Source organism: Simochromis diagramma, unplaced genomic scaffold, assembly GCF_900408965.1.
Source record: "Simochromis diagramma unplaced genomic scaffold, fSimDia1.1 OVJJ01000466.1, whole genome shotgun sequence".
NCBI classification, from domain to species: Eukaryota; Metazoa; Chordata; class Actinopteri; order Cichliformes; family Cichlidae; genus Simochromis; species Simochromis diagramma.
The window spans coordinates 1,272,945-1,344,523 of NW_024387287.1; the positions used below are offsets into that span (position 1 = coordinate 1,272,945).

General features: G+C 40.4%; 4 protein-coding genes across 11 annotated transcripts in view; 1 reads left to right on the forward strand and 3 right to left on the reverse strand.

Annotated features, from left to right (window-relative positions):
• Positions 1-949: 949 nt before the first annotated feature.
• Positions 950-42,226, reverse strand: rtel1 (regulator of telomere elongation helicase 1). Of its 4 annotated transcripts, none has more exons than XM_040003769.1 (33): positions 41,465-42,225; positions 37,514-37,709; positions 29,711-29,804; positions 28,955-29,036; positions 26,707-26,767; positions 24,422-24,497; positions 22,087-22,171; positions 21,868-21,933; positions 19,947-20,103; positions 19,663-19,701; positions 19,510-19,585; positions 17,835-17,932; positions 17,665-17,720; positions 17,402-17,473; positions 17,140-17,221; positions 16,839-16,971; positions 15,762-15,875; positions 12,762-12,802; positions 11,347-11,432; positions 9,431-9,508; positions 9,204-9,281; positions 7,722-7,868; positions 7,516-7,631; positions 7,229-7,352; positions 5,975-6,140; positions 5,519-5,676; positions 5,325-5,420; positions 4,736-4,946; positions 3,569-3,706; positions 1,897-2,085; positions 1,676-1,804; positions 1,209-1,282; positions 950-1,110 (listed from the first exon to the last, which is right to left on the reverse strand). In XM_040003769.1, the coding sequence occupies exons 1-32, from the start codon at positions 41,564-41,566 to the stop codon at positions 1,212-1,214; spliced, it is 3,417 nt and encodes a 1,138-aa protein (XP_039859703.1). In that variant the 5' UTR covers positions 41,567-42,225; the 3' UTR covers positions 950-1,110; positions 1,209-1,211. The 4 variants fall into 4 exon arrangements, 3 of the variants coding, with proteins under 3 accessions (XP_039859703.1, XP_039859704.1, XP_039859702.1); XM_040003770.1 differs by having other exon boundaries at positions 1,205-1,282; XM_040003768.1 differs by having other exon boundaries at positions 950-1,282; positions 41,465-42,224.
• A 2,750-nt stretch (positions 42,227-44,976) lies between these two features.
• On the reverse strand, positions 44,977-51,680 carry ndufb11 (NADH:ubiquinone oxidoreductase subunit B11). 2 transcript variants are annotated; one of them, XR_005691858.1, is made up of 4 exons: positions 51,445-51,680; positions 50,151-50,281; positions 45,210-45,399; positions 44,977-45,110 (listed from the first exon to the last, which is right to left on the reverse strand). XR_005691858.1 is itself a non-coding variant. In XM_040003741.1 (3 exons), exons 1-3 carry the CDS (start codon positions 51,616-51,618, stop codon positions 45,270-45,272), a joined length of 435 nt encoding a protein of 144 aa, XP_039859675.1. In that variant the 5' UTR covers positions 51,619-51,680; the 3' UTR covers positions 44,977-45,269. The 2 variants fall into 2 exon arrangements, 1 of the variants encoding a protein (XP_039859675.1); XM_040003741.1 differs by having other exon boundaries at positions 44,977-45,399.
• Positions 51,681-54,166: 2,486 nt separating this feature from the next.
• tbc1d25 (TBC1 domain family, member 25) lies at positions 54,167-63,925 on the reverse strand. Of its 3 annotated transcripts, XM_040003739.1 has the most exons (9): positions 63,703-63,925; positions 61,263-61,807; positions 60,998-61,122; positions 60,441-60,550; positions 60,194-60,348; positions 59,789-59,916; positions 59,513-59,701; positions 58,900-59,175; positions 54,167-58,145 (listed from the first exon to the last, which is right to left on the reverse strand). In XM_040003739.1, exons 3-9 carry the CDS (start codon positions 61,094-61,096, stop codon positions 56,445-56,447), a joined length of 2,658 nt encoding a protein of 885 aa, XP_039859673.1. In that variant the 5' UTR covers positions 61,097-61,122; positions 61,263-61,807; positions 63,703-63,925; the 3' UTR covers positions 54,167-56,444. The 3 variants fall into 3 exon arrangements, with proteins under 3 accessions (XP_039859673.1, XP_039859672.1, XP_039859674.1); XM_040003738.1 differs by having other exon boundaries at positions 60,998-61,807; positions 63,703-63,924; XM_040003740.1 differs by lacking the exons at positions 60,998-61,122; positions 61,263-61,807 and having other exon boundaries at positions 63,703-63,923.
• A 6,477-nt stretch (positions 63,926-70,402) lies between these two features.
• efhd2 (EF-hand domain family, member D2) overlaps positions 70,403-71,579 on the forward strand; it is a 10,004-nt gene continuing 8,827 nt past the window's right edge. The window contains exons 1-2 of one of the 2 annotated variants that reach the window (XM_040003746.1): positions 70,403-70,536; positions 70,635-70,936. In XM_040003746.1, the coding sequence (XP_039859680.1) occupies positions 70,650-70,936 (287 nt within the window). In that variant the 5' untranslated portion in view covers positions 70,403-70,536; positions 70,635-70,649. Of the gene's footprint in view, positions 70,537-70,634; positions 70,937-71,579 lie in introns of those variants that run through there. The other variant, XM_040003747.1, reaches the window with a different exon arrangement.

Consider the following 71,579-nt stretch of genomic DNA (forward strand, 5'->3'; position numbering starts at 1 on the left):
ATGTGTTGACCACCTCCACCTCCTCTCCCTCTATCTGAACTGGCAGTGGACCTGGTCTGGACCTCCCGAAGTCCACAACAACTGTTGTTATGATTTGGTGCCGTATAAATAACACTGAATAGATTTTTTCTCATGTACAACTTTTGACATAAATATACTTCCATAAACCTTTGTCTCCTGTTAACAAAGTGTGTGATTACTCACAGATTAACGCCTATGACAAATTACTTGGTTGACTGAAAGTAATACATTTAAACATGTTTAATCCAACCTGCAGATATGGACACTTAATGTTACGCTGCTCAAGTCTTGTAATTAAGCTGATTTTTAAAATTAATATATACTTGGACACACACACACACACACACACACACACACACACACAAGAATAAATCAGATCAAATCATGCCTAACATACATAACAAATCATTTGTGTTGCCTGTCTGAACTCTACATTCCTAAGTTAAGTAAATATTTCCTATGTTACCAAAAATATTTGTTATTAGCTGAAAATGTCAAGTAGTGGAAGAATTTTTTTCAAATCATTCTATTAGGAAAAGAATCAGGAAAAACACTGTTACAACTCAGTACACTTAAAACTGTATTATTGTAAAAATGCAACATCAAATGGACTATTGTCACTGCTGCATATCTTTGACACGTGGATTGAAGTTGAAATCATTTAAAATATTTTATATTTAAATTCCAGAACCATATTGGATTGTGTGTGTGTGTGTGTGTGTGTGTGTGTGTGTGTGTGTGTGTGTGTGTGTGTGTGTGTGTTGGGGGCACTCTCCGCTTTCTATAAATGTAATGCTAATACTAATTATTTTCATTGGTGTATGACTTGTTTACAAATCAGTAAGCTACACTTTATTGCTTCGAGCATTGCTGGACATACAAATGAAACTCAGGTCATGAGAATATTTCATCAATTCAATTATCTTAAAAAATGAAAAAGATTTTATTTATCCATATCAGATTTACATTTCATCACATGGAAAAAAGCTAATTTCTTTACAGTTACATTCAAAACATCAAACATCAAGAACAAGTTAAAAAAAAGAAGATCTACTCAGCAGAGGAACAGACTTGTTCCTGGGATGGTCACTGAAGACAACAGACAGAAATTTAACTCACGTTAGTTTGAACTATGATACCCTGAACTCAATAAGGAATTCAGGACCATTCATTTAGTATTCACTTGCATTCTATCTTCTTTGGCTGCTTGAGAAATAACTGGAAATCTTGCTTTGGGACCTCAAAGGAGACAAAAGCGAAGCTGGAAAACAAAGAAAAAATGCAAAAGGAAAGTTTTATATGTCAGATGTCGTGTTCATTTTATTATTTAAAATCCTTTTCGTTACTTAAAAAACATGACATCAAACACACAACAGGATGACACATGGAAAAAAGTTTCCAATTTCGTTGTACTGTTGTTCTATGTATGACTGTGCAATAACAATAAAGAGTTATCTGTATCTGTCATGTGTTAAGGCGCTGACAGAAACCAAAAAATAAAAAACTAAACGAGAACTGAATATTCAGTTTTGCGGGGTGGGTAAAGTTATATGCCCACAGTATATTGTGAAGTGGCACCATATAAATAAAACTGAATGAATGAGAATGATTAGTCACAAGGTAAAGCACACTTTTCTAAACCACAGGGATTTACCTTCAGGTTGTTCTTGCTGCTCCTCAATCATAACAGGAACATCAGGAGCAGAGACTGGCTGACCTATCAAGCCATCCAACATGTCTTTGTACTGCTTCTTGTGGTTAGGACGAATAAACATACCAAATCCTTAAGAAAAGGAACACAAGAAAGTCGTTTCAAACCACAAACATTTACAGGAAGATGGCAGAGAACATCTCATGATCTGGAAGAACACTTACTGACAAGAAGGCCGAAGTTCTCATCTCTCTCAGTGAATAAGTTCACTGCTGTGGTCACCAGTTTTTCATAGTTGTCTGTGTTTTTGTAGGTGTGAATAGCCTGAAAGAGCTGTGTCGATCTCTCTGCCCCAAGAGCTTTTTTCACATCAGTCAGAAAGGTAGTGTGGACTTCATTCTTTGATGTAGAACCTGATCAACATAGTTTTATGCTTAACCACCACTGACACACATTACATGACACAAGTTTTTTGTATGGGTATGTATCAAGTAAACAGCATTACTCTTTGACAAAAATGCAGCATGATATGCAGAGAATAGGTGAAAACATCAGCTACAGGTAGACCGAGCAGTCAGCTGAGACTGCAAGACCAGGCTCACCAACCTGTGCACTGCCTGGATTGATTACAAGAAGGCCTATGACTCAATGCCCCACACCTGGATCCTGGAATGCCGAGAACTGTACAAGACCAACAGGACCCTAAGAGCCTTCATCAGAAACTCAATGGAAATGTGGCGTACAACACTAGAGGCCAACTTCAAGCCCATAGCACAAGTCACCATCAACCAAGGTGACTTGTTGATCTCCTCTACCAAGGAGATGCTCTGTCCCTGCTGCTGGTCTGCATAGGCCTGAACCCCCTCGTGAGATCATTGGCTACGGATACAGACTACAGAACGGAGCAGTTGTCAGCCACATCCTGTACATGGATGACATCAAGCTGTATGCCAAGAATGAACGAGACATCGATTCACTGATCCACACCACCAGGATCTAAAGTAATGACATCGGAATGTCGTTCGGACTGGAGAAGTGTAGTTGGATGGTAACAAAGAGAGTTAAGGTAGTCAGAACTGAACAACATTGCAGACATAGAGGACAGCTACAGGTACCTGGGGATCCCACAGGATAATGGGAACCATGAAGAAGCTGCTAGGAAAGCTGCAACCACCAAGTACCTGCAGAGGGTCAGGCAAGTCCTTAGGAGTCAGCTGAACAGTAAGAACAAGATCCGGGCTATCAACACCTGATCAGATAACCTGCTGGGATAATAAGCTGGCCAAAGGAGGAGATAGAAGCCACTGACATCAAGACCAGGAAGCTCCTGACTGGACAGTTTCACCCCAAGTCCAGCACCCTGAGGTGGTACGCTAAGCTAAGAAAAGAGGCCGGGGACTGTGAGTGTCAGCACCACAGTCCAGGATGAGACAAACAAAAGCCAGAACACTCCACGGTATGTACCACCAGCAGATAGAGGAGGTAGCTGACATCCAGAAATCCTACCAGTAGCTGGACAAAGCTGGACTGAAAGACAGCACAGAGGCACTAATCATGGCAGCACAGGAACAAGCTCTGAGCACAAGATCCATTAAGGCTGGGGTCTATCACACCAGGCAAGACCCTAGGTGCAGGCTGTGTAACGATGCCCCTGAGACAATCCAGCACATAACAGCAGGGTGCAAGATGCTAGCAGGCAGGGCATACATGGAACGCCATAACCAAGTGGCCGGCATAGTATACAGAAACATCTGTGCCGAGTATGGCCTGGAATTCGTCTTTCATGTTTAAAATGGAATATTGTGTTATTCTTCCAAAATTCTTCCTTGACATTCTTTTCTAATCCATGTATCTCACACACATTTCCAAGAACAAAATGAAGAGCGTGTTTCATACCGTTCTGCAGCATTACAGTCTTCTTCTCATCCTTGGACAGAGTGTGATCAGGTTTGTATCCACAGCCCTTCCCTGTCAGCTCCTGGCAATTTTCATCAAACCTCTTTTTGTGATGTGGGCGAACAAACTGGTAGAAGCCTGTGACACAAGGCAGCAACAGCAGTCAAACAAACTGTTTTGCACTAACACACTGTTAATGTGGTGCCTGATACTGAAATCATGACTTTGACATTGATATTATTCCTGTGTAGATATCAAGACTAATAATGATGACAGTTATGTTGAGTTTTTCAAAAGTAACGTTGGGTGAGGTGTTCTTACACTACTGTGAAAAAACAGGGCAAACTACAAAGAACGATTCTATTATTGTAGAGAAATCTCTGTAAGACACAAGGCTGAAAACTCATACTGACCGACTATGATCTGCACTGTATCTAAATATGGCAATGTTCATGGGCAATCATTGACTGCAAGAGATTTTCACCCAGTTATTAAAAACAATCTTTATTTAAAATTATGTTGGTTTGTCTAACTACTTTGAGCTTCTGAAAATGCATGTTATAATTTCTTAACAGTTAAAGCAATACTTAAACCCTTTGAATTAAAGCTTATCTCATCCTTACCATGTGAACAGAGACACAACTTTTACAATTTTGCACTGTGCTCGACCACAGTAAGTTGTATATCAAATGAAACAACCTGAACGTTGCAGTTTAGAAAATGTGATTTTCATAGAAACCCTGCTTGTCAATACATTCTGCACATATTCAAACTATCGTGCTGTGCACGTTTTAAAACATACTAATTATACATATTAAAATAATTTAAAACACTTTATTGAAAAGAGTGCAAAGACTTTAACGGATTTGTAAATAGTTGCACTAGTTAGACACATTTTACAAAGAGCATAAAATGACTAATCATAAATTGAGGAAACGTGTTCTGTAGAGTTCAGTCGTCTGCAAAGCAGGTATACTTTATAGGTGGCAGCGTACTGTCATTCTTCAGTGTTAACTATGTGTGGTATTTTATCGTTTTAATAGCAGTGTATTGCCGTACCTTCTAGTATCAGTACACAACATGCAGTGCTACCACATGCAACACTGAGGCTCAGATACGAGTCTGAATGTTCAGGTCGCTTTGTGTTTATTAGAGCAGAAGATTTACCATGGAGGAGACTCTGAGTATTAGTGTCTTCACTTAAAATTGCTGTCTCAGTCAGCAGGTGATCCAGGTTGTCGGTCTTTTTGTAGGTCTGCAGAGCCCGTATGATGCGGTCAAAGCTGACCTGACTCAGGGACTTCTTCATGTCCGCCAGGAATTTCTTAGCCCTGCTCGCCTTTCCTTCTTCAGACAAATCCTCAGAGACACTCGGCTTCTTCAATAACCATGGAGGAACAGATAATCTCAGCAGCAGTGTAAATTCAAAATGATGTTAAACAATCTGGTTCAAAGTTCACTGCCCTCTGTTACACATCTCTGTACGTCTACAGGTATGTCATCTGGACCAACAGCTTTTCTAGTTTTCATCCTCTTCACATCATTCTTACTAATTGTCTGCACTTTCATCAGGTGTGTGCACCATAGGTTTATTAGATAAATATTTGCTTAAAAGTTCAAATTCAGTTAACAGCAGGCCACAGATAAACATAATTATCCCAACCCTTTAAACTTTAACGATTCATCCCCAACTTTCAACAGTCAGAAAAGATGTTTTCACCGAGTCCAGCTGTGTGTTGTTTAGAACGCCACTTACCTGTTCTTGGACCAACTTGATTTTACGTTTTCCACCCCGCAACTCATCCTCCATCCTCTTATTGTATTGAAGAGACAGTGTGGACAAATGATTTGCCTTCAAAAGCAAAACAAGTGGAAAATGTGGTATTTAAACTTTTTTGTTTTATAGTGTAACACCCCACACACACGATGTGAGTTAATAAAACGAGCTACCTTTTCCTCTCCCATGGTAAAATCACTGTCCTCTCCAGTGCCGTGGTTGCCTTGCTCCAAAGCATCCAGCAGGTTGGCTGGTCTCCTCTGACTGTCCTGCACCTCATTCTCATACTCAAGGCAGATCCTGGCCATTCCACTGGCTCCACTGTTCTCATCTGATCACAAAAACAAGGGTTAAAATTAATCAAGGACTCACTTTAGAGTAGCTGTAGCTGGAGATTTTAAAACTAGTGCTTCCAGCTGTAGGTTTAGGATTAACTGGCTCTTAGTTGAATTTCTACCATTTATTATTGAACTCTGTGTTTCTACTGTAGTTTTTCTACATTTCAACTGCATAATGAATTCTAAAGACACTCCTGTGAAACCCTTTGCTAAACGTATCTAGTATAGCAAAAGAACACCTTCATCTTTAATAGCAAAACATCAAACCACATCCATCATCTGTGTACTCACTGAGTCTCCTCCTCTTCAGGCTGGGAAGGCAGGTGTCCAGCACTTTGGCCTTCTGGGTGTGAGACGTTTGTGAGGAGGAGCAAGAGGTGAAACTGGAGGACTGAGTGTCTGATGAACACACAGTCGCACAGCTGTCTGCTGGAGCCTTCTTCTCAACCACAGGCCTCTTAAATGTATAATGCACAAACTGTGAGTATAAGCTGACAACCTGAACTGTAACCAAGTGTCTACACACCTTTACTGCACATGCAATGAATGAAAACCAGATAAACGATATGTTAGTAGACATTTATTATGAAAGTAATAAGGTTGACATGGTGTTAAAAAAAAAAAACCCTTATCTTCACCTTTATTCCACAGAAACTCACAGAAAACACTTGACATCAAATTATATTTCAGCACGATGAACAGTGTCATAGCCATTAGGGGTGGGGGAAAAAAATCGATACTGTGTAGTATCGTGATATTTTGTTTGCTAATAATGTATCGATACAGGGACAGCAGAAATCGATATTTTGTTACAAACAATTTTTTGTTTGCTCTCTTGATCAGCTCCTTTTTCTGAGCAAGAATCCTGACATTCCTTCACTGTCCAAATGTGTTTAACTTTTTTTTTGGCAGCAATAAACATGACAGTTTACTTATTTTAATTTAAGACATGTTTTATTTTAATTAAGTTTAAAACTTTTTTTATTTAATGTAAAATTATATTTTGTTTTAATTTACTTTCAAATTCTTCAGTTGCTGAATGGGCTGCATAGTTTTCATAAATTGCATAGTTCAGAATAGCTATAATTGTACCAGATGGTTGCATTCAGTTAAGTTGGACTAGACTGTAATATAAACCGTTCAGTTTTTCAACAATAAAACTGACTGAAATGAGAGAAAGACTGAGTGTGAGACTTTGATATTAGATAAAATGAATATTGATAAAGTTTACCTTTATGTACAGAATTTGAATATCGCAAAATATTTTAAAAAATTGCAATAATATCGTATCGTGCGTTAAGTATTGTGATAATATCGTATCGTGAGTTGTATGGTGATTCCCACCTCTAATAGCCATTAATGGAAACACTCCAGGTAATTATTCACTTTTTGTGTTTTAAATCAAAAAGTTTTCCATTTTTTCAGTGCTTAAAAAAACAACCTTCCCTCCGGATCAGAATCAGTACTATGAGCTGGTTCTTTAACAAAACTGAATAATGCAAGAATTTGCTGCATTGTATAAACCGTGCAGGTGCGACAACTCACCATTTTTTGTGCAATCCTGAAGAACTGTGAGACATCACGGACCACGTTGCCAAAGCTGTCACAGAGGCGCACATACGACCTCACCCACGATGGAAGCTGAGCCCGGGCATCGGCACTTTTAAATCTGTGGGGAAAGTTTTCCTTTAGTTTAACAATCTTTTTTTTTTATCATCAATAAATAATAAATAAGGTGACCGAAGCACTTAATTGAAGCTTGTGTGCTGCTGTGTGGTATAGTGGAGGATGTTCCCTCTGATGTGATGTTACTGAAGTAAACCAGCTCTGACCTCTGATCACACAAGAAGATCGCTCCATAGTCTTCCTTGTGACGAATCACTCTACCGATGGCCTGATTCACAGCTCTGAAAGCCTGCTGTTTGTACCAGTCTTGCCCTGATAAGTACTGTTTCCACGCACAAAGACAGAGAGATCCAACTACCGTAATACGACAGAGCAACTTTTTAGTGTACATCAATAGTTAATTTTCTTTCACCTTGAGCCCTGGAGCTTTCTTTCGATTCATCTCATCCAAAAATTGCATTTTCAGGATGACTCGAGGGTCGTTCTTTGGAGGGAAAGGAAGGCCAGTGATGATAACACCCCGACCATAGGTGTCTGCAAAATCCAGACCCTCGCTCGCCTAGCACAAGAAGATATCATTACAGAACGGCTATTTGTGTAACCCTACACTAACATGAAAGAAAATCTGTCTATGCATCTTCTTAAATGTTTATCCAATTAGTCCCAGCATCACAGAACAGGAGGTAGCGTGCACCCTGGAAAAGCAATAAAACTGCTAACAAAGAGAGACAACCATTCACACTCATGAGCCATTATTACAAAAACATTGTGTAGTTATGCAGTCTGTCAACAAAAGAAAAAAAAAATGATGTCACATCTTTGGCACCCTTGTCCTCTCGTGTCAACATGTCCTTTGAATATCATATACACGTGTGGTCAGAGGTTTATTTGGTATAAAAGTCATGATTATTTGGGGCTTTTAATGATTTCTTCCAACTGCTTTATTCAGGGTGGAATGATGTTACAGCACTCATCTCTTATGACTTTCACAAAATTGAGTGCACAACTTTAAATTAATTGAGATTTTCTCTTATTCGCACTGGGTCAAAAGCATAAACTCAAATATTAACATACATCTGCTAAAATCTTTCATAAAGTCTTTTAACTTGATGAGGTCAAGGCCTATAAACTCATTAGTGATCATGATCCATTACAACTACAAGATTTGTCTGGATTGACAAATACTCAGAACAATATGAAAATCCAAGGAACTCAGTAATGAGCTAATAATGAGAACTGTAGATTTATGTCAATTGGAACATTTCTGAACTGCAAATTCCAAGATCATCAGTTCAAACAATTTTAAGTAAATACAAGTTACTCAGATGTCTCACCACTTTATCAAGCTCTGGAAGGAGACTCAAACGGTCAGCCTCAGATTGAGAAAATAGCATATTCAACACCAACAGAATTTGCAGCTGCCCACACAGAGAAGCCAAATGATTTCTGGAGAAAAGTTTTTTGGACAAACAAGACAACGACTGTGTTGTTGTTGACAATGAGCAGGTAGTCTAAGGAGCTTGGAAAGAAAAGTGTCTGGACTTCTTTAAGTTGCTTGAAGACGTTTCACCTCTCAGCTGATAAGCTTCTTCAGTTCTAGGGTCAAATGCTTTTCTTTCCAAGCTCCTTAGACTATGATAACCTGGATGACTTCACAGACAATGAAAACTGGACTGGACGAGTAAAAGTGAGGCCTTCAAACCTAAGAACACCGCGCCGATTATCAAGTATACAGAGGGATGATTTGCCTGTTGTACATTCATGCTCACGATGAGTGTACGTAAACTTCTGACTACAACTGCATACTCACTGTATACAGCTGAAGTTTTGAGGTGAAACATGATAACAGAAAACATTTTAGGACTTTTACAGACTTCATGGACAGCCTCCTCACCTTCCCTCGACACACAGCAAAGAAGGATCCTCCTTTGGATGCTGGATCATTGACTTTGCCGTAATAACCATCAATAACCTGGGAATAGACAGAGGCTAAAGTTTAATCAGATCTTTACTTTTTTTTTCTTTTTTTACTATAAACAACTTAGGAAATATTTTTAGATGTGAAAATGTGAATAGAGGGGTTTACAGCCAAGTGATTAGATACCTAAAAAAAACACTCACGTCATTAAAGGTGCCCTTCCCTTTAGGTTCAACAAACATAGGCTTTATGTTCTCAATGCGGTTTGCATGTCCGTTAGCCTGGTGATGACACACATGCAGGAAATGATTTACAGCAGCATCTTAGATTGTTATAAATGATTCATTTGACTGCGGAGTAACATAAACGTAACATAAATAAATTGGTTCATACAGGTTACAAGGCTTTTGACTTAATGATTAACTCTTTTGATATCTTTACATTCTATTTTTTAATATGCATTTCTTATGTATTTCTTGCACACTTCAGAAAGCAATTCTTAGCTTCTAAATAGTATAAGGAGAAGTATTTATGTAATTGAAATAATGATGAGAAAATAAAAAAATGTTAAAGCGATTTGGAAGTTTAAACTATGCTTAAAATCATGATGAAGTAAGGTCACAGAGAGAAACAGACAGGGAGGATGGTAAGGTGTAGTGATTAAATGCCAACAACAGTGATTGGATGCCACAATGGGTGTGAGCCCAGACATCACCTCAGAAGATGTGACATCCAGGAAGAGAGGTGGGAGAAAGGATAACCAAGTATAATACTGTAGTGCAGAACAAATAAAGGGTTTTCCATCTGTCATCTAGAAGATGAGCAGTTAAAATAAAATAAAATAAAGTAAAATAAAAAAATTGGATCTCATAGTTCACAGTTGAAAGTTCCAGCAGAGACGCCAGAGGGATCAACTGCTGCCCAAACTATGGACTTACAATTTGGCTTAACATTCTTTGGTTCTTTCTCTCCTCAAACCCTCTCCTCTCAAAGATCAGAAGAGAATCAGCATTAGCTCCGAGTAGGTTAACTGAAAAAGTATAGTTCAAGTGATTTGATTATTTGGTTTTATGGTCGCAGAATCTGATCTCTGCTTTTTGCAGATGATGTGGTTCAGTTGGCTTCACCGGGTGATCGCCTCCAGCTTGCACTGGAATGGTTTGACTGAGAAGCGCTGGGAATGAGGTGCTGATTCTCATTCCCAGCGCTTCTCAGTCAAACCATTCCAGTGCAAGCTGGAGGCGATCACCCCAGGAGGAGGAGTTTAAGTGTCTCAGGGTCTTGCTCACGAGTGATGGGAGAAGGGAGCGGGAGATCGACAGACGATTGGTGCTGCGGCTGCAGTGATGCGGACGCTGTACAGGTCCGTCGTGGTGAAGAGAGAGCTGAGTGTAAAAGCGAAGCTCTCAATTTACTGGTGGTCCCTACCCTCACCTACGGTGACGAGCTGTGGGTACTGACTGAAAGAACGAGATCGTGGATACAAGCCGCGGAAATTGGCTTCCTCCGAAGGCTGGCTGGCCTCTCCCTTAGAGATAGGGTGAAGAGTTCAGCCATCCAGGAGGGGCTCAGAGTAGAGCCGCTGCTCCTCCACATCGAAAGGAGCCAGCTGAGATGGTTTGTGCATCTTACAAGGATGCCTCCTGAGTGAGGTGTTCTGCACTGCAAGGCTACTCAGCCCCGGTTTTTCGGGTAGGCAGAGTAGACATCGGGAGGCTAAGAGGCAGTTGGAACTGGACGAGTCCCCTCATCAATTGGCTCCATCTAAGCTCTCTGCAATTTTTAATACTCGTAGGCTCAGAGACTGGACTATTTAAACAGAGAGACCTGATCCAGACTTCCTGTACTGGGGTCCTGGTTCCACAGGATGTGTGACACAATTGTCACACATCCCATTACCTCTTATTGGCTGCTGACAAGTCAACCAGTAGCAGAAGCATTGGCATAGTCGTCTGCATATTAAATTTCCAGTAAATTGATTTCTAATTTGCTAGAAAATACAAAATATAGTTCATGGGAAAAAAAAAACCATCAACATAAAAGTCACTAGAAAAGCTAAAAACACCACGCCCAAACTATTATTTCTTTCCTCAGGTGACTCTGCTGACTTTCCACTTACTTTCCAGAATTCCAATGTTTTTTCCATTAAAGGGAAGGAAGGGAAAAATACTAAGAGTCCGTGAGGAACCACACGGCTGAGGTTAGCTGAGGAGAGAACACAAGTTACAAATATATGTGAGTATAACTTACAAATATATATCACAATCAAAACAAAGATTTCACACTCCATATACAATCCAACATGGTAGCACTTCCTATGATAGCTCAGCAGTAATGTGGTAATAACGAGACATTAAAAGCCAAGAATGTAATAATATGGAAATAGCAAATTACTACAACTTAATCACCAGAATAATATCTAAGCAGTTTTTATTTTTTACCTCGTATCAACATTGGTTATAGGCGAGTTGTGGTAACGGGCCAAAATTGGGTGTAATAACATAGAAAAACGTATGCCTATGAGGCAAAACCAATTAGTTACAGTAATATACTGGCAATATGATATATATCATATATGACATATACCTGCTAATAATAAAATTCCTATATCTGTGCATCTGAATATGTATATACTGGCCCCTCACATTAACCTTATAATAACAAAGCAATAGTAACTAATGGTTAAAAAGTAGGATACTCTGTATTATAATGCTGGATTTTAATCCTGCCTTGTGTTCACAACCTTACTCTTTGTTTAAAGGTAACAATGTAAATATTATTTAATGTGTCGTATTAGTACACCATTAAACAATCTGCACAATCTGTGTGTATACTTCCTATAATTAAAAAAACAGGACAGAAGAAAAACATGTCTGTGTGTTAAATGTAAATGTTAGAATCATGTTATGGTTATTTTTTATTACATCACTGGCAAATAAATTTATGGACAGTCCTAAAACATTAATCCTGTTCATATAGATGTATTGTTGTCAGCAGTACAGACATTTCGTCACTCTACCAGGTGACTGTCTCAGCTCAGGTTTCCCCAACCTTATAAACAGTACATTTGCATAATGACTGAAACCAGCAGCACTGGGGAACAATGAGCGGTCATGATTGTCTTGACCACTGATCAACAACCAACGACCAAATTAACACGAGCACCATCATTAAAATAGTGATAAAAACAATTGCACACTTGTCTTCAATACTTTTGGCAATATAGTGTAGAAATAGTAATATGTTATATGTCACAGCATCAGCCAGTATTAGTAGTATTATTAAGTCTAATCAATATATTGCTATTCTTATCAGTCATTGGTTTTGCTTCATAGGCACAGGTACAAGAGTACCTTCTGTTTCCACCTTATGACCCCGTTATTGCCAAGCTTAGTAGAAAGTGCTACTCTTAAACACAATATCAAAAAGGTAATAAGCAATATGACATCACCATGAACAACAGAGCTAAAAGTTAACAATGTTGGTGATGTTAGCACAATCAAACGATTTCCATGCTGTATACTGTGATCTTACCAACGGTGTTGCCTAAAGACGCCATGTTTTCAGGAACAAACCTGCCACACAAATTTACAGTTTGAGTTTAGCACTCAAGTAACAACTTCAAAGTCAGAACCAGTAAAATATATATGAGGTAACATATAAAAAAGGAGCTCTTCCTTCCCACTCTCACCAACTGCTACTGCTAAGGGATTGTCTGTGTCATACAAATAAGGCAGATCAGGCAGCAGGACACCGGCCCTCGAGGCCTGGAGTTCCCCAGCCCTGTTTTAGAGCATCATTGTTTACTGAGCCACAACAGCTCTTATCTCCTAGTGACACATCCTCCATGAATTGAAAAGTGTATGGGTGCCTCTGAGGGACATCTCTCTAACACATTACACCCCCTGTTTTAGCCCTCTAAAGCCTAGCCTGTCGCTGGCATCAGACAGGTTTTTCAACATCTCTAACTCCTGTAACTCCTGTCCCATCTGTTCAATTGAAAGACTTCGTGGTTCCTGAAAGCAGCGATACAGTGATATTTGGGTCATAACGTTAAACCCAGGCACAGTGCTGCAGCAGTCCCAAAAGACTAATGTTGGTTGAGAGAAGAGAGAGGGAGTGAGTGTGATGAAGCTCTACAGAAAACTGACATTTTATTGGGCATCTGGGTTCTTTTTTTTACCGTTTTGCTGTTTGTTGTTTTCTGTGTTGTTTGCTGAGATTTAGATGTGGTGCCCTGCCTGGGATTTCCGTAATGACCCTAATATAACTGAAAAAGGTGATACTTTCAGAAACTGCTGGATTTTTTGGATTGCCCCATTGTTTTGATCTAAAAGTCTGACCTAAACCCTACAGGAGCGCTCCCACTGGTTTTAAGGGGTTAACAAATCAGGGTTTTTTTTAATTTAAAACAAACAAACAAACAAAAACTGTCTAATGTCTTACAAATGAATCAGCACTATATTGAAAGGTTTTTCATAATAAGATAACAGTTTCCAGTTACAATTTCGATTTAACCAAGAGTTACTTAAACTCTTATCAACCAAACACGTTCTATGGAACAGGAAATAAGGTTGGATTTTTTTCCTAGGATTTTTCATACATCTCCCTGACCCGGTTCAGTATAAGTGTTATGTATCTCTTTATTATGTATCCTGCTGCGACACTGATCTTTCCTTCTTGTGAATGTGGATCTAATAGCTCAATGCCACTAACAGCCTTTATTGTCCTTGTTGTTGTAGGACTCATCTTCCTGCAAGGACAACCTGTTGTCCAACCACAGACAGCAAGCTTGTTTCTGTTTTTCCTCAATTCCCATTTCTCTTGTACTCCCTTCATTTTTTGTGTGTATCCTGAAATATCTTAGCTACTCATGTGTTTCCAGAATGCTTGCTAGCTTCCAGGTATCTCTCTTGTATATCCTAACCATAAATCTGGTAGTTGGGTTTTTTATTATTATTATTATTATTATTATTATAGTAGTGTTTCCTTGCTAGCATTCTAGAATTACAATAAAAGGATCTCCTTTGTCCTGGTGTGACTGCCTTAGTAGCTTCTTTTTTTGTTTGCATTGTCACCTTGTCCATTGGACTGGTTGTGACCAAGGCTTGAACTTACAAACACTTTGATTCCCTCAAAAGCTTTAAACTCATCACTGGTGTTCTGATATACTGAACACTGTAGTGTTCTGTCAGGACAAGAAAGCCAAAGTGGTGCTTTCTTCATCAAATCTAAAAATAAACATAAATTAAAACGTACCAAAGTATGTGAAAAATTAATAATGTTAATAATGTTAATAATGCCTTTAATACATTAGCAAGGAAAGCTGTAACTATGATGGAGAAAAGAGACGGCAGTTCTGACCATGTCTGGTTTAATGTAAAAGGCAAGTTGAACAGGTGAAGGCTCAGCAGCACTTTCAGATTTGCATCTATGAGAATGTCTGAATAAGTAATAAGTTTAACCTGCTGTTCTGTTTGCTTGCTAATTTTTATTTTGATCATGTATATGTATATACAAAAGTTCATTTAGCAAAGATTCAGTTAGATATCAAAAAGAAGTTGAAGAAATGCAAACTTATTTAATCCCACCACTTAATTAAGGTGAAACCAGTGAACAGTAGAAGTAATGTCCAGTCTAATACCTGCGTTGCCTTGTTTAGTATTGCAATACTTATTGATACTTTGGAATGAATATATCTTATGTGAGCTCTCCAGTTAAGTCTTTGATCTATTATTACCCCAAGAAATCCACTTTCATTGACTCTTTCAATATCAACACCATTTATTTGGAGCTTAACATTTGTAGTTAAACTGCTATTTCCAAATAACATATTTTTAGTTTTATTCAAATTTAATGACAATTTGTTTTTATCAAGCCAAAGCTTCAATTTAATTATTTCATTAGTTATCTCATCCAATAAATGCTGCAGTTGCAAGTTAGTCTGGATCCATGTACTTAAATGGTCTCAGTTCCAGTTGATCATATTCTGCAATTGTCTGACTGATGCAACTGTTTTTTTTCCAGATGTAGCCGAGTTGTTTATTTCAGTGTGTTTCAGTGAGTGCGTTTTCATTTTTGGTAATATAGTAGAAACAAAGTAGATAATCTGGAATCTCATGTCTTGTGAACACTGATTTTATTGCTACTATGACTCTTCCACTTTATGTGCTTAGCTTAATAATCTCTGAATAGCTCTATATAAGAATCAGCTTATTTACAGTTTACCTCTAATGCACAAGTCTGATTGTTGGAGTGTTCATTCTAATATCAAGTGCCCTTGAGAAGACAGTTTTCCTGAACTAGTGTTATATAAAAGTGAGTTGAAGTCTTCCACACACACAGCAGGATTTTACTTGACTTTCTAATAAATCAAAAGATGAGAAAAAATATGGTTTGACAACTTTTCCCCAGAGGTCAGAGACTACCATGAGCTAAATGAGTTTTGCCATGCACCTTCATTTGTATTTAGGCACATGGCAAAACTTGACCGACCTGTTAGAAAGTAATCATACGCTAAAAAAGAATACCGACCTCCGATCAAACGCTGAACTTAGGTGCGCTCCATCAGGCCCTTGTGCAATGATGCTCACAAAGATCTGGTCCCGCTCAATCACATGGTTGTTCTCCAGACGTACTGGGAATTCTCTGTAACAGCAGGAGCAGAAACTCACTGGCATATAGAGATGCATTACAGTAAACATATTTGGCCCAGATACATGCATAACACTGTTTCATTAGGGGCTGCACTGACAATCAAGTGAATACACTAAAGTTACGAGTTATTAAATCCACCTACGGTGTCAATTTAAAAGTCATACACCAGCCGCTTCATGATTTATCACATTCACAAACCTGTGTGTCCACACCACCCACCTGCCAGGTTGGGGACAATCACACCCTTAAGGGGTAAAAACTGCATGAAACCTCTGAACAGTTAATGCAATCGTTTGGACAGTCTGACTGTTTAATTTAAAATCCAGGTGTGGTTACAACATTTTCAAAACACATTAACTTTCCAAAAACCTATATGTTACATGTTTTAGATGTAATTCATCAGCAGGTGCTATGCTGCCTTTGGATGCTAACAAATGAACACAGGTCTGTCTAATGTCAGAGTCATTCTTAATTATTGACAGATAAATGCAACATAATGTATCAGCATTCCTGGTTTATCCATGTTAAAGACCACTTTTTATGCTGATACTTCTGGCTTTAAAACGAATCATTAACTTTCATGGTGAGTTATAAAAATCACCAAAGATTTACATTTACATTACAAAGTAAACTTTATTTGTCAATTCTGCCATATGTACAGGACATACAGAGAATAGAAATTTCGTTACTCTCAAACCCTAGATGAAATAGCAAGTGAACATTTAAATATAAGAGAGTGATTAAAAAATGCAAATAAAATAATTAAAAAGTAAAAATTTAAATAAATACAATACAAATTAACAAGAAAGCTATGCAAGAACAGTTCACTCTGGACAGTGTTCAGCCTAAACAGGTATAAAGGCCATTGTGTTTTTGTTTTATTTTAATGAGCTGCTACTCAGGTGGGAAAAATGTAACTGTGCAGCTGTGCAGTCAGAGTGACAGCTAACTTACATTCTCATCTCAGATGTGAAAGACGACAGGGGAGAGAGGGTACCACTGGTCAGAATGATGCAGCGAACGCCTTGATTCACCAGATCTTGCATACTGAAGCCCGGAGAGAAGCACCAGTAACTCAGAATATTGCCTGCAATATGCAGAGAAACAAATCACATTTACTTACAGTACAAATAGTTCATACACTCATAACAGGGTTCACATTCTGACCTAAATGTATAAAGAAAATATCATGATATTACATTCAGTTCATGTGACTCCATGTAACCCACCAACGCATCACGCTGTGCATCGTTACCTTGTTTTTTTGATGAAGATGAAGCCCACACGTCAACACTCTGTTTCTTTTTGTGAACGCTGATGTCCCGATGGATATGAACCTGAGCCAAACACATGACACAAGCTCATCATTAGTCATTTCATTTCAAGAAAAAAAAAAAAAAAGAAATTAAACATTTAAGATGCCGAAACAATGGTTACAGTTTCAGTTACTTCTCCATCAAGTGTGGCAAAGATATGTTAGCTGGTTCCAATATGAACACAACTGTACAAAAACACACCTTAAAATGAGCCGTGTTGGTCTCCATCTGGTGCTGTCTGTCCTTTTCTGACGGTTCACCACAAAATACCAGCTGAAAACACCAGAACAGAGGGGATCGCTCAAACACGCCACGAGGTGATTAAATAATTACTCTTTATGCAATAAATAGTAATAAAGTCTATCATTTTGTTGAATGATCTCAATCACACAAATATTATGGGACCAATCCAAAAACCCAAACAAAGAAGCAGTTTAACAGTTTAATATCCATACAAAGTGTACCTGTATGATATCAGACAGCTTCTGGAGTCCACTTGTATTGAGGAATATTCCGGGCTCTGGTGAGAAACATGCATCAAACAGGTCATTTGTTACTTAGTAGCACTAAGATGATCTGTATAATACACCCAGCAAATGTTACAGATGATAAATGAAGTGATAATGTGTCCTACGTCCTGCCAGGTATCCACTGATCTGCTCCAGAGCTTCATAGACTGCCGTCTTGTTGCTGTAGGTCAGATGAGCTCTTTCTAACACCTCATAGATGAAACTAAGACACAACAGAGAGACATGCAGTGCAGGTTTATTATAACAGTTAACATTCAGAATCATTCTCTGACCACCTAAGGAAGAACCCCACTAGGGTTTATGTCACGGTAGTCTAAGGACTACCCACACAGACAGTCTCTGACCACTTTCTTCTTCTTGTTTGATTTTAAATACATGACTCCAACCATAGATTTGTCACAGTGTCACCACACTACCCTAAAATACTTTGGGAACATTTGTGTCAGTTTCCTGCAATAAAGTATGATAAAAACGACAATATAAGTAAAACTGATCTCAGACTCAGAGCTTGTTGTTGTTCTGCTGTGTGTCCATTTTAACAGCGGTTAAATTGACTAAGGTACATTTTTAAAAAAAATGTTTTTTGTATGCAGTTAACACTGATTCACACAAAACATTATAGACAATTATTTCAAATATGGATGTAAAAGAAAAGCATTTTTAATGCTGCTAAAATCAAATGTGATATCTCAGTTTTTCCTTCTGCACAACAATGTTGTGCAGAAAAAGTTTTCTGTAATTATATAACATGTAGGATGTCACCAATGTTCAATTTGTCTTAATCACTCTATAAATTCCACTTATAATCCAATAGATATGATCATTATATATAAGAACCAATGTATCTATAATAATAGTTATAATCAGGTGTTTTTCTTGAGGCCACATTGTTTTAGCCTTTTTTTAAAAGATTAATTTGGGCATTTTTCTTTTGTTTGATACATGCAGTACATAGGAGGTGGAGCCGAGTGAGGCAGGGGTCAAAGCGTGAACTCGTACGTGTCACTTATGATTTCTGATTGAGTTTGCATATAACCTTTGGGTTAGAGAGGAAATGCACGTGCTAAATGTCAGGAAGTTCTCAGGGCATTCCCATGAATGAAAATTGGATGTAGACAGCCTTTAAACATAACAGACATCATACGAAGCACAAACGCACAAATCTATGCATAAAACACACACGAATGATACGACACACCAACCTGTGACGTGTGTTTTCTTACCTGAACCATACTCTATGGAACAGAACCGAATCAGACGTGTGTGGACAGTGGCGACAGTCTGTTTTGGAAAAATGACGAATTGACGCCTTTAAAATAAAATTTACTCTCATCCTGGTCAGATGTCATCACTTAAAGTCTTCTTTCTTGCCCTCATCCTACTGATGTTTTACACTGACTGCACTTCAAGTCTGGCTTTGTTGCCTTAGAAGCTTTCTCTCTTACATTGTCTGCTTTTTCCACATGACCTTAACGGCATTCAGGGAACCAACAAAATAAACATGAACAGATACATGTTCTTATCTGTTCTGTAAGGATGTGTGTATCTTAGTGAAGCTAAAACTCAAACATTTTAATGCCATCATATTTCAAACCTGCATTGTTGAAGGTGGAAAAGCTTTGACAATATTTATTATTTTCTTGGACCAGCTCTCATCAAGTGTGCTTTGAGATTTATTTATTCATTTTCATATGTTTGGAACAACTGTATAATCAGTTTATTAATGGGCAACCCATACGCTCTTATTTTGAAAGCCTGCTCAGCACTGCTGTCACCTACATTCCAGGTTTGGTAATGCCTTTATCACTTGGAACATCATAGGAATCAATGGCAGCTTCCAGATCCAGTAGTATCTCTGTTAAAGCAGAAAACAAGTTTAGAAAAAGACCTCCAATCACCAACCAACAGGACGACCCACTCCACAATACTTACGTTTGATTTTAGCGATGGTGGACAAATCTAACTTTAAACCTGAAACAAAACAAAAGACAAAATATCAAAAGACCTGCAGCTGACAATCTTTTACTTGCTTTACTAAAGAATAAACTACAATTACTAGTAATAATGAAACTAAGGCTAGTAAAGTAGAAGTAAATCCAAACTTTTAAAGTATACAAGTAGCCCAAAGTACCATGACATTCATAAACAACTATACACTCTAAGTATTAGATGGAAAACTCTGTTAGGAACATGTGTATAAGCGAAGGTTTTCTTACCAGAGCTGAGGGATTCCACGTTGACGTCTTCACTCACAGAGTCTTTGTGGCTGATTTCTTTAGCCTGCTCCACAAGCAGCCTGTCCACAGCATTGATGGCCGAGGCTACATCATAGGGAGTCAGATCAAACGAGGTTGATTCTTCACATGTCTTCTCCTGCAAACAAAAGAGACATCAGATCAGGTGGGATAGTATCAACAAAAGTAATTATCAGCATAATTCAAATAACAAATATTTATTTTAAACATTATTATAAATCTGTGCAACCAATGTTTTTGTAAATAGTAACTTTATTTATATAGAACCTCTAAACCCGGGTGAATGAAATGAAAATGGTGTGTGGTTACTACATGTCAAAGAATGATAGTACAGGTAATGTAAATGTAGAGTTTGTCTGAGAATGTTGTGTCCACAAAAACAGATTTTAGTGGAGCAAACTGGCATTAGACCATCACAACCAACGAGTCCTTTGTCTCAAGTTACATTTGTTGCATTAAGCTGAATGAGATTTTGTCAGGAAAAGTGGCCATCGTGTAATAAATAGATGAAAATAACATGATGAGCATGTTCCAGAACAGTGTTCCAGAACAGTGTTCTGTTCCAGAACACTGTTCTGGAACAGAACAGTGTTCCAGAACAGTGTTATTTGTTAATAATCATAACAAATTAGCTTTAATCAAGAATGACATATGCTTAGATTGTTGCTTTGCAAAAATCCCAAATATGTTGTTTAGCTCTCTACCGCTGAAATGATTGACCAAAAAAATATTATAACATTGGCAGGCACCAGTGCTACACCTCAGCATCAGGGTAAGTAGGATTTTCAGAAAGCGTGACCTCTGACCTTAACCCTGAGTTCATGGTCACGTATTTATCACATTCTTCAATGATGAATCATGCCTTAAATATGCAGCACCTTGCATTGTGCATTAACTGTAAATTTTAATGTTATAAGAAAATGTCTGGAGCTTCACATGTGTCGAAACAGATTAGCCAATTACTAGAGTTTGCTCCTCAGAGGATGTGTCAACAAGTTGGGAAAAACAACTAGAGACATAGACAGGTGTGGTGGTGTACCGGGGCCTCTGTTTAGGACTACGCTTCCTGCTGACTGTCACCCAGCTGTCCCGTTTTCCCGGCTGCTTGGGACAATCTGCTGGGTGAAAGCTAACGGTGGCTATGCTAGCTTTGGCTGCACCTGCTACATGGGCCTGGCTAGATACAGGTGAACCCGGGACTCCAGAGCTGTAAACAGGCTACATTTATTACAAGTATCGTTATTACTAAAGAGGGCCGAGGAGTAACTAAAGCTCTGACATACTGAGCAGGAATGTGGAGGAGGGACAGGTGAAGAGGCCGTGCTGCTAGAGAGTCGGCTACAATCGAAGTGAGCAAATTCCTAAAGATACAGTGAATGAATACTGTGAGTATAATTAGTGGGTGAATCAAAAGAGAGTGTGCTTTGGTGACAGAATGTCAAGATTACACTGTGAAATCTCCAAGTTATATACATGGCATGATGATACAGGAGAATATATGCTTTGACAGGTTTTTCAGGTCATAGAAGAAAATACTTGTTCATTTGCAAAATACTCGAGATCTACTGCGATCTATAAATTGTAATGCACAGTAATGACATGGGATGTAGTAAAAATCATACATTTTTCTGAAGATATTAGTTCAATATCTGGTTTTCAAAGGAAACATTGGTTTTAATATGTCCTTATGGTTTGAGTAGGCCAGCCCCTCTGATTTCAAATTAGGCCCGATGTGGCCTGCAAGTTAAAATGAATTTGAAACCCTCTAGTGTAGACCATCCCCGTTTAGTAGTGGGTCACTTGTGGTCTTTGAAGCTTTTATATACAACAATGCCAATTTTTAGTGAATACATTTAACAGGGGAAACCAGATATAACCTTACCACATTGTGAGCTTCGTCAAAGATAACCACCGCTCCATTCAGGTCGATATTGTGTGCCTTGCGGCTCTGTGGAATGAGAGAGGGAGGGAGAGGCAGTTGAATATTAGCATTCATAGAGATTAGAAATTACAGTGCCAATCACAACACTAAAGTCTCTGTTGATGCTCATTTATGGTCACATATGTCAGCCTCAGATGTAATGTGTATGACGGAGCTTACCTTTGGATCTAGCAAGTAGTTGTATGGCATAAAAATGACATCTGCTTGTTGTTTCAGTGAACGGGAGAGGTAGTAAGGACAGACTCTGTGGAAAAATTTGCAAATGCGAAATCAAATACGTGAACTTTACGGAAAAACTGACTCATTCTGATAGCTGTTTAAAGAGATAACATAGTACAAAAGGTATAGTTTCCATCCACTAGCCTGTGACCACGTTGCCCAGCAGTTACTGAGTTTCAGTGGTTCTTGGACGAGTTGCTGCACTGTTAGGGGAGGTGGTTGTTAAGGCTTTTAAGATTTATTGCTCAGATGACTGTTGCATTTTGACTCAGAGAATTTGAAGGGTTAAAAAGACATTAAAATGAAAGAAAACATCATGCTTCTGGTACTGTTTCTTGGTAGTGAAGTTTCAGGACAACTACTGAAAGAAAGTCAAAAAGCATCCTTCAAATGATAATGGCTCATTTGTGATAAGGCCCTTTCATTCATTTCAAATCTGCTCCAGTTGTTACTTTAGCCCTTCTCCATTTTCTATTTTAGCACTTTTCTATTTTCTTGTGCTCCTTCCTGATGTTGCTGTCCCCTCTATCACAGCTGCGGTTTTCTGTTACTTGAAAGACCCACGGGACACACGCCCAATTTTTCTCAACCACCTTTGGTGTTGTCTCCCATCAGGACCTGGGGACTTCTAGTACACATGCAGCACAGATGTTCCTGTATCCCACTCACTTGATCGTCCTTCTCAGTGTAGCCTGCCCTAGTTTGCATCTTACATCCCGCTACTATGCGCTGGATAGTCTCCGGGGAACCTTTGCACAGTCTGCAACTTGGGTCCTGTCCGTTAAGGACTCTGCTGTCCTTTAACCTGGCCTTTTCTAGCTACCATGTTGATATGTTGATGGTACGTCCACTGCAGGGATTGTCCATGATGGTTCCTGATCATGTCTTTGGCATACTTGGAGCAGCTCACCTCGGGTGGCCCATCTTGCTGATGAATTCATGGATGCTCAGTGTTTCATCCTGCATTGTAACTTTGCCTCTTTCTGTTGCCTGTGGTGCTGGGCGTCTGATGGAGATCTCTATACATCGTGAGGAGTTTTCATGTCCTGATATCAGTGGCCCACATATCCTCTAGTGGCCAATTTATTATTTCATAAATCATATTTATTATTATTTCACACTCAGGCACTTGTAGATTGTTGATTTGACCACTCCTATTTATTTTAGAGTAATTTGGATTTTTCAGCATAATAATGTTCTCCTTCACTTCGATATGACTTTGGACCTCATATTGAAAGTTCTACTGAACTGCTACAAAATGCAAATTCAGCACTTGGAATCAACTCTAGATCGGTTATCTGATTAATATGTGATGGAATGAGAGAACAGTCCTCACCTGGCCATGAAACTGTCTATCAGTCAGTCATCCGACTATTTTAAACTGCTAAAAATAGAGGACGATGCATTAAAGATGGCTGCAATTCTGAAACAATTAAGACTTAATGTCTGTTAAACCCCACTCACTTTGCAAGTGTACACTTAAATCACATTTTTATTGTTGACTGTGAGAATCTACTGTATGGCATGCAGAGTCAAATATACAAAAATTTAATAACTGTCTAAATGCGTATGAAGCTAGCTGTACACTTCAGTTTTCCCCCAACCACTCACAAGTATTTTGTAACTAAACAAGAGTATTGAATTTTTTTTGTGTGTGTTGTTTGTTTTTTTTAGACAAGAATTTGAAATATTAATAAATCTGCAATTTTCCTAATTTGCAGAGGTGATGCTACAGTGGACCCTTTGGAAGTCTAGTTCTTGCTGCATGTTTAATATCCCCACTTTAAGTGGATAAGCAGACCCACCCACTCTAATGAAATGCCCATATTTGGTCACATATTTATTGGATCACTTCACTGTTCTGATCAAGACTTCAGCTTTCTAAATTGTGACCATCTGTAGATTACTGACAGATGGATCACAATGGAGGTTTCACACTGGAGAGAGTGCAGTCACAAAGCGCTGTACACAAAAGTTAAAATAAACATACCAATATAGACAATACAAAAGGTTACATGTAAATAAAAATGTATTTTTAAAAAGAATGTTGATCAACAGCAGGCTTGTTTAAACAGAAAAGTTTTAAACTACTTTTTAAATGATTCCACAGACTGAATCAGACGCAGAAAAATCAAATATTAAGACATTAGTTTGGTGTCACACAGAGACACCCAGCCGCCAATGTTACCAATGATTATTTCTTACCAAAGAAAGAAAGTGCAGTACAGAGACTGAAACAGACAACTACAAAAAAATGAACACATGAACTACAAACCTCTGTTTGGTGCCAAATTGGACCAAATCTTCCACATCGAGGATAGAATTAACCAAATCTCTGTCAGTGCTCTTATCTAGAAGAAGAAAAAAAATCAAGTTTGAGATCTGGTATTTATAGGATACTAAATCACTAAAACATGTGATTAAAACCAGGGCCATCACAGGTGACCCCTTGCATCCCACCCACCACCTGTTTGACCCTTTGCCCTCCAGACGATGCCTCAGGTCAGGCAGGTCCTAAACCTTCAGACTCAAACAGATTTTTTCCTAGAAGGACTATAATAAATCAAATACTATGTACAGAAGGCTAGAGTGTAATCAAAATATAAAGTGTAATTAATTATACATACTATTACAATGCTAAGACATTCAGAATGTATGAGTGTCATTATAACTAGCAGCATAACTAACTCCATACCTACTACAAGCTTTATCCAAAATTAAAGTTTGAAGCCTAAATTAAAAACATGTAGAGTTCAGGAGGGGACACACACCAGTCTGTGGCCTGAACTCAAAACAGGAGCTGGTTCACTTCATGTTTATTTATATAGAACCAACAAAAACAGTCACATCAAGGTGCATCATTCTACGAGGTAAAGCCCTACAATATTTAGGAGAAAAATCACAATAATAAAACAAAATCAAGTGAAGAAACCTACAGCAGAATCAAGCTCAGAAAGGGAAATCTGCCATGACAGGTTGGGGGAATCACGGGAAAGACGAAAAGAGAGAGGAGAGAGGAGAAAACAGAAAACACATGGTGGCTCCTCACCACCATGTGTTTTCAGGTGCCTGACGCACACATGGAGACATCATCTTGATGTATTTGTAGATGCTCTATGTTTACTTTTGAGCTCCGACACTCAATCAGTTGGTGGCATTACCAGGTGAAGCTAGCAAACACAGCTCACATTAAAACCTCCAAACATTCATTGTGTATTTTAATATTGCGCCAAGACCTGGGAAGAGAGGAGGAACAAGACGTGAATCGTCTGTATTTCAGTTACACCCCCTGTGGCCCCAATGAGGAAGCTTCCTGGCTCCGTCCTATCACCTCCAGTCACTGAGGGACAGCTGTGGTGACCTACTGACCCTTTTCTTTCTTCTCCCTCTCTCTCCCCATGATTCCGGTGGCGACTGCACCCGATTTACCATGAGTCACTCAGATGTCGGGGCAGGAGTGCTGCAGTTGCACAACCTCCGAGTGTCTGTTAATTGAGAGGCCATGTGTTCTGCGTCCCCGATTTCTGGAGGGCCATACAGCGTTCCTGTAGGGTACCAGAGGGGTAGATTCCAAACTACGCTGCGTGGCAGAGCTCGACCCATCAAAACCTGGTTTGGACGGGGGCATTGTTGGAGGCAGAGTGGGTGGAGATCAGGTGTGTGAATGGGGATTTTCATAAGTATCCTGTGGTGCAGCTGGAAATTAAATAATAATAATAATAATAATAATAATAATAATAATAATAATAATGGATTGGATTTATATAGCGCTTTTCAAGGCACCCAAAGCGCTTTACAATGCCACTCTTCATTCATTTGCGCATTCACACACTGGTGGAGGCAAGCTACGGTTGTAGCCACAGCTGCCCTGGGGCAGACTGACAGAAGCGAGGCTGCCATATCGCGCCATCAGCCCCTCTGGCCAACACCAGTAGGCGGTAGGGTAAAGCGTCTTGCCCAAGGACACAACGACCAGGACAGAGAGCCCAGGGATCGAACCGGCGACCTTCCGGTTACAGATACGCTTCCCAAACCCCTGAGCCACGGTCGCCCCAATACAAGGGCAAAATTAATTTACTAAGGCTGCGGACCAGCAGGGACATGAAGTGTATGCGCTCAGTGGTGAGGTAAGGTCAGACTTCTTGAATGAAACCAGATCCTTGGGATATCATTTTCAGGTATATGGGAGTCACTGAAAGCCCACCTCATTTTCCACAGCAAGAAAAACAGCTGACACAGCGCGATAATAAATAATTATAATAGTCTGTCATCAAATGCATGGACTAGATTCTCAACATAACAGTTTTTCCCCCTTTTTAAATCAACTGAAAGCAGGCAGTAGATATTTTATTGATATGCACATTTTGGACATTCCTGGACTCCAAACTTTCTCACAGTAGTGCTTCCTCACAAATTGTGCCATACTTCGAGAGTTATTAGTGTCAAATAATATAATATTTAAATTATACATGTAGTCAGTAAAACATAAAAAGGTAACAGGACATGCTTTTCCAGACTGCGTTCTGCTACACGGATACAGTCACTCTGTTAGACCATTACCTTCAACGTTGTTGTAGTAGACACATGACCTGGTGGAAACTTTAGCTCTGCACATATGAACCTGAAAAACAAAAAAATGATTCCACATTAAGACAAACCACTAACCATCTAGCCCTAACCCATTACTTATCTTTTTTTTTTTTACCAGCTAGATCACTGGCAACGTAGTGCAGGAAATTAATGTGTTAAGATAGATAGATTGACCCAGGAAACTTACGAATTTGAAAATAATCAAATCTTTTTCATTACTCAACAGGACTGTCAGAATAAAAATGAAATAAAAAAAAATATTAGCTAATACAAATTAAAGCATTAGAAGTATTTAAACAAAAAACTGTGAAAATAGGAACCTACTAATGACTTCTGTCCATAAGTTCAAATTAAGTTTCCTGGAATAATCTGCAGAAGGAACTGAAACTGTCAGGAACGGTTACAATGAGGCAGTGTGACTGTTTGTATTGTCGCTCTTAATGATCTGCTATTGTATATTTTTTTCACGTTGGTACTCTGATGGAAATTTCTTTTAGCTTAGTGTATTGATTATGTGTTTTACAATAGAATACGTATAGAGATATCAGTTAGAGATAGAAAGGATAGCATCATATATGTGTTTTATTCTTTACACACACAGTTATTGTAAGTTAGATGTGGACTGGCACACCCAGGCACCATTAGACACTGGAGAGGAAGAGACCCCTCTCTGACCTTTGGGAGTGAGGGGGGCCTCCGGGGGGAGGCCTTGGAAGGTAAATCTTCATGTGACTGTTAAGTGGAAAAACAAGGTTTCAACTCTCTCTCTGTCTGCAGATGATATAACCCTCTCCCCAGCCACCTCCTCCAGCTTATCCGGGGTAACACCAAGGCGTTCCCAGGCGAGCCGAGAGATATAATCTCTCCAGTGTGTCCTGGGTCTGCCCCGGGGCCCCGTCCCGGTGGGACTTGCCTGGAACACCTCACCCAGGAGGCGACCAGGAGCCATCCTTGTCAGATGCCCGAACCACCTCAACGGGCTCCTTTTGATGTGGAGGAGCAGCGACTCTACTCTGAGCCCCTCCTGGATGGCCGAACTCCTCACCCTATCTCTAAGGGAGAAACCAGCCACCCTTCGGTGGAAGCTCATTTCCACGATCTCGTTATTTCAGTCACTACCCACAGCTCATGACGTAGATCAACCAGTAAATTGAGAGCTTCACTTTTACACTCAGCTCTCTCTTCACCACAACGGACCGGTGTAGCGTCCACATCACTGCAGCTGCAGCACCAATCCGTCTGTTGATCTCCCTTCCTCCTTCACTTGTGAACAAGACCCTGAGATACCTCATTTGCTTTTTGCAGATGATGTGGTTCTGTTGCCTTCATCAGGTGATCCCTCAAAGCTGATGGAACAATAGATTACAAAATCTGTGCCATTATGAAATGAATGGCACTGATGACTGATATTATATACACAACTATGCTAATAGACATTGGAATCATATCTATTATTATACCCATCTTTATACTTACATTTTCCCCTCTTTTTTGTGTGGGGCAAGTGTATTCAGCCATATGAGGGGGAGTGGGGGTAATGATGAATATGGTGAATAGAATGTTGATAATGGGACTTGATGATGAGTGGTTATTTTTATGTCATTTTTATTTTGCTTATGCATGTATCTGTGTGTATGTGTATATATTGTTTTATATGTAAAAAAATATAAGTTCATCATCATCGTCATCATCTTCTATTCTGGATTCATGATGCTAAACTGATCCAACAATGAGTTTGAACAAAGAAACTATTTTTCAGTTTTCCTGCAACAGTGACAACAAAGCTTATCTACAGATTATCTAAAGTTGCTGTTGAGGTGGTCGTTGATTTCATTGAGCTGCCTCAGATATAATGCAACTCCACCGTCTTGAACTAGAGCTGGTGATAGTAGCACCTCTGTTCTTGAGATCTACTGCACACTGAAGGCCCACACCAACCAGACCCTGCAGCAGATGGAGAACTGGTTTATGTAATGCTATAGTTTTAGGCCGCTGAGCAGAACAAGAGTGAAGCTACTGTTCTGAGCGCAAGTCCAATAGCGTAGAGTTGGTACAACTGATGTTTGGTCTTTGTGAGTCTGTCAAAAGTAGATATTTTTTGGTAAATCAGTAGTGAGGTTGCAGACATTCAGTGTTTTGTGTTTAATACAATTCATTGGACATAACAATTAAAACATCCCATTATATTTATATCTTTAAAACTGCATTTATAACTTACTTTGACGTGGTTGCTCTCCTGACGCATGACTTCCTGGTTAATACACAACTGCTCTCTTGAGCCCAGCACACACACCTTTGGCCTGAATCAACAGAGACATTGGAGAACTGGATTACCATAAATAGCCAACAAAACCAGAACAGACAAGAGGTGCTGGACTCAGTAAGGCCTCAAAATGATTGTAGCATATGTAATAACCCTTTAAAGCCCCACTAATATTTGGTCAAATGCCACTTAGCAAGTTGCACCTTGATCATACACTTTTAGTAGCTTTCAACAAGCTTCGGGATAATTTTGTAACTTTGTGCAATGTACAATTTAAATGGATTTGGGTTTCGACCCATCTATGTAGGTAGCTGAAAATTGCAGATGAGCTTGAAAATGTTGATTTAAGAGCATATTGGTTGACAGCCTCAGTGCATGGTAATGTAAAAGTCACTTCACTGAACAGTGAAGCTGACGCTGTAGAAGTTTCCAGGTTATGGTAGGCTCCAGCTTTTGTGGTTCCTGGGTTGTCCATCCTAACCAAGTTTCCTCTCATCGGAGGGTAACAGTTTTAACAGGGTCTTGCCAGCAGTGACAAATAACTTACTTATGTACAATTGTTTCAAGAACTGATGACCTTGAAATCTGCAGCTGTTTTGAATTCCTCCCCAAATTGTATAAAATAAAACTGTTTTATATTGTGAACAGCTCTAATTCAGACAATCATGCATAATCAAAAACTTACATCCAGTAGTTTTTAGAAATGCTTACCTGTATGAAGTGTTCTTTAATTCACTAATAACTTGTGCAAGCTGAGAATGTGTCCTCGATGCATATATGATCTTGGGGACATCAGTGTAGTAAGCTTGAGAACAAGAAGAAAAGACAATTAGGGCTTTATACACTGCTGAAAAAACCTAATAGAACACCTATTAACATCGTATAGCATCAAGTCAAACTTCTGGGATATTGGGCATCATTTACTAACAGTGTGTATGCACAAATCGTGTGTATGAACATTTCACGCACTGATCTGATTTATCAGTATTTTCGTTTCTGAATTTCTTCATCCTACTGGGCAACGAGACCTGCAGGGGTGTCGCTGGAACAGCCTGCCGCATCTGAACTTAGACAGCATTTCGAGGAGACTGGGGACTTTCAGTCCGAGTGGACCATGTTCAGCACCTCCATTGCATTTAAATATTAAGAATATTTAAATGTCATGTCCTTGAGAAATGGGAAAGAAATCCATCAAAGACCTAGTACAGGACACAGCAGAGCTGCATCTGGCCCTTCAGCTGTTCTATCAACTATTCATCAGAAGTGGCAATGATTAAACCATTAATTAAAACGCCATCACTTAACCCAGAGGTCTTAGCTAATTATGAGCCAATCTCTAACTTTCCTTTTATCTAAAACAAACAAACAAAAAAACAAATAAAAAACCAAACCAAAACAAACAATATTAGTGGTAAAACAGCTACCTGATCATCTGCAGAGGAATAGTTTATTTAAAGACTTTCAGTCAAATTTCTAAACTCATCACAGTACAACAATCACATTAGTGAAGGTTACAAATGATCTTCTTATGGCCTCTGACAGTGGACTCATCTCTGTGCTTGTCCTGCTAGACCTCAGTGCAGCGTTCGATACTGTCGAACATATTATCCTATTAGAGTGATTAGAGCACGCTGTAGGTATTACAGGTACTGTGCTGCAGTGGTTTATATCATATCTATTTAATAGACTCCAATTTGTGCATGTAAATGGAGAGTCTTCTTCACACGCTGAGGTTAAGTATAGTGTTCCACAGGGTTCAGTGCTAGGACCAATTCTGTTCACATTATACATGCTTCCCTTAGGCAGTATCATTAGAAGACATAGCATACATTTTCACTGCTATACCCAACTCTATCTCTCCATGAAGCCAGATAACTATGGCGTTATTTTTGTGCCACTATTCTGAGTGCATGTAAAAAATATTTGCAGGTGCAAGTGTTGCATTTTGAGGAGAAATTTATTTTGAGCGAAGAAAATCTAAATTTGAGTGAACAAAATTCATTGCTGCGTGCAAAAACTGTATTTCAGTGTTTGCTATTATCCACACACACACACACACACACACACAATAGCAGCCTCTCTCGCTCAGTTTTTGCATTTGCGCTCGCTCTCAACGTGTTGCTCGCGCTCTCAACGTGTTGCTCGCGCTCTCAACGTGTTGCTCGCGCTCTCAACATTTCTGCCCGTGCGCGTTCAACTCTTTCTGTACACCGTTATATTTGTGCCACAAAACCAGCCAATCACAGACTTGGATGCAAAAAAATCTGATTGGCTGTTGTGGTCTCCAATCAGCTTGAAATGACGAAATGCAATATCGTAACAGCATCTCAGAAAATGTTAGAGCACTTGTGCAAATATGTGATGTCTTGATAAATCAAGCAGATATTTGAAGTTTACACAGCATCATTCTCGCATGAAAATATCTTAAAAGTTTATTTTGTGACCCAGAAAGAGTAATATTTCAAACTCCGCCACTCTGTGTTCCTCCGTCACTGCCTCGTTTGAGTTTTGGACGAAATGGATTCTGGGATACTGCATTTCATCACTTCGAGCTGATTGGAGACCAAAATAGCCAATCAGATTTTTTTGCATCCAAGTCTGTGATTGGCTGGTTTTGTGGCACAAATATAACGGTGTACAGAAAGAGTTGAACGCGCACAGACAGAAATGTTGAGAGCGCAAGCAACACATTGCGAGCGAGCGCAAATGCAAAAACTGAGCTAAAGGGGCTGCTATTGTGTGTGTGTGTGTGTGTGTGGATAAATGCAACACTTGCACCTGCAATTTTTTTTTTACGTGCGCTCAGAATAGTGGCACAAAAATAACGCCATAGATAACACACACCAATTAGTTAACCTCTTGACCTCTAACTTTCTGCTTCTAAATTCAGATCAAATAGAGTTCAGTGTACTCAGCTCTGAAAATATGGTGTCTAACCAGATGCCATTATCTTCTTCTCCGGTAACACTGAGGAATCTTGGAGTCATTTTTGAACAAGATATGTACTTTAATGGGCACATTAAACAAATATATATCAGGATGCAGGATGTGGGAGAGAGAGATGGATAGGCTGTTATTTAGGAAGTTGCTGTGTGTGCCAAAGATGGGCCAATAAACTACCCTTGTTCTCTGTTAAGTCAGAGTGCTGTCTGCTGTTATCCTCACCAGACCTCTCTGCGTAACTGTGGTGTCAGAAGTGAATTAAAGAGGAAAACACACTAAATGAGAGAAGTAAGATGTGGAAAAACCCGTGGGACAAGGAAAAGTTCCCTTCCTGACATTGAAGAAAGAGAAGGTGGAAAAACATATAAGCTAGATCCACCAACAGAAGGAGCGATGGCTGACGAGGATGATTTTGAGCCAGTGGTAAAGAACTTTCTGAACCTGATATCTTTGATGAAATTAGAGAATTCATTCAATGACCAAAAGAACAAAAACAATACTGCTTGAACAGATTAAACAGCTGAGCAATAATATACCAAAGCTGCAACATGATGTCTATTCTGAACTTCTCTATCGACCTTCTGTCCAGAGTGACATTTCTACAACAGCTGCCTCAGCTATCAGCTGTGCAGCCACCTCATGGAGCCACTGAGCACCAAGATGAGCTCCCTCCTCCATCTCAACCACTCCGTGCACAGCCTCAACAAGAATACCAGACTTTAAGGAAGGTGAGCATCCTGAAAGTTTCTTTGTACGATTTGAACGCATAGCTAAAACACAGGGATGGCAAAGACCTTGAGGCTTATGCTGACATGGATTAACAACAGTCTGACTCTTATGATGCTATTAAAGCTGCAGTGTTATCTAATTTTAATGTGGCAGAGGAGACCTACAAATACCAGTTCCAGAGCACCAGAGGAACTGTGTGTTAGAGAAACCTTCAACTGGATAAAGGGGCTCTATAAGCGATGGACGCGACGTGACAGTCGGAGTAAAGAAGAGATTGGGGAAACCGTCATCTTAGAGCAGTTTCTTCACATGCTTCATCCAGATGTCTGCACATGGGTGAAGGAGAACAATCCAAAGACAGAAGAGGAAGCTGCAAATCTGGCTGAATGTTACCTAGCTCCCCATAGATGACTGTGGGGAGACCAAGGTTTGTGGAGGTAAAACCTCCATGGGCAACTAGTGCTGAAAGCTTGGACCCTAGGTGTGGTAAGAAACCTATACATTGCAGTCAAAGGTACAACCTCGATTGCTATTACTGTCAGCAGCCTGGTCACAAAGCTTCTCTACGACTGTAACAGAGTAATATAACAAATGTCTTTGTCCTGGGTGTAATTAAGTAAGGTACTGCATTACTTTTAAGGAAAGTGTTGTGTAGTAACTTTTTTTAACTTTACTCTTTTGGAGTAATGACACCAACACTGATCACAGCAAAGAGAGCAAATACCTCCAACATGCACAAACATTTGACCATGCAGGATGTAACTGATTTGCATGAAGGCAAGGTCTTTGATATATTCCTCAAAGTAGAGCCATTGAGAATCGATAAGGAATCGAAACAATAAGTGATATCGATTATGGAACTGGAATTGCTAAATTCTTATCCATTTCCATCCCTACCAAAGTGTTTGCTCATAGAGGGTCATGTGATTGTTGGGGTTTTCTCCGTTTCCTTGTATTATTGTAGGGTCTTTACAATAAAAAGCACTTTGAGGAACTGTTGTTGTAATTTGGTGCTATATGAATAAAACTGAACTGAATTACACTACATTCTGTGTACACATGATATAGAGAAAAGGACAAAGTATTCCAAATTACACAATCAATGACAATCAATGGTGACAGGTCTGATGAATCAAAATATCAAAGTTCTGGTTCAAATTATTGTCAATATGTTTGGAGGATGTCAGGAGAGAAGTACAACGTAAGTGTCTACAGTCATCTGTAAAGCACAGTCGAGGCTTTATGGCTTAGGACTGTATTTCAACAAGTGGTGTTGGACTTTTGTCAGAACTGGTGAACTTATGAATACAGACTAGGGCTGGGCCATATCATACCGTTCACGGTAACACCGGTATAATTTTGGGCAACGATAGCAAAATGAAATATCGCGATAGAATATGGGTAAAACGCGCATGCGCAGTGCCTTTGTTTTCATACGCACATGTCGGAAAAAGCAAATCGTTGAATGAAACAGATGAACCAGAATTGGTTTGTAAAAATGCTGCAACTTCAGTGTGGAACTGGTTTGGCTTTCGTCCGTCAGATACACAACAAAGCACTATTTTTGGTAGAGCATGCTAGCGGGCTGTCGTTATTACCGTGTTCTTTGGAAAATACGGCACACTTGAAATCAATCCTTTCATTTTTCTGAAAATCAACAGTGCCCCTTATAATCCAATGGGCCTTATGTATGAATTCTGGTTGTGTTTACTGACCTCAAAACGATTTTATGTACACGGCGCTCGAAAATCTGTCAAATGTTTTAGTACGACTTTGCTAAGCTACGAACCCGCACCGCTTGATGGATTGTCGGAGCATTACGGCTATTGTAGTCAGGAGCCTGGCAGAGTGATACGTACTGTGCTTCAACATAATATTACCGTATTGTGTGTGTATAACCTCTTTTTAAGTTTTGTGGATATTATACATGGTTATGCTGAGGATATGTTGGCCAATTTCCACTGGAAATGCCTTTTGGTTAAACTGTCAGCAAGGAATTTGCATTTGCACTGTTAAATTTTTATTAGGGGTGCAACGATATTCGTATCGATATTGAACCGTTCGATACAGTGCTTTCGGTTCGGTATGCATATGTATCGAACAATACAACATTTGTAATTTATTTTATCAATTTTCCTTCTGACGATGCTGTCTGTGTTGAGCGCTCAGTGAATCTGTGTTCGACTACTCCGCCTAGGCTGCACTGTCGAGCGCAGATCCACTGAGCGCTCAACACAGACAGCATAGTCAGAAGGAAGAGCGCAGGGCAAGCTAGCGAGACAGAAGTTAAGCTCTACTTGCAACATTCAGATCTGGCGTTTGGAATTATTTTGGTTTTCATGTGACGTATGACCCTGAAGGTAAGCGAGTCATGGACTAAAGTAAAACAGTATGTTGGATGTGCCATGCAATGCTCAATTACATTGGTGTGAACTAGTGTGTTAGCGCAGTTAGCTCGTTAACGTGTTTGCCGTCTAGCCCCATGCACGGAGCGATCGGCGGTAGCTCGTTAACGGAGATTTGCCGTGTTGTGGCGTTAAGGTCATTTCAACGAGATTAACCTGAAAGCACTAGTGGGAACACAACAAATATGACTGCACATTTACGCCGACATCATCCTAGTGCAAAGACAAGTGGAAGCAGACAAAAAAAGCAAGCATGCTACTAACTTTAGCCGAGTCATTTAGACAGCTGTTAGCACATGATTCTCCTTATGCTGCTGAGAATATAGCCCAGAAGAAGCGGATAGTATAGCTTTTATTTTGGAAAGAGACATTTCTCTGTAATAAACTCTCTTTTCCAAAGATGAGTGATTCCTCAATCAGATACAGGGCTTGCAATATCGCTAGCCCGACGTCCCGGAGCTAGCGATTTTTTCAGTCGGGCTACCAAAATCTATCTCTTCCCTGCCCGTCGGGCTATTGTAGGAAAAATATATGTCAATGCTTTTGCATTCTTTCAGAAATGTAGCTGGGTAATTATGTCATTGGCATCGGTGAGCCACTGTCAATATGTGACATATTGAAGTCGCGTTTGAATTTGCGCTTGTTTTTTTGCTTTCACTTTGCAATCGTGCGAACTGTGTATAGAGAGCGACAGCACTGATCTGTGAGTGATGATAATTTGTGCACCAATTCCTCTGACATAGTCTTATTAATCGTTAGCTTACTATGCAAACATGACAAGTGAAATCTCCCGCAGCAAGCTTAAACATATGAGAGGTTGATCGCGTATAGAATCGCTGAGCTTATGTGAGTGAGCGTGTAAAAGCATTTCAGTTCTGCTGAGCCAAATAAGACAGGTCAGGGTGAAGAAGTGACAGCCAAAGAAAAGCTTACCACAAAACGGAGAAGTTATGACAAATCAGACTATAAGGCAAAAAGAAAGTGCAGCTTTATGGTTTCATGGACAAAAGAATTTCTGTGGCTGCAATATGACGAGCTAAATAACCAGGGCTGCACATAAGTGGTCCGCAGGTGCGCATTCGCTGTCAAAATAAAAAACACGCACAAGGGTTAGGGTTAAATTTAAAAACTGTACTTTTGAGTTAAAATATATATTTATAATTTTAATAAATGACAAATTAAAAATGCATGAACATTTTTTTTGTATCGAAAAAATATCGAACCGTGACACCAAAGTATCAAACCGAACCGAACCGTGAATTTTGTGTATCGTTGCACCCCTAATTTTTATATAACTTTAATGCACATAAAAACAGCTGCTTGTTTAAGTGAAAATACATAGATGTTTTTTTTTCACTAATAAAGTTGTGGAGTTGTAAAGTATTTTGTCTAGTGTCAGTTATATCGTCAGTTATATCGTCAGTTATATCGTTATCGCAAATTTTCAAATGTATATCGTGATAAATATTTTTGGTCATATCGCCCGGCTCTAATACAGACTTTGCTCCACCATGCAATCCCATCTTAAAGACATCTGGTTATGAAAATTTAAGCCATTCCCAATGATCCCAAACATACTGCCAATGCTTTAAAAGCATACTTGAATAGAAGAAAGTCACAATGGAAGACCATCAGTAATGGTTGACCTCCCAAGATCTCACCATAACTCAAAAGTGTGGGATCATATTGACAGGGAATGGAACACAAAGTAGCCGACAACCAAAGAACAGCTTTGGAACATGCACTGAAAGTCAAAAGGAACTATTCCTGAAGAAATCACAAAGAGGGAGTTTAGACGATGTTGAAGAATAATGGTCATCATACCAAATATTGACTTCCACCTTGTTAGACTTGTACAAATGCTGATTTTGCCTTATGTACAATATTTCTGTGTATGTTTGGACACATATACATGTTTCAGTAAATTGTTAAATCCTATTTTCCTAACAAAATATAAAGTGGTTTGAACACTCAAATAGAGTAGAAAAGCACTACACTGTTGTTGTAATTTGGTGCTATATGAATAAAACTGAACTGAATTACACTACATTCTGTGTACACATGATATAGAGAAAAGGACAAAGTATTCCAAATTACACAATCAATGACAATCAATGGTGACAGGTCTGATGAATCAAAATATCAAAGTTCTGGTTCAAATTATTGTCAATATGTTTGGAGGATGTCAGGAGAGAAGTACAACGTAAGTGTCTACAGTCATCTGTAAAGCACAGTCGAGGCTTTCTGGCTTAGGACTGTATTTCAACAAGTGGTGTTGGTCCATTTACCAAAATATAAAGAAATCAGTGCCAGCTCATTTTGTTTTGCACAGTAATGTAGCACACAGCATGTCTGTATGTGTGCATATGCATCTGTTATTCTTTTCTGACCGGTAAAATTAGAAATGACTCGTGATGTGCAGATGATACAAACATACTTGGTTTGTCACCGTCAGTGGCAGCTGTCCCCCAGGAAGACAGAGGTGTGTTTGGAAACATCTCCTTGCCCAGCCTCTCTGCTATCTTCCGAGCAGAGATGGTGTCCTTGAAGTTCTCCCTCCAGGCCAGGGTGGCGCACAGTAGGCACAAAGTCTTACCTGTGCCTGTGGGGCTCTCCAGAACACCATTGACTTTCTGAAATAACCAGACAGACAAAGCTAAACAGAAAAACCGCACATTGTGATGGTGACAATATTGCAGTATTAGAGACTTCCAGGTATTAGACTATGCTTCTATGAGCAAACACTTGGCAGTGTGGAGGAAGATCTCCCTTTTAACAGGAAGAAATCTCTAGCAGAACCAGGTTCAGTTATCAGGGCAGTTATCTGCACAGATCAGCTGAACGGTAAGACATACACCTCGCCATGGCACAAAGCAAACTATCAGAGCAAATAGACAACCAGAATGTTCAGTGCAAAGATGGGACATCCCACCGCAGCCTAATCTAAGGATGGTTCAGGGTCACCTGATCCAGTTCAAAGAGGATTGTTTGAAGCCCAATGTTAAAAGCAGGGAAGGCGTCTGGCTCCAGAACCCAAACTTAGAGGTAGTTCAATAATAGAAGAGCCTGGTAAATTTAGACTAAGAAGCACAAGTAAGCTTTCACTGTCAGAGCAAAATGCCCTGCTTGGGTAATATGTTATCATTCAAAAACATTGAAGATTGATTTTAATATCAGTTCTCAACTTAACATGGGGGTTATTTCAGCTGTTTGTCAGCAGTCAAGAGCCAGAGTACACCCCAGACAGGTCACCAGAGTGCTATTTATTTTATTTATTTATTTATTCTTACATAGAAACTATACAGAAATTGTAAGGACAGACCCATGACATGAAGCCTCCTTTGTCATGTCTTTTTCCCCATCAAGTATTAAAACAGATCTGGATCATAAGCAAGTCAGTTTATCACCGATCTCTTTTACTATGGAGGCATGCTGAAAATCAGTGTCTTGTTTACGTGAAACAACACACTGTGAAACACATTATTGTGTGTGCTGCCTTTGGTGCCGCTGTTAAAAAGTCAGGTTCCTTTTTTGTCAGGGTTAGGTCACCCTCATACCTTTCTGATCTTTTAAACTGGTATTCCTGCAAGATCACTGAGGTCTGCGGATCAATTGCTCCTGGCTGTCCCGAGGTCCAGATTAAAGCAAAGAGGAGATCGGGCCTTTGCTGTGACTGCTCCTAAACTGTGGAACGAACTGCCCCAACATTGGACACTTTTAAAACCCGTCTGAAAACACACTTTTATTCCTTGGCTTTTAAATCAGAATGAGTTTGTATTACTTTTATTTATCTTCTTTCTCACTCAAATCTTCTAATTTCATGATTCTCTTTCTTAACTCTTATCATATCTCCCTATGCTTTTATTTCTTTTAATTATCTTAATTGTACAGCACCTTGGTCAACGGTTGTTGCTTTAAATGTGCTATATAAATAAATTTGACTTTTGACTTTAGGTCACGTGATCCTGAATCCACCCTTAGTTATGCTTCAATAGACTTAGGCTGCTGGAAGCTTCCCATGATGCACTGTGTTTCAGCATCTCTCACCCCTTTTGACTCACTGTGATGAGTGGTGTTAGGCACTCTGCTGTTAATTATGAATCATTATTAACCTCTGTCTCTCTTCCACAGCATGTCTTTATCCTGTCTTCCTTCTCTCACCCCAACCGGTCGAAGCAGATGGCCCCGCCCCTCCCTGAGCCTGGTTCTGCCGGAGGTTTCTTCCTGTTAAAAGGGAGTTTTTCCTTCCCACTGTCGCCAAAGTGCTTGCTGATAGGGGGTCATATGATTATTGGATTTTCTCTGTTGTATTATTGTAGGGTCTACCTTACGATATAAAGCACCTTGAGGTGACTGTTGTTGTGATTTAGTGCTGTATAAATAAAACTGAACTTGAATTAAAAACCAATATGATTGTACACTCATTTCTTCAACCAGCTGTAACTGTAGCAACACAATGGAAGAGGTTACAAAAATCCAGTGGTGCACATCACTGCAACACCAGCATTACATAGGAACGTATTCGATATATCACACTTCATCCAGTATAGCACAGCGACATACTGCCAACATCATTTACCCCCATTTCACCAACGCTTTTTAACTCTCCGGGCAATCCATCCTGGGGATTTAGTGTGTCTTGAAAATAGAGCGTGGATTTTGAATGAAGCTAACAGTTTGAAAATAGAAGACACAGAAGATTCTGTCATCTACATAAAATAATGTGAATTTTCATATCATATTAACGTGTTTGTCTGAAAAACTACAGAGAGTTTACTAACATTAGCTAATGGTAAATGGCCTGTATTTGTATAGTGCTTTACTAGTCCCTAAGGACCCCAAAGCGCTTTACACATTCAGTCATCCACCCATTCACACACTGGTGCTGGCAAGCTACATTGTAGCTGCAGTCACCCTGGGGCGCACTGACAGAGGCGAGGCTGCTGGACACTGGCGCCACCGGGCCCTCTGACCACCACCAGTAGGCAACGGGTGAAGTGTCTTGCCCAAGGACACAACGACCGAGACTGTCCGAGCCAGGGCTCGAACCGGCAACCTTCCGATTACAAGGCAAACTCCCAACTCTTGAGCCATGATCGCCTAATGATTATGTCCTGTTGCGGATGGCGCCCTGTTAGAAAACTGTGCTTAGCTGCTATGTTGGGCAGATAACACATTTCATGCCAGCGTTCCTCAAACATAAAAGTCAAAGTACATTAAAATAAATTATTTTCCAGCATTTTGTTTTTTACCACAGGGTAACTCCATTAACACATTCACCTAGAGGAAACCTCTTTAGCTGAATGTTGTGGATTCTGATTACAATCAGTTCCTCTAATGGTTGCAATCTTAGGGGTAAAATTCATATCAAAACACACACACCTGAAGATGATGAAAAATCTTCTACAAGTAGAAGATGTAAAGTCTTGCTTACTCTGGACCTGCTGAAATGTGTTTTCTTGGATAAAGCTGTTTAAAATGCATTCATTTTGTGTATTTGTACAGTCCTGAAAGATATCTGTGCATTCAGCTGCACTCGATTACTTCATTTTTAAATCTGCTGCATCAGAATCCTCTTCAGTCACAATCTTGCTGTGCATGAATGTATATGTTGAAAATAAATCAAGATGCAAAACCATTACTTTCACCTTTATTAAGGATATGTTGTCTTTCTGTCATCTTCAGTGTGTTTTGAGGTTTCAAAAAGAGGTCATACATGTGCCTGGATCACTTTTCATTCCTAAGCAGATGTTTGCAGTAGCCTACACTGAATTTTAGAAAGGAACTAAGTATCCACGTGCTTTTCTTTTTTGCTTAATTCATAATGTTATGTATGAGCCGAGGTATATTGTGTGTTATAAAAGCTATCGCCAGTAGTGGGCACCACGCCATGTTATGTGTGTGTGTGTGTAACTTCTTCAGGTATAGGATAATAGAGAGAAGAAGACGGAATGTAAACAGCTAACGTGTGTATCTGTCTGGCTCTGTTCTATCATTAAAGAATATAGGAATGCTTGCTGTATTTTAATGCACACATTACACCACGACCTGAGTGAGAAGATCAGCCTGTATGAGTATGGCACAGAGAGCAGGAGGAAGTCGCTAAAGCAATGCTAAGATACGACTGCCACCTGAAACGCAGGCAAAGTAGCACTAAACGACCTGTTCTCAAAGAGGAAACGGCGCCTATCCCGACAGACACAGCAGATATATGTCGGCAATACGCCGTTGTGCTTTCTGGGAAGCGACGTTTTGCGCGAGCAGATGCGAGATCACTTCTGTCATGCGGCAAACGATGAGCATGGTGGCCGCATAGCTGTGGCTACTCGGTACTGCCCTTTGCAGCTCGTTTCCATTAACAGACATACACATGACAGTCGATTCTTACCTTCTGAAGACATTCGATCACTTTGTTCATGTATGCCTTCTGACATTCGTAGGGAGAAAAAGGGAAATTTACAGCCACTCCGCTAAGAGTCAGTGAAGGCATTCTGTCATCTGGCGTCAGTCGGCAGCAGCATAGACAAGAGTAGTTGTTCTTGTTTAGAGAGGTACTTCTTCTAGCGCTGTAGTCACTTCTACTGTTTGACCCGTTAAAATGGCTGAACTGTGGTATAATGTACTTTTAACACTGGCTCGTTTAGACTCAGTAGAAAGGAGTTCCCAACTCTTGTTGTTTCGCGCCAGCTTTCAGTTAACTTGCCCATGCGCACTGTGACGCTGACGACTGGTGCGTTCAAAGGGTCACGGAATCCTGAACACTCCAACAGCAACCTTTAATTTTCTATTGGTGTGTGTGCACTTTTCTCGCCTTCAGTGGAAAAAGTGAGCAGATCAGGGGTAGGATAACTCATAAGGAGAAAAGCGGTGCACTGAGAATCGCAACGACTTTTTACAGTCTCCAAAGTATTGATGTCTGCCACGCTAAAACTACAACGTGCAGAAGATGGACTACAAAACGCGCGTCGATGCCGGTGTTGTGCCTAAAAGTGCCGCAAATGAAATGAGCGAGGCTTTGAAATAATCTGAAACCCATCTCCACAGTGACATCTACTGACCAATTTGGCTATCACTACATCTTGAAAATACCTTTCTGTGAAACAATGATGCAGACGTGCCCTGCACAATTCCAAGCAAAGCTACTTATTCTATCAGACTGTCAGTAATTGTGATTAGCAGTAGTGATGGGCAGATGAAGCCTCATGAAGCACTGAAGCTTTTCATCCAATTGGTTCACCCCAACGCGAAGCTTCTTGAAGCTTCATTTGCTCTAGTGGGACACCTACTGGACGTAAAAATATTAGTTGGCATGAATTTGAAGAGTGTGGCATTTTGCACACAGCCTGTAAATGTCAACAACAAAAGGAGTGTGTAAAACATCTATATTGTAGTGATGCAGTATACTGTGTATATTTATGCTGGCAGTATGGAAAGACAATAAAAACAAAGCACAAATATAAATATCACACACGTCACTTATTGCATTGTATGATATTGTTATATCATTTAGTAACATTACAGCATGCTATAGTATCATGGCATTTGATGGCTCACCTGGTCTTGCTCCATAATCGGTGTTCCCCTTATTCTCATGCAAAGCTGTGTAGTGCCTAAGCATGGATGAGGTGTTGTTGTTATATCCCAGCTCCCTGGCACATAGCAAACACTTCACCTTGTACAAAAGTAAAGACAGCTTAACATAAATTGTTTTGCACCATCAGTATTATGAAAATACATCTTCTGTGGAAATTTACATACCTTGTTGGGAGATATAAGCTCAAAATGTTCCCACACAGGGGAGGATATCCTTCTCTTCGTAGCTGGCTCCATTCTCTCCTGACTTTCTCTCCTGACTTTCTCTCCTGACTCTCCTAAACCTCCAAACTCTCTCCAAACTGTCTCTAACTCTCACTAACCGCAACTCTCCATCAAACACCCACATTTTGAATGGGGTCTGAGGGGTTTATATCGCTGTCATAGCTCGCGGCAAAGTTCGAACCGCTTCCTGAACCAGTCACGTGGTACAGCCGGGCAGCGAGGCTTCGGACGTCATCATTTTCAGCTCCTCCCATAAATGAAGCAAGCCTCGATACGCGCTTCGCGGAAACGCCCCCTCCATTACTCGACACAAGCTTCGAAGCCTCGATACAGAACTTCACATCACTAATTAGCAGATGTTTTCATACAAACAAGGGGAAAAAAATAATGAGACTGTTAAAGACAGATCTGTGACTATAGTGATCGATGTGCTTCAGCAAATTTCTCCATCTGTTAATATTCCTGCTGCTCACAATAAATCAATTTATATAGTAAAACAAACAGAGAAAAGTCTGCGGTGTTCACTGTAACGACCACACTGATTTACAGCTGTTTTTGGGCTCAGAGGGCTTCGTTTGTGCTCACAGCCCTGAAACTTTGAATGTGTTTGTTTGACTTTTAGGTTTTCTGGAAGTTCATGTCATCAGGTTGGTTTTACACACTGTCAAGCAAAGTGAGAAGCTGGCATAGCGTTAGCTTTGATTTTAATTAACTTAAAAATATACATTTAAATGAAAAGACTACATGTGTTTTCCTTCTTTATAAAAAAAAAGTTAACATTTTCATGGGATAATTCTGACCAGTCGTAACAGTCCATTTCACGCACATCTTCATCCTCTGCTGAGCAGCCTCTGAACTATGCAGAAACTTTCCTGAACTTTATCTTGTGACACTGGCGTGATGTTTTACTGGGAGTCTGGAGTTTTGGTCATAGTGAACCTGCATAAGAAAAAAAACCCACACATCTGTCATGAAAATTGTTAAGAAATAGATCGCCTGTAATTAATGAATGGGTTTTATTGGCGTCTCTTTTTATAGTATAAACATATTCTTTATGGCGGCGCATATGTAAGTAACGGATTGTAGTGAGGATGAAGTCACTTAATGCTGCAAATGACATTTTCTGTTGAAAGCAGACAAAACTAAATTTTCTCCTTAAAGCAGGTGTTCTCACACCTTCATCTTTCTGCTCTTCCGGTGTCTCACCGATCTGCTGAACTCTTCATCTTCTCTCCTCTCCTCTCAACAATCCCCCCAAAACTTGGCCAGCATTTTTTTAAACTTAATTTCAGAATCCGCTTTTAACTAACAGACTGATGAAATTCACTATGATAATTTACTAATCAAAAACAAACCATAATACCAACGGCTCTGTGATGTGTGAGTGACGGCTACATAGCTACTTTGTGTACAGGTTTACCCGTGCTGTCAAATGTATTTATCCAAAACATGGATTACACACTCAGTACTTACGTTTAAACAAAACGTGGGAGTGTTGGGCCGCCACAGTGGGGGAGTTTAGGTCCATGTTAAAGGAGCGAGAGAATCGCTCTTCTGTAACCATGTTGAATGTTTGCTATTGCGTTGATTCACTTGTCACAAGTCATCATGGAAAGAGCTTTTCTTTCAAATCCTTAGTGTTTGGGGAAAACACAAAGGCTTGACATTGTTAGTTAGTTCACTCTGCATGTCTGTGGAGTGAACAAAGTGTATAAGATGCAGATTATGAAAGTCTAGCTGTAAGTTCTAGTCTATTTCATGAATACAGTTTTATTTCAGGTCTTTCATTAATATTAATATAATTAACACTACTTGGTCCCAACAGTAACTATGACTTGTGTAATATGTGTAGTAGTGCGATTACTCTCATCAATGTGTTTTAGGATGAGTGGTTTGTTTGTAAAAATGTTTCAGAGTAGTTATTATATTCCCTCATTGTCTTTCATTTTCAGAATTATATCAGGCTAGGAGCTTTATACAAGTCATGTAACGTAGAAGTACCCAGTTATTATGGTTACATACTGATATGTGGTGTCTGAAGTTAGTGTATTTTTTAAATAGAAGAGGCTGACAGTTGACAGGTACGGTCAAACATATTCTATGTTTTTATTGGCTCGGATTAATATGTCTTACACCTCCTACTGTAAGATTTCTGTCACCATCTTACAATACTTACAGTACATAACAATCCCATTACAAAAACAGAGGTGACGACTGGCTGACATCTAAATCGACATCCACGACACAAGCAGGGCTTTGAGTAAAATGCCACTGTACGTCATCACTGTCCACAAAAAATAACAACAAAATTCAACACACACATGTATTTTATTTTTATCAGTGAAATACAATAATCAGGTATTACAGTGGACAGGTTACTGTCCTCCAGCTGTGGGAAGAATGATTTTGTTTGTGTCATAGTAGTTCTCCTCTATGAGAGGGCCACCATCGGCCTCGCGCTGCTGAATCAAATGTTCGGCCTCTCTTCTGGCCCACTGCCGCATGCTGGAACACAAAAATACACCAGATATGGACGGTGAGAAAATCAGAATGAAACCTATAATTAAACAATAATTAACTCAAGTTTAGGTGTAAACATTTCATTATTCCACTTAGACCTTCATGAATTCCAGAAAGAATATTAAATTGTGATGTTTTGTCAACAGGACAACTTTCATCCGTCCATGTTAAATCAGAGTTGATGGGTACATTTTTGGATCTTTTCTTTGCATGGTTTAAGTGAAGCTGTTGAGTTGCACCAGGCCTGTCTTGGATCCTCCCCCACCAACCCATCCAGCTCACCACCACCATCAAGTAAGAGCTCACCCTCTCTCTTTACGTGAGTGTCTAGAACACACGCCGCAGATCCAGTGATACAAAAATCAATCAATCAACCTGCGACATAAATGCACAAGTCTCCTGGACAACCTAAGAACACACTCAGATTCAGACATTGTGTTTGTTATGGACAAACTCTGACAACAACAGGAACAAGAACATTTACAAAATCTCCAGCAGAACAAAGACCGATGAGATTTGTCCAGACCTTCTGGATGTTTTAGTGATGTACCATAGACGAGGGCTGTGCCTATATCATATTGTCCACAATAATATCAGTCTATGTTTTTATGCAATATAAAAATGTCATAGTGATGTCATTACTATTGTAAGGTTTTGCATTATTGTTCTCTAGTGTAAAATAGAAACAAACCTGAGCATGTCAGAGAGTAAGAGCCATGTGCCAGCCTACGACGAGCTAGTACCTAAAAAGGAAGCTGCTTCAGCTGCCTCAGCTGCCTCCAACAAAGCAGCACTTTGTAAAATATGCAAGAAAACCGTTCACGCTAAAGATGGAAACAAACTTCTTTTTGAGAAAATTACAAAAAAAAAAAAAAAGGCCATCCATTACAACCCGGCTAAGGAGGAGAGCAGCTGCCGATGCAAACAGTGGGGGAAAATTACTGATCTGGTTACATACATGCTACTTTTAATTTATGCTGTTTGAATGGATATAATGCAAAATCACTAATGCACTATAATGCTGCTCGCACCTTGCTTCAGTAGAGCCACAGTTTAAATTACTGTGTTATTAATGACAATAACTGATTGGAAAAGGGACAATTTCCTTCATGAATTTACAATTACAAACGCTGCTGTCTGCAAGCCTCATGTTATACTTTAAATCCTCTATGTGAGGCAATTCTAAAGAGTTTCGCAAATACTTTCATTCTATTTACATTTTAAAAATATTCCAACTGTAAAATTTAAGTTTCTTAATCTCAAGTCACTGTTTAAAAAAAATAAAGTGTTATTAACTTGATATTAGTTAGCGTCTGCTGTGCTCCTAAGTATTGCTTATTAATATATTGATAAGCGTTGGTCTTCCTTGGTCTCCTGTGTTCTGAGGGCCTCTGGATGTCTGGAGCCTGGATCTCCTCCATACCTGCTTCATGCCCTGGAGGACGGGGCTATGGCTCCCCACACCCTCTAGCAGTCATTACATGAAGGAACCTTTTGAATACAAGCTAGCTCATGCTCACAGGTGTACACACGGGTGCTCACACACAAACTACGAGACAAGAACACAGATGATCTAAGCAGTTGTATTTTTAACCCAAAAAAAAAAATAAAAAAAAATACATGAGAACAAAATACTGAGTGTATGCAGGAGGGTGTGAAAAATAACATTTTCACAAAAAGGATGTAGAAAGTGTTTTCACTCACGCTATTCCTCTGCTGCTTTGTATTACACAAACACGACAAAGATGATGTGAACTGTTAAAAACAGACGGGCTCAAAGGGGCCAGAATGGAATCAGAACGATTTCAAAGTCCTTTCATGTAATGTGTCAGTGGCAGCTACGCCTCTAACCAGAGTCCTAAGAACACAGCTGATCAGGGAGAGGATTCAAAAACAAAAATAAAATCGGCCCTTCGTGATCGCTCAAACAATTATATTTAATGACAGGAAGTTCATTCAACTGGATGTAGTGTTTTCAGGGGGGGATAAACAGAATCAACATTATGGGGATTTCTTTACCTGGATGATTAACTATGAATCAAGACATCATGCAAACATAAGTTTATTTCATTTTGTTTGATTACTGAAAGTTTTCCTTTTTATTCGGGCTGGTACAGTTATTGCTTGGTTAGGACATCTTAGTTTCCTCAGCAGGGCAGCATGTGGGGATTAATTGCTACACTTTAGATACTGAGGGTGGCTCATGTTCAAAGCAGCCACTCACTTTGCCTGAATTGTCGATTTTCTTACGTGAATTCCACCTTCATCTTCCTCACTCTCTTATAGAGTCCTGCACTTCTTCAAGGCTGATGCTAGCAACAGCCTCCTGTGAAACCCACCACAGTGGCTTGTGCATTGTTCACATTTACACACCACTTCAGAAATTTACCCACATTTGGCCAGCGGCAGGTGCCAATTTCCACCCTGGTGAGAAAATGTAAGCGGCTAGCTTAACCACGGCTCACTTTGCAACATTCATAGTGTTCTTAATCCCAAGGTACTCTGATGAGGCCAAAATGGGGACAATTTCAAGAACTGGTGACTAGTTTGTAGAGCTGGGCCATACCGTTCACGGTAATACTGGTATAATGTCGGGCAACGATAAGAAAATGACATAGATAAATATTTTTGGTCATATCGCCCTGCTCTACTAGTTTGTAGCGTCCTTTGACCATGACGCTTTACCAAAAATAAAAACATGAAAAAAAGCCAAAACAAAACACACATTTCTAAGGATAATAACTAAAAGAATATTGTTTAAAGTGTTTGCAGATCTGATCAGACACCAGTGGACTTTCCAAGTAGGAACTGGTACAAACTGGTAAAGAATTGCACACCACTATACTGAAATATAATCACACTTAATATATCAGTAACATACAAGTGCATAGAAATAAACTTGGATATAAGTCTTGGTGGTGCCGACAATTATTGATCATACCTTTACATTGAAAGGACACCTCGCTGCCTTTAGTCTTTTTCTTGGCCATTACTGGGTCAATGGTTCGATGGGCCACAATCAAATCAGGTGTTAAGCTGATTTTATTTTTACTCTAGTAAAACTGAATTAGATCCCATGTTCAACCTATGCTGAGAGGTCAGGGTCAGCAGGGGTTTTGAAATTGTGTGCTGGGAGCCCGCCGTTGTTGGTGGTATGGTGACAGAGAATCTGTGTACACACATAACGCACACACGCATGCACACATGCATGCACACACGCGTGGTTTTAGAACACCCACATTTTTCCAGTTATTTATTGCAATTCAAGTCCAATAAATAGCTTGAAATGGTACAAAGCGGTGAAATGCCAGAGGTTAAAAAAAAATAGGGGAAAAAATTGTAAGGTTACCTAAAACTGAAATATCATGTACATTTCAGAATTATACAAAAACAGATTAAAAATTTAATCTGTTCTGCAACAATGGAGGTTGATCAAGCCTTGAAAGCTGGTGCTACTAATTTCTACACCTGTTCCAACTTTTCTGGATTACTTCCCCCTGTGTCTGCATTAAAGAAGTGTTGCAACACACTGTGGTACCATATGCTCGTCAGCATCAGTTGAACAGTGTTGTACTGCAGAAAGCAGTGTGATGGTACACAAATGGCGAGAAAAAGGTGATTAACAATGGAAGAGAGACAGACCATCATAACACTTATAAATGTCGGTCTGTCCTACAGGGAAACTGCAAAGAAAGTCAAGGTGTCAGTGAGTACAGTTTCCTTCACCATCCAAAGGCTCAGAAACAAACTGACAGGAAGAGGTCTGCAGACCCAAAGACACGACTGAATCAGAGGCCAAGTTAACAGCTGTGTTATAGGCGGCTGACAGGACAACAGCTTCAAGCAGCTTAACAGTAGTCGTAGTAAGAAAGTCTCAGTTTCAGCTGTGAAGAGAAGACTTTGAGCTGCAGGTTTGACAGGACGAGTTGCAGCAAGAAAGCCAGACGTCAGAATAAGACAAAGAGGCTTGGCTGGGCCGTGAAACACCACCATTGGACTACTGAAGACTGGAAGAAGGTATTATAGACTGATGGATCACATTTGAAACCTTGTGTTCATCACACAGGATCTTTGCTGTGGAGTAGGTAACGGATGGTTCCACAGTGTGTGGCATCGTCTGTCAAACATGGAGGAGGAAGTGTGATGGTCTGGGGCTGTTTGCTGGATCCAGGGTCGGTGACTTGTACAGAGTGAGAGGCTCCCTGAACCAAAACAGCTACAACAGCATTCTGCAGTGCAATACATCCTACAGCAAGATAATGACCCAAAACATAAGTCCAAGCTGTGCCAGAACTATGTTGGGAAAAAAGGAAGATGGGAATATGGGAAGAACTTTCTGGAGAATATTTGATTTCCATTGTAGAAAGAATGCAGCGGGTGTGTTCAGCTGTTATATCAGGTGCTACTTTGATGAGTAAAGGTTTAGAATTTTGGTCTATAAACTGATTCCATGACTTGTTTGTTTTTTTTTAAACTCCAATTACTTATTTGTAGCATGCTTTCATTTCAGAGTACAATGAGACATTAAACTGCATAATTTTCAATAAAAAAAATAAAATAAAACAAAAAGTTGTGGTGTTCTGAAACTTTTGACGAGTAGTGTATATAATCCTATTTTAACTTAGGACAAGACATCTGACATTTTCACTCTGTCCTTTGACAAAGAACCATAGCTAAGTCCTAAGCCTAGCCACCGTATAAATGAGCTGATATGAAAAGATAAATTGAGAACTCACCCATGGTCGGGTAAATAGTGGATAAAAGTTCCTCCAATGACGAGAGCAACTGAAATGCCGAAGAAGAAGCCCACTTTCATATTCCACTCATCCTCCACTGGATCGCTGGAGAAGCCATGGTATTCCGGATTCTGAAAAAACCCACAAAAGGGGACCAGTTTAAGTATCCAACATGTTTTCAGTCAGTACTGGAAGGATGATACTGGCCTGTCTACACTTTCTGATATGATTTGTATGTTAACAGAACAACTAAAGTTCTTTGTTTTATTCAGGAGAATCTGACTTAAAACCGCCTTATCTGACTACATCTAGACAACTGACTACAAGCCAGAGGAAAGTTGAACCTGAGGAATAAACTGAAGAATTTGCAAACGCTTAAATGTCCCACAGACATTTTCCTGCAATATCAGGTGACCTCTTCTGACAGGGAATAGCTTAAAGCAGCTTTTAAAATCAGTCTAATATTATGGACAGTTTGTGATATTTACACATTTGTGAAATATTAATTGTTTTTCTGATAAGCATATTCGTGTTTTATTTTAAATTAAGATGCTTCGTGTTAAAGTACCTCTGTTGCTCTAGCAGCTCAGTGCGGCTCTTTCTCCCTTAAAACCTTCAAACTCAGACTAATCGTACTTGTGTTTCAGTACTGTATAGACCTCAGGTGGGTTATGTTTGCATCTTATAGTTAATATTTGTACAATCTGTATCTTTGTATTGTTCCTGTTTCCTTTCTTTGCTGTGAAGATAGCTAAGATTGTTTGCATCTCCAGGTTTATAGCGGCCTTGTAAGATTCAATGGTCCTCACACAAAATACACTGCTTAAAAAAACAAACAAACAGAAACAAAACGAACACCTGATCAGATCTCACGGGCAGACAAATCATTTCAGAGAACCGACTGAGCCAGAGCAGGCTAGCTGTATGTCTGCGGTAAAAATAGTATTTTTTAAATCAATTAATTTTTATTTTTAATCATTGCGATACTATTGTATATTCAGAACTGGTGCGCAATTTAAGCTCTCAGCGCACTTGTTGCAAAATAAACCGATCTGATTGGTCAGATCGGTTTATTTGGATCTGAAGAACCGCAAAAATCGAGCCTGGTTGGGAAAAAATAAATGCCGTAAATTCGTCCAGTGAAAATACGCGGTCGGTGTGAACGGCTGCATTAATGGGGGTGTCCGAGAATAATTTAAACGCACAGAATTGAACGCGTCCGGTGTGTAAAGCCCTTCACTGTGTAAAAATAACATTAGCATGCTGTCCTCGAATCTGATCGAGCAGAACTCACCTTGACATACGGGCTGACCTCACCGTGACCAGAATGCTGGACCTCGGGGTGGAGCTCCGTCACCGCGGTCGAGCCTGTAGCACTGTTCGCTTTAGACTGGGAGACCAACCGGGCTGGTGGATTATAAAGTAACCGGGGGAAAGTCAGCCCAAACCGCGAAATTCGGGTCAACATTTTGCCACTTGTGAAGGATACTGTTAGCCCGGAACCGGAAACTACGGTTTCAACTCTTCTTCTCCTTTTTTTGTTTACGGTTATCAAAAACCGAAACTCTGCATTACCGCCACCAACTGTGATGGAGTGTGGACCGAAATGACACTCGGAAAAAAATGTCAGGCAGCATTTACGTGTGTATACACAGTTCCACACATCACTAACCACCTAGCATATCTGCAAGATCATTAATCTGCTTTAACTATTGTGTTTGCTAAGATTAAAAGAGTGCTAACACAAACTGGCTGTTCCATATCATACCCCTACTGTTACCTTCACGCTCCACAGCTCTCCCTGTTCTCCTCTCAGCTCTTGGTTCTTCTCCAGCTTCTCGTGTTCCTTCTTCCTGACGCTGCTGACATTCAGTACAGCTACATCTATCACTACAGCCTCGTCCTCTGCTTGTTTTTTTTTTTTTTAAATGTTCTTTGATAAATCCCAAGATTAAAACATTCCTTCAGCTTTGATTTTGTCATGTTTTCAACAGTTTTGCATTCATGTTGCTGGACGCAGATCATCTATTTGTCAGTAAAATGCTGACTGTGTGACACTGAAAGGGGAAGAGAGTTGAAATGTAAAAATAATCATAAATGATGGAAAATAAAGGATGGAAATAACAGACAGTAGCTGCAATGACCATTTTTTTATTGTTTTAAAATTCCGTTTTACTTGAGCTGTTTGTAAGTTATAGCTTTAATCTTCTCAGCAGTTTGCTGATGGACCGACAAAAACAATTACAAGTAGCCTAAAGACCAGATGTATTACATTTTTATCAGTCTGTGAGTGCCAATAGGCTACCTTTGAACTATCCACGTTCAAGCATAAAATAAGTATTAAAGGTTTATGATCCTGCAAATCTGTCATTGTCATAAGGTCCATGTACCGGTACATGTTTTCAACCACTGCAAATGTGCTCCTGTGTAGTCCTCCACTTGATTTCACTTCAACTCTTTTGTAAGTTACAACTTTGCTCATGTCTACAATTGGCTACAACAACAGGAAGTGAAGCCCACAGACGCGGTGGACTGATTATTTTGCACACTCCCTCCACTGACAACACTCTCTGCAGGTAGACAGCCAATCGTGATAGCCGACAAGCTACCCCTGCTCAAACATAACATGAGCAATATAAATGATGCTGTTGCCAAAATAATTCACACACCCATCCAAATCATTGAATTCAGGTTTTCCAATCACTTCATTGGCCACAGGTGTATAAAAGCAAGGACCTAAGTCTGCAGACTGCTCCTTGTGACAGAGCGGTACCCTGTTACACGGGATGCCACCTGTGTAACAATTCCAGATGTTAAATTTCCTCATTAAAAAGTCCACAGTCAACTGATACAGGTAATATAACAGTGAAGCAACTGGGAATGACAGCAACACGGAGCTTTTCTGTAGAGTAAATGGATACACACCTGCAAACTTCGCCTGGCCTTCAGATTAGCTCAGCACATACAGAGCTTTATGGAATGGATTTCCATGGCTGAGCAGCTGCATCAAAACTTTAATGCAAACTGTCAGATGCAGTGGTGTAAAACACGCTGCCACTGTACTCTTGAGCAGTGCTTCTCTGTCTGGCAAATGGACAGACGAGTCTGGACTTGCCAGTTCCCAGATGAATGGTACCTGTGTGACTGTATTGTGCCAAGTGTAAAGTTTGGTAGAGGGAAGATTACAGTGCGGGGTCATTTTTCAGGAGTTAGTCACCTTTGTTCCAGTCAAAGGAACTCTTAATGCGTCAGTATACCAAGGCATTTTGGACAATTTCATGCTCTCACCTTTGTAGGAACAGTTTGGAGATGGCCCCTCCTGTGCCAACATGACTGTGCATCAATGTACAAATCAAAGTCAAAGACATATATGAGGGAGTTTGTTCTGGCTAGTCAAGCTCTTCCACGCCAGAGTCCTGGCCTCAACTCCACAGAACACCTTTGGGATGAATAGGCCAGGCCTTCTGGTCCAACGTCAGTGTCCGATTTCATAAATGTGCTTTCGGAAGAATGGTCAGAATTGACATAATTACACTCTTAAACGTTGTAGAAAGCCTTCCGAGAAGTGCTGATGCCGTTACAGCTGCAACGGATGTGCTGACATCAAATTCAACCCTACTGTGTCTACAACTCAACTTTGTCATCAGATGGTGAGTGTGAAGCAGAATTTATAATCAGGCGTGAACCTCAGGTGTGCATCAGTTAGACTAACTTCTTAAAATGCTTAATTGTTTTAAATGAATTAACAAAGAGGTACTAGATCCACCCAAGTAAAATTAAAATTGAGGCAGTTTTGAGAACAGGATTGTATTTCAAATTCTACACTTGGACTTTTGTAGCCTTCATGAATCAGTTCAAAACAATCATCCTCCATGCAATCAGCTGCACTGAATATTTATTTGTGTCCAATATACAATCAGTAACATTGTGTTTTAACTTTTGTTTACATAGATAACTTGAGATAAATCTTTTTAAATAAATGTACATATTGCTAGCTCACAGTCTAGTGAGTACAGTTACTTCATATTGGTTTATTTTGATATTAAATACTGACATACAAAAGGAGGCAAAACAGAACCCCAGAATCATAACCATACGAGCTTCTCCAACGATATCAGTCACTTCAAATTCTGTTTAAATAGAAACAGTCCTCAGAAGGTATTTCTCAAATAAGCGTTACTTTTGCATGAGTACTGTGTTTGCAGAATACCTATCCCTTAAAAAGTAAGAATAGGTAAGGTAAACCATGCTAAGAAGAAGAATGTTTTAAGATCTACTCCCAAAATTTGTAGTTGTGCCTTCATATCCCTAACAGATGGCACACAACTGAGCTGAGGTCTGGAACGTCGAGCATGTGGTCTAAGGATGGATTCATGTGACCGGGGCCAAAACCCATCCAGAGTAAGCATTTCTCCAGCTGCCCAGCTTATTGACAGTGTCATGGCCTAAAACATAAATATGTATTTTGCTTCCCTTCACCTATGTTGAGCTGGTAAAAAATAAGACCAGAACATCATCACCACCTTTTATAACCACAGCATGAGCATAACTGCTTTGACACAAACAATAACAGAAAATGATGAATGTAAGCTTTGTTAAAGTGGAGTTTATATCAGAGCTAGCACAATGCAAGCTTTGATTTCACAGGCACATATCTAATGTGATCAATAAATCTGTGAATCAACTCAAAAAAACCCAAAACAACAAAATAGGGCCAATCATCCTGGGCGTGTCCTGACAGCTTTCAGCTGCTTTTTGATTGATTGCTGTTAGTCGGGTTCACTCTGTGAGATCACCACAGAGCTTAGTTTCCCTCCAAAAAGGACAAAAGAAGATGCGAGCTGTACATTCATAAAACACTGTCTTTGGAAAAGAGCAATGAGCAAAGTGCTAAAATTAAACATTACTCAATAAACACATTTACAGTGTGCAGTACTTACTTTACTACTGATGTAGTTTTAATTTGTGACCCCAGCACAAGGTCTCTTAATAAAAAGGCATTTGTACAAAGTAGACTGAAACCACACTGATGTTCACAGCATGGCAGCCAGTTTTTGTCCTGGGCTAACATGTTTTAAAGAGACGTCACAACTGTTTGTTTTAACAGCGGCTTAGCAGAGGTTGGATCAGAGACAGCGGCCCCATCTCAGTTTCAACATCAGAACCTACGCCTTCATACTGTCTGCTCCAGTATAGGGTAGGTTGTGGTTATGGTGAGCTAGTCTTACAACTCCAAGATGAATTAGAAAGAACTAGAAATTGACTGGAAAACGTCTAAAGAGCAGAGACTCGACCATACGCAGCAGCTATATGTTTGTAATAAGTAAACCAGTTCATCTGGACCATAGCTACTCTATGAGGAACTACTGGCCAATAAGTATGCAGCTATGGTCGTGTTATGTGTCAAATATTGCCAAGTATGTTTTCAATTCAATATTATTTGTATGGCACCAGTTCACAACTAGTTGCCTCAAGTGAGTGTTTTAGAGGACAACCTACTTTCAACAGGAAGCAATTTCAGGCAGAAATGAGTCCTGGATGGTGCCCCATGTGCTCCCGAGCACAGTGAATGTCACTGCAAATGCCTTTCTGCATGTTTGCTTTGAAGATACAAAGAAATGAAACAACATGCCAACTAAATAGTCAGCGAGTGGCTCCTTGTTCACACACACACACTTATTTAAAATATCCAAACTAAAAGAATTTAGATTATCGGATTAAATTATTGGGGTCACAGGGTCACATCCCTATCAAGCATGTTATTTTATGAGTAACAAGTCACACTTGAGGTTATTAAAAAAAAAAAAACAATAAACAAGCAAACAAACAAAAAACAAAACATACAAATTCTGCAATTATTCAGTGGTTCATGCACTCGGGATGAGTGAAAGCAAAGACTTGACTCATGAGTTCAAGAAACCACCATCCCATTAAGTTTTTAAATAATTGAACTCCCGTGTTTTAATTAACATATTTCCATGGCTTCCTGGAGAGGAAATCAGATTGTAAACAAACATGATAAAAGTGGCAACACAGGTTAAATGCACCAAGTGTATGATTCAGACAGGCTCAGGGTCAAATATCAGATTCCCGAATTACTGAGCTTCAAGAATCAGCAACCCCAATGGAAAAAAGGCTTGTTAGGTTCTTTATCCCGACTTCCAGAGAACAAGCAAGAAAAATGAAAAATATTACACTGACCTTAAGGAATATATGTATTTAATTAGAGACAGAATTGAAAGAGCTGAATCCACTAAGCAGTCCGGAAAAGGAGGCCAGTGATGTACAACAGAATCAGGAACTGGTGGAAAAGGAATTTTGAGCTATCAGAGAAGGAATGGTGTTTGCCAAATTATAGGTTGAGTTTGGAGATGACAACTGTGGAGATGCTAAAGGGCTGTAAATGGGCTTAGCAGAGATGGCTGAAGAAGGGGAGTGCTGAGTAGCAGTAGCTGTTGTTGGAGAGTCTGAGCTAACCTCATCCCCCTCTTCTGAGTCCCACACCTCACTTTGCAAGTACTCTGCAAACAGGGCCTTGGCTCTTTGCAGCACTCTGCTCAGGTTGTGGCGTCGCACAAGGCGATCAAAGTGCATGGCTAGCTCATTGTAATCCAAACTGTTCTTGATGATATGGTCTCTGTGCTCCAACAGGATGGACAAGCACAGGAACAGCATGAAGGGGTTGCCTTTACCAAACTCTTGAGGAGGTGGCAAGGAGCACGGCTTGATGCCAGTGGTCTCGGCTTTTAGAGAACTGGGCGTATTAGCAGCGCTGCTGGGGGATTTGTTGCCAGGTGAGAGGAGACTGTTTGAGTACAACCTGGAACCAGACAAAGATGTTCCTCTTCCAAAGGACAAAATGGGTGAAGACAGCAGGGATCTGTTTTGAGCAGTAGAAAGAGAGCTGACGGATGTCCGTGCAGTGGGGGTTGTGGGTGAACTGATGCGTGTACTGCTGGGCAACTGAGTAGAAGAAGCTGACACGTTTAGGCCAGTTCTTGGTAAGGCCTCACTTTCGTTGCTCACGTATGGTGATGTGGACTTTGGAGGAGAGTCTGGAGAAACACCAGGCCAACTCGATGGTGACACTGAAGACATGGGAGAGACAGAGGAGCCAGTTTTCCAGATGGGTTGGCTGCTTGGGAAAAGAGGTGGAGAAACATCATTATCAAAATTTTTAAACAGTGGTGTTTGCTCTCCCGTGTCCTCCTCAGTGTCAGTTGTGGATTGGCGCCTCGGGATGCTCGTTATCGACTCTGAAACCACCGCAACCTGTTGACATGGAGGATGCTGTTCAACCTCCTCCATATCAAAGCTGTCTTCATTTCGGGCAGTATAATATTTAAACTCCCCAAAACTAGTCTGCCTCTCGAAGGGAGCACCTTTCAAATCTGTCTTTGCCATGGTTACCTGAGGGATATCACACTCGTCACCCACATTTGCTTTGTCCGAGCTCACGCTTTGCCTGTCCATTTCATCAGCGATGGCATTTATGTTCATGTCTGCTTCTTCTCTTGAAGGTCGCAGCATGTGCCGTCGACGCTGCTTCTCTTTTTGTTCCTTATCTTGAAAGTAGTCCTCAACCGTCTTGTCCTCAAAGTTGCTGAACATTGTTTCGTCGGCTTCCAGAGGTGGCCCCAGAAGCTCCACTTCAGTTTCAGGAGGATCTGGGGGCAGAGAGCTCCAAGTAACTTCCAGCATCCTTAGAGCATCATCAAACGCAAACTCTCGTTTAAGCTCCAGAAGAAGCCAACGGTAGCAGAAGAAGAGGTCGTCAGCTCCTCGGGACACTAGGTAAGAGTAGAATTCAGGATCGGAGTACTGCAGGAGGAGCTTCAGATGCTGGAACTTAACAGACATGAGCTGCCCGTCTGGCCGGAAGTTTCCTTCTAAGCGTTTCATGATGCCACAAAAGCAAATGAAGGCGTGTGCCTCGTTGTCCATTACTGCAAGTATTGGGGAGGCAATGTCACTCATGCCTTGACAGTAAGATATCTGGAAAAACAACACAATGGCAAAACGTTACAAAAGATGACAGTTTGCACAAAGAACACATTTCTATATCACGTTATATGTCATGTCACAATCATCAAATGTATCATTTAAGACTGTGGTCTTTCTTCCTTAAAACAGCCGACATTAAAATACTTTTAAAGGAATCAAAACTGGATTGCTTTGAGCAAACCATTAGAAAAGCTAAAGTCATGCAAATCAGTCTTTTCTTAAAGAAAAATATCAGCCTTGTTATTTTGTCTTGGTTTGTTCCTTTTCTTCTCATACGTGCCGTCACTATCAGACTCTATCTCTGTAACGGGCAGAAAATTGTGATTTTCTTTTGATGGAAAACTTCTCTGAGGAGATGGAGTTATTTAGTTAATGAACTTTAACAGTGACAAAATAGGTTTTAGATGAAAAACAGCAAAGGTAAGACAAAATTCATGCTACTATTTTTCAAACTCGAAGCGTGGTCTGGTTTTCTTTTGCTGCTGGTTCAGTGAATTTTGGTCGGAGCGTGATGAAACTTGCAGTTTTGGAATCTGCGAGATGCCGGCTTTCAATGTTACGTACTTGTCTGTGACTCTGCAAACAGGGAATCCGTGCTTTGTGTTTATGTCATTTGTGTTTACATGCTCTTCTATTTGTTTGTTGAGCTTTTAGCCAAGATTCTGGCGTTTCTGTGGATACAGAGGGTTAAGAGATTCAGACTGCAGGAGAAGATTTGCGTTCCAGACAATGCGCCAATACAAACCTGTGGATGAGTGATGGCAAATGTGGTGAGCAGATCTGTGAGGGCAGTCAAATGTGGACTATCCTCAGAGCCTGCATAGTATGGATGAGCTCGATCCGTCCTCAGGACGTCTTTGAGAACATTTCCACGGATAAATTCAAGGTCCTCATGACTAACCCGGGTTGTCCACTCTCTCTTTAGCTGGTCATACTCTCTCGTCTTCCTCTTCATGTAGTCCATTCTCTCCTGTCCGCTAAGTCCATCTGGATAGACATTCAGGAGGTAACGCCAAACCACCTAACCCAACAGAGGACAACAGAGGAGTTAATTCTTGAGAAATGTAAGTCATAAAATACAAATTCTATAATTGCACATATATGTTCTTAATTGTCCTTCAAGTTCCATCTTTTCATCCAAAAATCGCAAATGACTGAACGTATCAGTTCAAATCTGGTTGCAAGCTGGCTGACTGTTAAAACTCTCAGCCAAGAGGGAGAGCTAGGATAGCAGGATAGCTAGAATTAGCACGAGAATTTGTTCAGTTTAAATAATAACCAGAAATAATAACCAGATTATTTTGTTTAGAGCGTACAAGGTGCTCATATACAATATTAATCAAACACAGGTGCTAAACCTTCCGCAGCGACGGCTCCACACCCCCATGGTAGATTCGTAGTCTGAGTTCCTCAGGCCGGGTCAACTGTCCCTGTCCGTTAAGGTAACTGTGAAACTCAGCGTCACTTAGAGGGGGCTTGAAAGGCTTGATCTCCTCCCCATAAGACCAGCTGAAGGCCTGCTGGACCTTCGACAGGGTCCGGCCCACCTAAACAGAATAGAAACAGGTGCATAAGCAAAAACGTGGCTCAGAGAGTGTGGTTAGGTTAAACAGAGTGAGGAAAGGTAAAGGAACCTGGGACAGTAGAGACTGGGTGAAGGGAAGAGCTGCAGATGCCAAGGATCTAGTCTTCTCTGTGAGAAGCTGCTCAGAGCCAATCACGTCTTTGGGGCTTATGATGTCCCAGTCTTCCAAAACAGGGCCTGCAGTGAAATAAAGACAAGCAGATTTAACAGCAACAGTGTTTTAGCCCTTCCTGTGTCACGTTTTGATGCCTGGTTTCAATTTGAAAGAGGTATTCTTTGTTGTAATCATTTCTCTTCTGCAAACAGACTTTTAAAAGTTTGGATGTGATGGGCAACAAAATGTTCTACCACAGACTGTAGTTTTGATCTTTAAAATTTATATTATTTACATCATAAATTAGAAATCTATAACATTTTTGCTTTCAGTCTTGATTTAAGTTGCTGGTGTTCTTACTGTCCTCAGAAGGTTTTATATCCATCTTGAGCTGCAGAAATGGTCTGGCTGCACTGACAAACGCAACATCCAAATCCCAGTCAGAGACCAGAGACATATACATTTCAGCCCCGCTGCGATCGCGAGACAGGTAACCAACGCTGAAATTTCTCTTCCTAATTCAAGAAAGATATTTAAACAATGTTAGATAAATTCTTTGGGCACTTCTCTGTTTATAAGTCTGTTTGGCCATTCTGACTATTCTTACCCATTCAAATCAAAGGCTCTGATAAGTATGTGCTGCAAAACCTCCAGCGATGTTATCTGGGGATCAACAGCAAAGGAGCGAAACTCCACAGGAAGTGCCCCATCACATTTCTGGGAAAAAAATAAAAGAATAAATAAAAATCATATTACAATCTCATCACTGACAAACAAGTAAACATACAAACATTCTTGGTGTGGTTAAACCATGGTAGGAGAATAAGAGATACAAACCAAGTCAATGGGATACTATACCACCCTATAATAAAATAAAAAAACAATGCATTGTTACTAGACCATAACTGTAAAATAATTATAAAACAAAATATATAATAATTCGTCTATTTGAATGTAAAGCATACAAAACACATACAATTAATGGAATAATGCTCCACATCATCCTCTGTTGTTGGGGGGTTGCCTAGGGGGTGCTACAGTCTCTCAGGGCAAATTTGTCCTGGATGAGGGGCCAGACAAAGCACGATTAAGTCGACCCCTATGAAAAGAATAGAAATCAAGGGACTGTTTATTCTATCTGCAAAAGGGTTACTGGGGCCTCACCCTGAAACCAGGCCTGGAGAGGGAGCTCAAAGGTGAGCGTCTGGGGGGGTCGGGCCTTATGCCATCTGTGCTGGCAGGCACAGCCCAAAGAAGCGTCATGAGACCACAGTCATGGAATGTAACCTCTGTGGTGAATAAGAAGCCTGAGGTTAACAGATACATAAAGCTACAGTAGCCTCACTTCAATGCACAGCTTGGGGCTGGACTCTGTTCCGGTCTCAGTGACAGGTGGTAGGCAGGTATGGGTATTCTTGTATTCTCTCACCTTGCTGCCAGTATGCTGGGGTTTTTGCTGGTGGATGAGATGATTGCTTCCCTGCACCTTTGGGTCGGGGAATAGGTCCTGACTGTCATCTGTGCTTATGCACCAATGGACAGTTCAGACTAGCCAGCCTTCTTGGGGTCACTGAGTGGGATGCTTTAGGGTGATCCATCTGGTGTTTCTGTCATCCTACTGGAAAACTTCAACGCTCACATGGGAAAAACAGTGTTTGCAGATGATGTGGACTTGGTGGTTGCCTCCAGCTTGCACTAAAGCGGTTTGGAGCAAAGTGTGAAGCAGCGGGAATGAGAACAAGCACCTCCAAATCTGAGGTTGTGGTCCTCAGCTGAAAAAGGAGCACGACCAGTTGAGGTGGTTTGGGTATCTGATTAGGATGCCTCCTCGGCGCCTTCTGGGTGAGGTGTTCTGGGCACGGCCCACCAGACGGAGGCACCAAGGCAAACCCAAGACATGCTGGAGAGATTACGTCAATCTCCTTACCATGTGTGGAGGGTTTCAACCCAAATCCAGCACCTTGAGATTGTACACTAAGCGGAAGGAAGGAGGCAGAGGGCAAGTGAGTGTCTGAACCACCGTCCAGGATGAGACAACAAACATCCATGAGTACATCAAGAAGTTGGCCACAACTGACTGTGTGCTTAGTGAACAGCTCAGGCAGCAGAAACCTAAGAAAGAAGTGGAGCAAGAAGAACCATCATGAAGGAAAGGCCCCTGTATGTACCACCGGCAGATAGACGAAGTGGCTGGAAATCCTACCAGTGGCTGGACAAAGCTGGAGTGACAGCACATAGACACTAATCATGGCAGCACAGGAACAAGCACTGAGCACATAGAGGCTGGGGTCTGTCACACCAGACAAGACCCCAGGTGCAGGCTGTGTAAAGATGCCCCTGAGACAATCCAGCGAATAACAGCAGGGTGTAAGATGCTAGCAAGCAGGGCATACATGGAACGCCATAACCAAGTGGCCGGCATAGTATACAGGAACATCTGTATGTCCTGGACGTCACAAGGTCAAAATTGGAAACGCCCCCTAGGGTGGTTGAGCATGACCGAGTTAAGATTCTGTGCGACTTCCAGATACAGACAGATAAACTGGTGATGGCTGACCAACCGGATATAGTAGTGGTGTCCAGCAGAGCGCAGTACTAGGAACAGCAAAGATACCGTGCAGGACCCTTGAGCTCCCAAGACTCTGGTAGAGGAGTCGAGCTTGAAGGATGAAGGGATTTTTTTTCTGGTTTTTATATCAATCAACATTATTATTTGGTTCAATATTTGAATACATTTTGTTCAAATGTGCATTCGAATATTAAACCTTTTTGATATCTGATAATGTGATAGAAATAATGTGTAGAAACTAGCTTTTTAGTTTCTACACATTCTACCCTACTTTTATTTATGCAACTATAACAGTATTATGAATTTCTTTTGTGTCACAAAAAGGCCATTAATTTAACAGTATAATTAAATGATGCAGGGTATACAGTGTACATTTCTTTCCTCTGCATGAAGTTTGTCATATTATGACCTTTAAACTTTGAAGTATTGTGCAACATACAGCAAAAAGGTTCGTAACATTATAAGCTGTTATGTCTTTGATGCAGATAACAATTGACACAACAAAAATGCTGGTGCACCTGTCCTGCCACGGCATCCCCGGCAGACTTCCCACTGGGCTCTCCAAATCACGGACAAAGAGTTTCCCTCATTCTTGATTTTTAGTTCACAAACACTTCTTCTAATGACCAGCTACTCCTGAAATTTTGGGGTTTTAGCTCTTTATGCAGTGAAGGTACAGGAGGATAAAAATAATTATCGGGCAAAATGTCGTCGGTTTGTTAAAATAATCTCATAAAGTGAGAACAATAAATGTATCATCTTCTGTTTGTAACGACAGTCATCTTTCAGTTTTGCACTAAAGTAAACATCGCTACTTCCACGTCTCGCTGTTTGTAATGGAGGCGGAGTCAACCGGACGTGCTCCCGACGCAGGGGAAACAAACACCGCCGGGGATACCTACAGGCACAATACGCACACATTTTCTGGGCAGGCAAGTGACGTCAGCTCACCTCTGTGACAGCCCGATGTTTGCATTGGATATTGTCAACGTGTTATGACCGATAACCGTGTCAGGTGTACATTACAGGTTTACTCAGTGTAAACTGACAGGGACAATGACTGATCGGCATCGAGAAGAAGCAATTCTACCGAAAACCCCCAAATAAATAGAAGAGGCCCCCTCTGTTATGGCACAATGCTAAACATCCAGTTTACGGAGTGCATATTTTCGATGTTTAACATTAACGCGGGAGCGTGTCTGTCTAAACAGTCAATTTAACATATGCGATAATATGATTGCTCGCTATTAGCAGTCTTTGGCAGCCTATGTGGAAGTCAAAGAAACCATCATTCTCCCACCTTGACTTTGACACGAACAACACCCCTCTCCTCCTCGCCTTCCATCGTAAAGACTCCGTTTCGGAAAAGGATGGTTCGACCGAGCTTTGTCTGCTGTTTGTTTGCTTTTCTATCCTGACATGATGGAAGTGGCTCCAGCCGAGTTCCTATGCTTGACGATATTCTGCTGATTCTTTTTCTTCTTCTTTGTGTTCATTGGCTGTTGACAAACAACGAATTGGTGCATTACCGCCACCAACTGGTATGGAGTCTTCTTCTTTGTGTTTAACGGCGGTTGGCAACCAAAGTAAAGGAGCATTACCGCCTCCTACTGTTCCGGAGTATGGGTCAGACAGTGAGTTTACAATTTGTATCAAAACAAAAACAAAAAAACCCTACACTCTTTCATAAACACCTATATCCTTCAGAAACCCCACCAGTTCCCTCACCTGTGCCCTACTACCAACACACTCTTTAGATTAAATTCCCCAATTCCCCGCTCCGTCAACCTATTCTGCTGAACTGTCCTCTCCACATCATAACCCTTGCACCGCAGTATTACATGCTCTACTGTCTCCACCTCCTCCTGGCACACTCCACAAAGCCCCGTCTCATGTTCTCCTATCATCTGTAGTGTTTTATTTAATGCACAATGTCCCAGTCTAAGCCTGGTAATGACCACCTCATCTCTCCTATTACCCCTATACAACCTACTCTCTGCCACCTCCTTCTTAAGATGATACAATTGCCTGCCCGTACTCCCTGAATCCCACCGCTTCTGCCATTCCTGAACAACCTGCCTCCAAACAATACCTTTTGCTTCAGATCCACTGCTTGTAATTGCCATCTCAGTCCTATTTTTAGTCAACGCTCTTTTTGCCAACCTATCCACCTTTTCATTTCCACTGATCCCTACATGAGCTGGCACCCAAAGAAAGTGAATATTGCCACCACAACACCTTATCCTTCTTATAGTCTCCAGAATAGCATACAGCATGCCCTGCCTTGTCTTCGAACAAAATGATTGTAGACTTGAAAGAACAGCTGCCGAGTCAGAACACACTACCACCTGCCTGATTTTTGAACACTCTAAACTGGTATGGAGTATGCACCGGCATATCATATAAATGCATTTGTCTAAGATAATAAAATATTGCTGATAACTTTTACTTCCTGAGTTATTTCTAAGTAAACCGATGTGGGTGGTTTCATGGCCAGAGAGGAACTTAGGGAGAGTAATGAAGTACACAGCGTGTGAAAAACGGTCAGTTGTGAGAACGACAGTATTACCTGCAGATGGAGGCAGTCAGGTAGCAAAATCCAGTGCAATATGGGACCAGTGGCACTTCCAGGTATGATGCAGCAGACCAACTGGGAGAGTAGGAGAAGTTTTGTTTTGAAGACAGGTGGCACAGGCAGACAGCCACTCAGACGTCTCTGAGACTTTTGTTTGTCTAAGGATTCACATTATGGGTAAATGTTGCTACAATGTTGTCTGTATATGACAACATTGTAGCAACTTGAACTTTGGCTGGATGACAGGTGAATTTTGACATGCGTGGCCAATGTATATTCTAAGACTGGACAACTGAAGCAACATAAAAGACATAGAGAAGCCGAGGCAGCGCTGAAGATGTTTTCAAGTGGTTAGCTCTGGCCAATCCAGAACTGCTTGGACCTTAGCTGGGTTGGCTCTGATTTGACTCTTCTCAGAGCTGTAGCCAAGGATGGAAACATTGTCAGCATGAAATTGACACATGCTACCTTTACGCATCTAACTTGTTTTCTAGGAGCTGCTGGAGGACTCGACAAAGATGGGACTGAATAACACTGAAGAAGATGCTCAGTGTTATTCAGAAACACTGCTTTCAGCTCAGTTTCATTTTTATTTATACAGCACCAAATCACAACAACAGTCGCCAAAAGGTGCTTTGTATTGTAAGGTAGACCCTACAGTAATACAACAGAGAACCCAACAATCATATGACTTCCTGTTAGCAACTGCTTTGGTGACAGTCATCTGGAATATTTTTTTTCATTCACTGCAAACTCCCCACATGAGTTTTATTAATTTATTCTGGTCTGTGTGTATATGCAACCTCAAGCCCAGTGCTTGCTTGCTCAGCAAATGCTGTTTTGAGCAGAGAAACAGGGACTCCTTAGTCATTGTTCTTGGTGATTTGACTCAGGGAAACCTCAGTCAGGAGTTCCCCAAATACAACTTATTAACTTCTTAAGTCCCTCTTGCCCCTGGGAACAGGTTAAGTATGATGTGACACAAAGTCTTTTTAAATACAGACATCAGTCGTAGCTTTAGAAACCTCAGAATCTCAGTCAAAAGCTCATGAAAACATTTTTGTATAACCCTGCAAAACAGCCGAACAACTAAAAGAGCAGGAAATCAAATTCTGCAAAATGACTGAGATGGCTTGGCCAAAGTGGCTGAAGAAGATCAGGAAACAGATGCTGTCCAATGTAGCAGGTGATTTATTTGCAAACATTGTGACAAAAAACATTTACAAGAATCAATAACTCAAAAGCTGCCTTGGACAAATAAACATAACTAAACTTAAACCAACCAAAATGAATCTCACATGCACACTGACCTGGTCCTCGTCTCTTGAACAACTAAGTTCTTCTGTTTAAATACTCTCAAGCTATACAAACAAAACTGCCTCCAATGGGCTAGTCCATACAAATAGAATACAGTCATCCATGTAAGACACATACATGAGACTAAATATTATAATCATCCTCTTACTCACTTTTCACCAGCAACAAAACACACACTTCTAAAGTGTACATTACATTTTACAATAATACATACAACACTAAAGCAAACAAAACCCTAAAATGCACTTCTATTAAATGACAACAGTTTTCTTCTCTCTCTTCACCTTGTCCCTTTCTGTGAAGTCAACAATAAACAGGAAGCTATAAATACAGGAAGTGAGTGAGAACTTCCTCTCACAGAGTAAAATGCACAAATTAACAGAAGAAACCTGCAGTGTGAGAGTGATGTGCTCTAATAGGGTGATGTGGTAATATGAGGCCATTAATGGGAAGCATGTATAATAATCTGATCATACATGCTTCCCCGAGGCAGTATAATGTAAACAGAATTGGTCCTAGCACTGAACCCTGTGGAACTCCATAATTAACGTCAGTGTGTGAAGAAGACTCTCCAACAAACTGGAGTCTATTAGATAGATATGATACAAACCACTGCAGCGCAGTACCTGTAATACCTACAGCGTGCTCTAATGGCTCTAATAGGATATTATGGTCGACAGTATCGAACGCTGTGCTTTCCCCTGCACGGTGGCCATTATGCTCACCTGTCATTGATCCAGGAGTATCAACAGGCAGTATTTAAGACCAATGTCCACATCTGTTCCTCGCCAGTTTGTTATCTAACCCGTGTTAGTAACAGGCCACCTTTGCTTCACAAGTCACGTCTATAATTAACTTACCTTGTTCTCACATTGTGTGCAGTTTGCATCTCTACCCGGATGCTGGTCACCATTTTGGAAATTCTCAGGCTGCTTCAGGTTTTCTGGATCATGCTTCACCGCCTTCCTGCCTTCCACTGCTCTGGATCACTGTACAAACCAGGTTGGATTCACTTCACACTCCCATCTCTCTGGACACTCACCCGGTCAATATTACTTCTCCCAGGAGCTTCTTCCGCTCCTCCTGCCAAGTAAGCAACAAGATTCTCCCTAGTCTTCTCCTCCCAGCACATTAAGCAATCTCTCCTTGTGCCATTGTTTACTTTTACGTTTTGCACTAAAGCTTGTGTGAGAACTGTATCCTTGATGTCTGTGATTGAATCTGTGTGTGGGTCCCGTTGTGACGCCACCCGCTCAACTGGTCCATCCTGGGCCCTGCACCCAGACCTGCGCAAGGGAGACCAGACACCTGCCACCCCAGGCCCCACATCCCAAGACCACAAGGCAGCACTCCTCACAGCCATCCACCACCACCGACCAAAGCAGACATACGTATGCCACAAAACAGCAGCTGCAACCTTTAGGACCCCAGAAAACTGCCAGACTTATTTAGACCTAGAGTTCACGCCCAGCCACCTACAAGCCACACAGGGAAATGTGACTATAGCCAACCACCCCCAACTGGGTAAAGGAACTGATCAGTGCAGACCAATAAGAAATAAATTCATCCAGTAGTTTGTTTTTTTGTTTGTTTGTTTTTTCGAGGAGACAGACATTTTTTCCAAACTAATGTGATCTAGAAGTAAAATTCTGCATTGAGTAATACACAAACTGTTTTTTTCATTTGCAGTTATGAGGATAATTTTCTTAGCAATGCATAGGGCAGTAAGGACTATATGTGATGTGTTTGTTCCCTATCTAATTCACTTACGTCAGCCAAGATGCTCAGCTTCAGTGAGGTTGGGATACAGCAACTAAACCATGTGGATAGTCTTCACATAACCTCTGCCAGAACCTCTGGACTTGTAGACCTCCTCTACCTGCTTTTCCCTGTGTAACCTTGTTCTCCTTGAATTTAGAGGTTGTTGTTTCTCACAGTTTGGTCTCACCTGGACATCTGCTTCACCTCCTTGTCTGCTTGCCTGCCCTCTGGCCTGCTATTATACCCCAGACATTCTGGAAACCTCCATGGACCTCCCCTCCTCAGAGCTTTCAAAGGACGCGGACCAGCAAGTTTCTGGCAGATATCTGGATTGTTAAATAGATGTTAGTTTACATGGGATAAGTCAAGAATGAGCTATTTATTAAAAATTCCCACCAGACTGTCAGAGAGGTGTTTATGTTAAGGCTTTTAAAGCAGTTATGATGCTTAATGCTTTCTAGGCTCATGAAAGGCAGACTAGAGATTTTCACTTTCCCACACAATGCTTCTTCTAGGTGCAGCCACAGGCGAGCTTGATTTGATCCATTTCGAAAGATAAAGCAATCTATTGGTCAAGAAGGAGTAATACAATTTTGGTAGTTGTAGACCACCATTGTTTTTTTGTTTTTTTTGGCTTTAATAGAGTTTTCAAACTTATACGTGATGGTTTTTTTCTAGTGACTTAAACCAGGCAGTAAAGAGTTTATTAGAGATCAGCAAGAACCAGTTGTCTATTTGAAACAGAACCATCATTTTAAGTGGTGCGACTCTTCCCATGAGTGATATAAGTAAAGTATTCCAATGCGTGGGATCTTCTTCTTCTTCTTAGTGGGAGAATATGATTCAATTGTACCAAGTGTGAGAGCCTGGTCGAAAAATCTATACCTAATTATCTAATGTTACCTAATTGTAGTGGACTGGTGGAGGTGTTCTGAAATTCGCAGCTCAGATGTAGAACTGTTGATCTGCTCCAGTTAATGGGGTAGTCTGACATGGATGAGAACTTATCTATGAATGTTATTGTCTTCAGAAGGAAAGGCAATACATCATCAGCATATAGGCTTATCTTATGGTCTGTATTTTCAGTTTAAATTCCTTTAATATCTACATTTTGCTGCTGCTAGTGGTTTGATGAAAATGGACCACTGTCTGGTGCACCTCTTTAGATTTAGACAGCTCTGGGATGTAACATAATTTGTCTTAACAGATGTATTTAGAGAGCTGTATAGTGTTTTGATCCAATTTATGAATAATGAATCAAAGCAATAATCTATTACCTTAATTGATTTCTGTGTATTATTGGCTGAGTGTCTGCCTTGATAAAACCTGTTTGATCAGCATGTATTTATGAATGGAGTGAGTTTTTCTAATCTTCTTGCAAGGGCTTTGCAAAGTATTTTAATGTCTACATTTATGAGTGAGATTGGACTATCTTTCTAATCATGCCTCCCTTATTTTTAGTATCTGGTAAGAGAGTAGGTGGCAGAGCAGCTTATGACGAGGCTAAAAAGCAGTGTCAGAAGCTGGTCTGTGGAAGAGGAGAGTGGGAGTGTGACAGCGCAAGCAGGACATGCTGTGCGAAGGAGAAACAAAGTGTGCAAAGCATACACATGGGTAGTGAATGTCATTTCACAGGCTTGTGCCGTGGAAAAGCTTGTGTAAATAAATGAGCAAATTTGAACATATTGACTGTGTCTGGGTGTGTCTTACAATTCTTATTATTGTTTATTTGTTTGTGTGCAGTGGGCAGTTTTGCTTTTAAGCTCACACTGCACACCAGGCCGAGATATGCCAAGTTCTTTTTGTAAATCAACTCGTTGGTGCAAAAATACCGTTTAACGCCTGTCAAACTGAAATACCAGAGATAACACCATTCAGCTAAAGAAAGTGGAACAACTATGTGTTGTTTGTCGTCAGTACCATAGTTACAAGTTCCAAAATTGGTTCTCTGCTAAGTTGTTTATATGTGTAAACACAACACTGGTTTATTGCTTGAGTTACGTTTAAAATAATCAGAAGTCCTTTTTTCCCATTGGTTAAAAGGACTATGGGACTTTTCCCGGTGTGGTACATTGTCGGATGTTATATTATTAAAACTAATAAATAAAACATAGATAATAAGGATAACTAGGAGTGCAGAAAGGTGAAGACACGCAAAAGTGGAGCAACATGGTGAGATAATGAAATACAGCCAGGTGTGTTTTAATGTTCTTTTCTTTTACTTTTTTTTAAAAGAAAAGAACACAGGGGCTGCCTGTGTTTTTGTAAAATTCAGGACACTATTCGAGGCTTAAAAGGCTTTAGTGGCTTCTGAGCATGACAGTCTGAAAACACGCCCGTCCTACAACTACGCTAACTGCCACTTTAAAAGGTGTGGTAATAAACGTGACAGCGTACTGAACAGTTATCTGGCGTCCTGTACATTCTGGAGTGGAGATATTTATGTTAACTTTGCATTATTTGACAGAAAAATAAAGAAAGGTGAGTGTTTTTGTGATTTTGACATACATTCTGTATTGTTTCTGTATTCTCTGGCTGTAAAACGTTTATCAGACATGTGTCCGTCTCTTGATTATTAGTTTCCTGGTTTGAAAATGGCCACAGATGAGCTCTCGTCCAAACTCAGCCGTCGGCTGCAGATAGAAGAAGGATCCGAGGATCCTGTCGCCGTGGATGCTCCCGGACAGCACACTGGTTCGGAAGAGAAAGCGAATACGGCCAACGCAAACTCAGAGCTGGGCGCTAAACTGTTGCGGCGAGAAGAGCTGAACGAGGGGATTGGTGAACACTCCCTACCCAGCATGAAGGTCTTCAACCCCTACACTGAGTTTAAAGAGTTCTCTCGAAAGCAGATCAAAGATATGGAAACTTTGTTCAAAACGTGAGTGTTTCACAATATCCCCCTGTTAAACTGAGCTACAATTTGGAAATGCCTATAGACAGCGCTGCCCCCATTTTAATGTCATTTTACTGGGCACTGGTTTTCAAGGAAGTAGCATTGAGATTACGCGCTGAGATTAAGGAAGTTGACTTGACAGTTTGCTGGTGTAGCTCAAATCGTAATTAAACAGGAAATAACTTGCCTTATCCATCTACTACAAATGACAGAATAAACAACTGTGTCTGTCTTCCTCCCTATGGATATAAATATGGATATAGATATATGCGCGCTGTTTCTTTGGCTGTCTGCATTATCCTTCATATGTGATTTCCAGGGTGAACAGTAATGCATACACTCACACATTTGCAAAAGAACAATTAAAAAAATGTCACATCATCACTGTAAAGAAGAAACATGGAGGCAACTCAAGTCAGGTTAAGAAGTTCATTTTTAGTTGTTGTTGTCTGACATAGTGCTGACTGATAATTAGTTGTTATTTACACTTAATGGTAATGTTGTTTGGCCCCTTACAGAAGACTATAAATGGCTAAACCACAAACACAGCTTTGCATGTGTCTTGTTAATAACCTGTTACATGCAGGTCTGACCGTTATGAGGTGTATTAGGAGACCAGTCCTCATTT

Bases quoted from the DNA above. Each gene is read 5' to 3' on its own strand.
- rtel1 (XM_040003769.1), bottom strand. From the start codon at position 41,566: ATGCCTTCACTGACTCTTAGCGGAGTGGCTGTAAATTTCCCTTTTTCT. The intron at 11,433-12,761 runs GTAAGATCACAG...TTCTCTCCTCAG, and splicing joins GTCTTTAGGCAACACCGTTG to CTAACCTCAGCCGTGTGGTT. The intron at 5,677-5,974 runs GTGAGTACACAG...TTTTGTGATCAG, and splicing joins CCTGAAGAGGAGGAGACTCA to ATGAGAACAGTGGAGCCAGT.
- ndufb11 (XM_040003741.1), bottom strand. From the start codon at position 51,618: ATGTTGACCCGAATTTCGCGGTTTGGGCTGACTTTCCCCCGGTTACTT. The intron at 50,282-51,444 runs GTGAGTTCTGCT...GGGTTTTTTCAG, and splicing joins AGGTCAGCCCGTATGTCAAG to AATCCGGAATACCATGGCTT. The intron at 45,400-50,150 runs GTGAGTTCTCAA...TTTGTGTTCCAG, and splicing joins CACTATTTACCCGACCATGG to CATGCGGCAGTGGGCCAGAA.
- tbc1d25 (XM_040003738.1), bottom strand. From the start codon at position 61,159: ATGTATCTGTTAACCTCAGGCTTCTTATTCACCACAGAGGTTACATTC. The intron at 59,917-60,193 runs GTAAGAACACCA...ATTTCACTGCAG, and splicing joins TATAAAACCTTCTGAGGACA to GCCCTGTTTTGGAAGACTGG. The intron at 59,702-59,788 runs GTTCCTTTACCT...TATTCTGTTTAG, and splicing joins CCCAGTCTCTACTGTCCCAG to GTGGGCCGGACCCTGTCGAA.